Raw genomic sequence first — 71,805 nt, forward strand, 5'->3', positions numbered from 1 at the left:
GGGAGTTTTGGTGAGAACAGAGCAGTTTGTGAGAATTTCGACTGGGGTTCCAAGGTTTAACCAAGGAGAAGGAAGGAGCAGAGGTTCTAGGAGGTTAGACAAGTTTCAGTGGATGTCGAAAAACTGAGACCAACGGCAATAAGGGTTTGTTTGCAAACCTATTCAGGCAAGTTCTATCTTCCTCTTTCCCTTTGAGCCGTGTTCTGTGCACCTAGATATGCTCTAGGGTTTTAAGGAAATTAACAACTAAATCATTCATGTATATTATACATCAAATTAATCATATGTATGCTTTGAATTATTTCTGTGATGATTTCTGCAATATCTGTTACAGTGCATACAAGTTGGTTCAGTTTTATGTCTTTTAAGCATGAGGGTTTTTGTCGTAGTTTTTGTCTCTGTTTTTGATTGCAACTACTGTAAACTAAGTATGGAAAGACTATGAGAGTTATGTAAATCTCATAGGAAGGTTGCTATTTCTGTTTTAGATCTCTGTTGCATTTTGCTTCGTTGTAATCCATGCATGAGGTTTCAGTTTTTACATAGAAACATGTTTATTTCCGTAGCAAGTTTACTTCTTTTAATTGATTTAAATTGCTGTAATCAAGCTTGGGAGATGATATTAGGATAGTATTGAACCTCTAAGATCACTGTAAGTAACCAACAGAGGGCTTGGAATTAATCGGGGAAAGAATACACGGACATAATGAAGCAAAATTCAAGCAGAGAGTGAACTAGGGTTGGTAATACAAAAGAGGCAAAGGAGAAGGCTCCATGGATGGAGGGAGCCGGCTCCCTCCTTTTTTCTAGGTAAAGAGCTGGCTCCATGGGGCAAAGGAGACGGCTCAAGGCTCTAAAAGAGCCTGTTCTTTCTAAAAAATTGAGCAGGCTCTCTTGGAATTTGATTTCTGATTTTTTTTTTTTATTACGAATTACTTGCTACTGTTGGAGGGTTGTGAGTCTGGGACTAAGTTGGAAGTAAATGGAGGAGATTAACATGTCACTTGGGTGTTCTTAAGGGTTCTCAGTGCATGGTTTATACAGGTAGACAAGTCGAATGCATAATATGAATTTAAACCTTTTTGAATGTGAATAATGGATGGAAAAGATTTAAATTACTTATTTCTAAATTAGTAATTTAATGAGTGTAGCATAAATTTAAAATTGGTTTAAATGGACATTAGGGTCTTCTAGTGAACAGACTTGATCCTAGGCATGTTTCAGATTTTGGTTGCTAAACTACTCTGTTATAAATCTGTAGTTGCATGGTTTTGAACGGAATGGTACATGATTTAATTGCTGTAAAATTACACAATGTTAAGCAATTAACTGGATTTTTGGTTTGGAATTGGATTATGGTTTTGGAGGTGGTTGTTGGAATATTAAACTTTAAATGGATTAATGTTTGGTTTTAGTTGTTGAAATATTAATTATTTTTCTGCAATTCTTTGGGAAATAGTCTTGGACTATAAATTACTAAACTGGTATATATGTTGTAATTTACACGGATGTGGATGATTGTATGTACCGGTATGGGACGGTGACATACTAGGGATGGTTTAGCTCAAAACGCATAAACCTAACCTAATGGACTAAAGGAATGGATTGAAAGATATTGAATCCTATTTGTGACTAAGTCAGATCAACTGCAACTAAGTTGGGTGATTTCCTGGATTAGTGGATTGTGGTGGGTCATATCAACTGCAAATATGTTGAGTGACTAACTAGTTTGTATAAAGTGTGTCCGTTCAATAAGTAATTGAATGGCATACCTGGTTTTGGGACGGAATTTAGATATATGTGTATGGTACCACGAGATGAGCTTGAGATTCATACTCGTTGGTTAGGGTGCGTATATGCAATGGATGCGTAGCTGACTATAGTAGGTTGAGGTGTACCCTGTTAGGTCTAGGTACTCATGCCCACCCTTGGGTGCGTTTTCGCATGTTACCTTCTATTCAGGTTGAGACCCCTATTATAGTCTAGTGAATGTCCTTTAGTGTGGATATATATATGTATGGACTAATTAGATATTTTTGAGATATCTAGGGTGTATCTGCGTATCGGGTCACCGTTTGGATCGCAGTTAGATTAGAACTTGTTCGTGGGCCTGACCCACTCTTCTATTATTTTTTTCAGGTGTAGGTCGGTTTCAGCCTTAGAGCTTGATCGTGCTTGTTAGGGAGAGTCTCACGTTTATCTGCTTACGTAGGATTTCTCTCGATACTTCTAGCTTGATGTTTTCAGTTTCAGTTCAGTTGAGATTTTCTTTAGGGATCCACTGTTTGGATTCCCAAGTTGTAACCTTGAAGGTTTTGGAGGATTAAATAAATATTATTTATCGTTGAAGGATTTTATTTTTCTCTTGGATTTCTTTATTTAAATTCTTAAATTTCTATTTTGTGTTCGATTTAAAATACTTTAATTGTTTGATACTTCCCTCGGGTTTGGGCCAGACCTGATCAACCCGTGTCTCGGATCCGAGGGGTATCACAGCATACTCCTTTGTCATGAGGTATTCCGTCAACTTACCTCTGGCGATCATATTCTCAACCTGTCGCCTGAGGGATCTGCAATCATTGGTTGAATGCCCATAATCTCGATGATAAGCGCAATGCTTGCTTTTGTCCCTTTGCTCCAGGGGTTGCTTTATTGGCTGCGGAGTTATGAACTTCATCTTATTCTCTTGGAAAAGCCGAGCCAAGGTAATTCGGAGAGGTGTAAATCCTTCCTCTACCCTTTGCCTTTTTTCAGGTGCCTCGGTGATCGGCGTTAAGGAACGTTGGCTTTTTTGAATCTTTGGAATTGGAACTCTTTCTCGCGGCTTGTTTTCCACTGTCACGAGGGTGGCGTGCTGCGCTCGGTGGGCTATATTTTCCTCAAGCCGAATGTAGATCTGGGCCCTGGCATTGAGAGTCTGCATGTCGGGAGGAGAATACTTGACTAAGGAAGTGTGGAACTTCGTCCCCTGAATCATCACGAGTTTAAATGTCTCTATAGCAGTTGTGGGATGACAATCCGCTATTTCTGAGGCTTCCATGTTGAATCTTGACAAGAAATCCTGCAATATTTCCCCCCTTTTCTGCCTTACGGTGAAGAGGCTGGCAATGCTCTTCTTTTGCTTCTTATTTCCACAATACTGTGCCAGGAACATGGTGCATAGAGTTACGTAATCCGGGATGAACTTATGCGGTCTATTCCTGAACCACTCTAGTGCTGCTCCTGTCAAACTGGTAGGAAAAACTCTGCACATCCAAGGGTCATTACAATCATCCGAAGCTATCTTTTGAGCATAATGATCTGGGTGCCGAGAAGGATCCCCTGTTCCATCAAACTGGGTGAAAGAAGGCATAGTAAATTTCTTGGGCCTCTCAACCAGATACACATCATCAGTGAAAAGAGTTTTGACCAAGGAATTTTTGTGTTCTCTAGCCATCTCGGCAGGTGTCTGAATCTTCAAGAGTCTCTTCTCGTCAAAGGCATCCTGAACACCTGCACCATCTGGGATCCATTGGACCACACCGTAAGCTTATGGCTGGATTCGACTTGCTCATCCTGTGTGCGATGAGGGATGTTATCTGAAGCCGCAGCCTCGGATCTTGCCCTCCGTTGTTGCTGAACCTCATTCGGCTGAGCCTCATTGGGTCGTGCCCCATTAGGTGGAGCCCCATCAGGCGGAAGTCTAGTAATCGGAGGAATATTCTGACTAGGGGGGTGCTGTTGTGTCACCCACTGGTGGCGGTGGTTTGCAACTGAGCCAGCGTCGTTTGCAGAGTGTTATTCTGCTGTTGAAGTAAGGCGATCTGAGCTACGCTTGCTTCGTTTGCCTGACGAAGTACGTCAAATTGGTGTAGAAACTCTTCACGCATCTTCTGCATCAACTCCGTCTGTTGATTCGTTGAAGATCCTCCGTTCGACATTCTGGATGGTAGCTGCAGGATTCACCTGTGAAACAAAAAACAAGAGTAAGAATATATTTGCACACGTTTCCCACAGCCGGCGCCAAAGTGTAGGTGCAAAATTTCGCCCAACCAATAATGATTAGGAAAAATAACATAACTCACTCAATAAACAATAAAAATAAACAAGAACAGTATATAGAGAAGCGTAGAATTGCTTGATCCTTTTATTGGAGGTCTGGGCCTCGATTTATGTGATACCTTTCGATTCTAGAGCCATGGGTGATCAAGTCCAAGCACAGATTCGAGGGATATCAAACAATTAATATTTAATCAAACACAGAATTCAAAATGAATATAAGAAATAATAATAAGCTGAAGGAATACTAAATTAAAAATCCTCAAATATAAATATTTAAACTCTGACAATCCAAACTTCATAAATTTACAACTTGGGACTCCATCTCCAGTGGACCCCTAATAAAAATCCAAACCGAACAAAAATAAATAACTGAAGATAAAAGCCCAAATCGAATATCTAGAAAGAAGTCCTACATCGTCGGTATAATGAAAGATCGTCTCTGCTCAGCTCGAACAAGCTCTAAGACCTCAAACATCCAATACCTGAAAAATAATAAGTGGGTCAGGCCCACTACCAAGTTCTATACTACTACTACCCAAGCAGAGACCCGATACACATGTATATCCTAACCAATCCAACAATAACTAAATAGTCCGTAGATACATATATATATAATCATACTACAGAACTCTCACTGGACTACAGGCCCGTCTCAACTTGACTAGTAGGCACTATGCAAAATGCACCTGAGGTGGGCATGACTACCTAGACCTAGCAGGGTACACATCTAACCATCATAGCCAGCTATGCATCCCAATGCATATATGCTCCCTAGCCAACGACTCTGAGACTCAGGCTCATATCGTGGCACCATAAAAATATATTTAAAATCCGTTCCAAACCATAAGTGTCACTCAACTATTTAGTGCTCTGACACAAAATACAGGTAGGAATTAACTTTTGTAGTTAATCCATCCCTTAATCCAAAGTAGGTAGGACTTAGCGTTTTTGAGCTAATCCTCCTAGTATGTCACCGTCCCATACCGGTGCATACAAACCATCCATCCAATGTTGATAATACAAATAATGAGATAAAATCAATATCAACCAATCCATAACATGTATAACACCATCCATCCAATTTTTAATACTACAGATGATATTATAAATATCAATATCCACACATCTATAACAAGTACAACAAGAATATATAAATTGCAAGCTTGTCATATATGAACAACACATGATTCTCTAACAGTTTAAGAACGCAGATAATAAGTGTAATCCATTATTTAATCCCCTATCAGCATACTAATATCAATATCAAAATTAACATGCTTGTTTAAACTACTCCATATCATCCGGTTAGTTGATTATACATAATGACTTGTAAACATCAACTAATTTCCTGTTAAGCATAACCAACATTATATAAATTGGGATGCTTAATCCTATACCACCGTCACATGATTTAAACATAAAATTCCTAGTTCAAATGCTAATTTTAAAACCAGCAACTTGAATTATCCGCATCACAGTAATATTGATCTATTTCCTAAGAGTTTCTGGTTGTTCCTTCTTTTAGCTTCTTATGGAAGATTATGAATTACCAGGCCTTCTGAAAATTTAACACAGGTTTAGACCCTTTTGAATACCTTTAGAAACACTCTATTTTCAGCCTAGAATGTCAAGAATTCAATCCCTGTAGCCCAGGTCTTGCAGAAACTTAAAACTGGAAGCAAAAATCAAAGGGGCCGGCTCCGCAAAAGGTGGAGCCGCCTCCACAACAAGGTAGAGCCGGCTCCCCCATGATGGAGTCGCCTCTAGACTCCCATAGAGCCAGCTCTACCTAAGGTAGAGCCTGCTCTACCCTTTTGTTGAGCCTGCTCTACTCTAATTAGAGCAGGCTTTCCTCTGTGCGTCTTCGTTTCCAATTCCGGCGATGTCCGGCAACTGTATTCCTTAACCCAAGTTTATTATTAATTAAAACTCAGTCCTAGAGTGTTCCAAAGTTAATTAACTTTTTGTTCATTAATCAAAACTAATCGGAACAAGAATTTTTCCAAACAGATTTAAAACAAGCCAAAAACCCGATCGGTAACACACACGATGTTGAACAATTTCTATGCAACCAAAAATTAATTTAACGGTTTACTTCCACCTGGGATTGTATTAACGATGCACAGAAACATCTTCCAGAACTATTTAAACTCATTAGACATTAATCAATTATCATTAGAATAAGAGTTATGCAAAACCGTTTAAAAATGAACAAGTTACAGCTATAAAAAACACATACTGTTTTAAAAACCAAATAATCGTGCAAACCAAGTTAAAACAAATTAAATTAAATTTATTTCATCCTGGAATTTAATTAGGGATGCAAAGAACACAGGCCAAAGAGGTAGAGTTAGTATTAGAACTTGCCTGTGAGATTCGGTTCCAAAAATCTCAACGTCTTCCTTCTAAACTTTTCCGGTAACCCCTTTTTGTTTTCCCCTCTCTGTTCTCTCCCAGATTCCTCTACACGTCTCTCTGTTTTCTGTATGCCGTGAATTGGGTTCTCAAACCCTAAACTGAAGCCCTACATGTATTTATAGGCTACTTTAAATCTAAGTCCACCTAAATCCTAAACTGAAATTCGGCCCATAAAACCCAACTAGTTTATAATATCAATGTCGGCTACTTATGTATATACCATACATGCAACCAACCCTACAGTCACGTTAAGTTTAGAAAACAATTATATTTAATAAAATAAATACATTTAAACAATTCATCAGTTAAACTTAAATCAATTAAAATAACCCTCTAATTAAGTTAATTAAAACAACCAAATAATTACTATAATTACACTAACTAAAATAGAACAATTTAAATAAGTAAATTCAATTAAACTCACAACAAAGAACCCCAACAAAGAAAACAAGTAAATAATAAACCACAATTAAAGCAATAAAATTAACACATATGCACGTCAACAAGTAAAAATGCATTAGAAACAATAAAATAAATACGAGGACTATCCTTTTAAAATTAGGGGTATTACAATTTATACACAAAAGATTGGTTGAATTATGGTAGGACTCGCATTGCTTGTCCTCCAATTCTTTCCTTACAGAAATTCTTTACAAATAGAGCTCATTCCTTTGTATAATTTTCCTTGTGTAGTAGTTTCTTTCTTTGCTGTATCCTTCTTCTAATAGGACTAATTTCCTTTCAATAGATTTGGGCTATAAGTAACCTGATCCATGTGACATTGCTAACGGGCTGGATCTCTTGTTTCGGGCTTGAGCAATGCTACAGAGATCAATTATCTGCGACCTTGGGTTAGTGTCTTATGATTTTGGGCTGTCAATGAGCTTGGACTGGGCTTTGAGCAGGATGGGCCTTTGACATTTGTGATGAGTATTTACATTGCGATGACGTGTACAGTTCTAATTGGAGGGAGATTTTTCCCTCCACAGTAGCCTAGAAGGAATTAGGGAGATCGCCCTAGCGTGGTTGAGCCAACTGGGCCCCAAATGACGCCGCGGGGTTACCAAGGGTCAGGGACAGTGGCCAATCCTTCTCTCGTGTCGCCAAGGGAGTACCGAGGGACGCGTTACGTTAACGGTTTGAAAAGTGAAGTTTTGAAGTGAATTGAAAATGGGGAGTAACATGCATAACATTACATTCATGGCATGGAAATTTGTTAGTCTTGAACTTGAGAAATTTATGTTGTATTTTTCCCTGGCTTAGAATGATCCCTATTCCTTGTCTTTATTCATTATCTGGATTCACGGGGTCACAAGAGGTGTGTCTTATGCACCACCTACTGAGCAATTTTGTTCACCCCTTTTATTTAACATTTTTTTTCAAGAAACGGAAAAGAAGTGGCGGATGACGTTCCACCACAGGTCTAAATTGGATTAGAAGATAGTTTTGCTATTTTTGTATTTAAGTCCCATATTTTTTGTAAAATCTTAGTTTGTTATATTTGGTATAAAGATTTGTGAACTCTTGTTATTATAATTATATTTATGGGCTGTAATTTTATTATATGTTGTCTAAACGTTGTAAGACGTAGACTTTAGATCTTAACCATGTATTATTGGGACTATAATCACGATATTTGGATTAAATGGTATGTGGATGTTCCACCAAGAGATGAACTGTGTTGAGGCAGGATGAATGGATGAAAGGGATGCTGGAATGTATTATTTGTATTGTGTTGGGACAGGTTAGATAAATTTTGAAGGTTCAAGAGAGACCTTTGTATTTTTATGCATTTAAGCAGGTTGTCGTAAGACTCCTTTTAGCGGAGGTCATGTCGAATTTTTTTTTTTTTTTTTATAAATGGTATCAGTTTAGGGTCGTTACAGAATCACTATTTAAATAATAGCATCACTATTTAAACAGTAATCAGAATTCGATTAGTAACAATGTGACAGATTACTTATAATCACATAATTATTATTTAAACAGTGAAGATTAGAATTACGAACTATTCACGTAATATATGATAATAAATTTTTTATGTTGAATAACATAAGCTAAAAGATTCTAATTGTGATCAAACTACACAGAGGAGCATAAACATGCAATGTAACTGTGATAAAAGAACAGATGTGGTTTCCCCACATAAATAATTTTTGAATAAAGGTAGGCTTGCACAAATAAATTTTCTTTTGGAAGAAATCCAGAACAGGAAGAAAATTGGTACTTTGCCCAATATTATAATTAAAAAGAAATATCCGTATTATACCAAATAAGATAGATATGCATATATAATATATGGGTTAAGTGCATTAAACCCCCCTCAATTATAACCCGATTGCAAGAAACCCCCTTTAAATAAGTAAAACCCCCTAAACTATCATTTTGTTGCATTTAGTCAAGAACCGTCAAGGAGACGTTAATAAAAAATGAAAATTACCATTTAGCCCTTCGTGTTGAATTATTATTATTTTTTAAAAAATTATTATTATTATTATTATTGGATAGGCTGATGTAACAATTGTAATCTCTATGTCCAATGAAAATGGGCCAACTCAGAATTATTTTATTGAAGTGGACAAAAACAATTCTCTACCAATAAGAGAATGACAACTCAATTAGTGGAGAATTATATATATATAATAATTGTAATTCTTCTCTATCGGCAGCCACCACCACCTCCTCTCTGTGTCCATCTCGTCAATGGTATTTTTTGGGGCCAACAAGAAATTGAAGGAGATGAGAGGAAATTGTGAAGTAATAACATCAAAATATGAAAATGGGTTCCAATTTAAATTGGTTGTATATTGGGATTGATTGGATTTGGTGCATGTCTCTCTCCATTTAAATATTTTATTTGTTATGGTTGGAGATCGGCAAACATAGACGGTTGACCTTTTTCCGACGGAATTAATCTGAATTCACGGTTCAAAGAACATTAGTAATCACTGCAAATTGTTTATTATATAGCACCTTGGAAATATGCTAAGAACAATCCTTTCCCAGATATAAAACTCGTAAAGTAGGGAAGATAAATTATTAGTTATAGTCCAAGCACCATTCAAAACAAGACCATTCTCGTAGTCTTTGCTATCAAAATCTCATACATCCATAATTGGCCTGAAGAAAGAAATCATTTTCACCATTGAGAGCATCATATGCTGAGAACGAACCTAAGAAATTGCAAATGAGGACTTGGTCTTGAGTTTGGATATATATATATTCATCATATCCCAAGAACCCCCAAATTTGAAGCCCTAATTTTCAGTCTCAGCAAATCCTCTCTCGTTCGCCATTGATTTTCAGCAAATCCTTCTCATTTGCTCTCAAATCTCCATATTCAGGTGACTCGATCTCAAATCTCCATATCCAGTTCAGTTCCATTGTTCATTGGTAAGCTCACTGGCATCTTCCAAATTCATCGCCACCATTGCCGTAATTCATTGAAGCTTCGTGACTCCTACAGTCGTTACCGCCACCGTTTTGATCCGCGACCATCGTTAAGAACAATCGTCGCCGTCCCGTGGGTTCATCCTCGCTTGCAGCCGCCGTTTCAGTTCAACTCACTGCCGTCTGCCCATATGGTTCAGTGCCGCTATCACGAATAGTCATTGTGTTCTCCGGTAAGCTCATCGTCGCCGCACACCTCTGTCACTACCGCTGCAGAACAAACCCACTTCTTACCGGTATTGAAGTTCTTGTTGTTGCTGGAGTTAGAGGCTAAAGAGAGGGAGGCGGATTGGGAAGAGAGCGGTTGTGGTGGCAGCCGTGGACGGTGAGGTGGTTGTGAGAGAAAAATATTATGTGGGGGAGAGAACGGTGGCGGTGGCGGTGGTGGCCATGGGCGGACGGTGGAGGTGACGGCCATGGACAGATGCTGTAGGTTATTTAAAAAGAAAGGAGGGAGGTAATATATATATATATATATATATATATATATATATGTGTGTGTGTGTGTGTGTGTGTGTGTGTGTGTGTGTGTGTGTGTGTGTGTGTGTGTCTGTATATGTTATTCCTCTCGGTCTTCGTTGACGATACATTGGTGTATTAGCGAACTTTACACATTCAAGGTTATTTTTGTCTTTATTGATTTTAACCTAGTCACGTGAGTCATGTGCCTTCTTTGGACGATAGTTTTTAAACGGACCACTAACGTTTTGCAACAATTGAAATAGTTAGGGAGTTAACTGTACTTTACTTAGTTAAGGGGGATTTATTGAAAAAGAGAAGAAAGTTGAAGGGGATTTAATCCACTTAACCCTATATATATAAACACACACAATCATCTCAGCATTTAAAATATACAAGTGTAATATATCACAATCATAGTGATGTGTGCCTCATTTAAGAACGTTGATCCTGTGCTTAAATATGATTTTATTTCCAATCAGTGGCTCCATTGCTTGAATGGGGACAATCTTCTATAAAAATAAAAAAAATATTGTTAAGTAGGTGGATGGAAGAATATGTGATGTGATTTCTGGGAAGTTTACTAGAGTCTTCCCTTGAGTCTTTAACAATATATATTTTTTTTCACATCAAATTTTTTATACATTTACAGACGTGATGATGAAACTTCCTAATTATTCTTGAACAACAAGTGTCATTTGGCATTTTGTAATATACTTGGATATCAAGTATTTTTTTTTGGCTATAAATAGCCTTGTACTCATTCAATTAAAAACATCCGAAATCATCAATTGAATTTGTAATATCAGTCAGAGAGTGAGAGCTTGTGGGTGTATTTGAGTTTTGGGTGTAAGTCACTTTACTTTATATCTCTTTATTTTTATAGTAAAATATTATTTTGTCTTCTTTCTATGGACGTAGGCATAATCAAACTACGTAAATCCTTATCTTATTTGTGTGTGTACGGTATTTTATTATCTTGTCATTAATTTTTTCTTTGTTACCGTAAACTCCTATTCGGCCCTTGTTTGGCTAGAACATTACCACGTTCAATACCCTAATATATCCCCACCAAGGACTTCCAAGTTTTTAAAGTACTTATAATTCCTTGCTACATTAGATTTTATCCTTGATGTATAACAAGCATATATGAAGATGGATTTCTTCAAATTCTTCAAATTCCGTAGATATAAACAGCCACAGGCAACAGAGGCGCTAGAAAATGTTGTCCCGGCATCTGAATCAGTCATGGACGAGATTCAACCACAGACGGAGGCACCAGAAAATGTTGTCTCAGCATCCGAATCAGTCATGGACGAGATTCAACCACAGACGGAGGCCACAACGATCTCAGACGATCAGAGCAAATTCAACAGCACCATCAATATTGCTCAACTTGAAAACGACTTTCGAGTCATCTTAATCAGCCTCACCAGTCCAACCGGCAACAATCCAAGTAAGTCTTCCACAAGCTCATATTCCGTAACCGATAGTGGTCCTAGCTATGAGGACTATCATTTTGTACAGTTGAATACGGTGAAAAAAGATGATCTTCGCAGCATCGCCCAGAGTATGAAATCTGCTGGAAATCTTGAGAAGGGGGTTGAGGTGTACCAGAGTGTCAGGAAGACTTTCCTGGACACAAGTCTCCGAAAACTCGGTGTCAAGAAATTAAGTATGAGTGACATTCGTAGTTTGGAGTGGGGAGCGTTTGAGGGGACAATCAGACAGTGGATGCAAGGTGCTAAGATTTGGGTTAGTGTTCTGTTTGTGAGCGAAAAGAGACTTTGTAAGCATGTGTTTGGAGGTCTTGGAAATGGCATTGACGGTAACTGTTTTGCGGGAACAGTTAAAGATCCTGCATTTCAATTATTTGAGACTGGTAAAGCATTAGGCATCTGCGCAGGCGATAGATCACGACATCCGGAGAAGCTGTTCAGAATTTTAGACCTCCACGAAATGTTGGCACAGCTTTGGGATGATCTTGACATTATCTTTAAGTCCAAATCATTAGAATCTGTTGGAATTGTGGCTGCTGAGATGCAGTCACAGCTTGCCAAAGCTGCAAGAGAGACTCTACTGCAATTTGAAAATGACATGCTTCATGAGCAGTCTCATTTTCAGGATCAGAGAGGTGGGATTGACAGAGTGACTACATATGTTACGAAATACATTACTCAGTTCGCTTACTACAATGAAGGTCTAACTAAACTGATCGTGTCAAAGCCAGATTATAGGAGTAATATTTGTGGTGATCATATGACGATTCCAGAAGTGAAACTTGCTCAACTTGATGCGTGTACTAGTACTCCATTGGTGGTCCATTTAATTTGGATCATTGAAATTTTACAATTCAAATTGGAGGCTAAATCCAAGTGCTACGCGGATGCCTCTTTGACTCAATTATTCATGATGAACAATGTTCACTACATTGTTGCAAAAAATCAAAGAGGACCAGGATTTGGGAGAGATGGTTGGGGAGGATTATTTGAAGACGTTGATCGAAAATGTGCAGCTACGAATGAATGCCTATATGGGATTGACTTGGGAGAGGGTCCTCTATTGTCTGAGAGATGAAGGATTATATGTGAGTCAGGGTGCTTCGTTGAAGGTATCCAAAACTACATTGAAAGAGAGATTCAAGACCTTCAATGCTACGTTAGAAGAGGTTCATCAGAATCAAGCCAAATGGGTGGTACCAAGTTGGCACATCCGAAGTGAGCTTTGCCATTCCATATCCGAGAAGCTGATTGGGGCTTACAGCTCATTTTTCGAGCGGTTCAAGAGCCATTTGGGGAACCTGAATCAACAAGAGAAATACATTAAGTATACGGTTGAGGACCTTAAGATCGTGATCTTATGTCCGCCTAGATAACACCTTTCCTGAATTTGAACACCTAAGATGTAACCCATAAGCCCTGGTTTTGAATAAAAATGTATCCAATATCATATTCTTGAAAGAAATTTGTTTTTAGATATTTTTACTTCTTTCTTAATTCCATTTTTTTTTGTTTATTCAATTTTTCATTATTCATATCAAACGGAGATGCAGGATAATTTCTCTCATTCTTACCGGGAAAAGATCAAATTGACTTTCGATTTCAATTTCTATAGTGGTGGAAAATAGACTCGCAACTTTTCTCCCTGCTTGTACCAAAAAGGTTACGCTAATGAAAAAGATCGTGCAATTTCATGGTACTTGATGTGAATTTATGTGATACTCCGTATATGGTTGGTACTTTATAGTAATTGGAGGCAAACATGTGGGGTCTACAAAGAAAATGTGTGGGCAGCAACGAATAAGGAGAGGAACAAGGAGGAGAGAATATTGGGTACCCCAAGGGTACCTCGTCAGCTTGTCCCACCTGGTATCCCAATCCAATAAAAACATGACAATTGGCTAACTTTCCACATCAGCTTCATACTCAACATGCCACCAACGGAACGTGTCAGCTTCGTTAAAAAAAATAATTATGAAACCTAAATTATTGAACCGACCGTACGTGGTTGCCCCAAGAGCCGATGATGGAACTTTCAATTCAACCAGAAGATCTCTATCTGCTTCGGCATATAACTCACCAAGCTGGATCCAACCAGATCCGAGTGCGCCGGGCCGACCGGTGTGTGAATAACCGCTGTGATCTTGCCGGAGCTGAACCGGAGACGAAACCGAGCTGCAGACGAAAATCCTACACCACGGCGCTTAGTAAACCGACCATAATTTGGCGAAGGCGTCACTGGCGGGAGCGTCGCCGTACGCGCCACCTTGGCTGAATCCAAAGGCGTGTACAGGGATCTCGAGGTGCGAGTAGAGCGTGGAACAGAGACGGAGGGTTGACGCCTTTCCACTGCCAATTTACCGGCGGAGACTGGCCCGTCATGAACGTCTTCTAACACCTTCACAGCTTTTTTCAGCGCGTCGGTGAAACTCGATGAGCCTTGGCCTGCCACAAGTGTGTCGACGATTCGACGCACCGATAACCGGCCGTTCACCGTCATTCTTTTCAGTGGCAACAACCTCTTGGAGTTCGCTGAGAAAGCCACAATGGAGAGACGATCCGCGGACGAAAGAGACGACACGATCAATTGCATCGCGCGTTTCATCATTTGCAATTTCATTACCATCACGCTTCGCTCACATCTAATACTATCACCAAATCGACCGATGCGCGACTCGCCATCTTCTCTGGCGCCGGCGGCGCTCTGACCTTCAAAACTATGGCGTATGTCTTGTAACTCCGCTGTACAGATTCAAGCAATTCTCTCATTTGGGTCTCTCTCAATCGCTCCAAAATCTTTAATTCTTGTGGGTCTTTAGCTCAGACTCGTTGGTGAGCCAACTCGGCGAGATCATAAGGGACATTTTTGGGCTACCCGAGAACGAGCTCTGTGCTCGGTGATGGTTGCTGGTTGGTTGGGCCGGTGATGGTGAAGATGATTCCTTAATCCGGTCAAGGCTAATTTTTTTTTTTTTAAACGAGGTTGACGCCGTCTCCGTTAATGGCATGTTGAGTAAGAAGCTGAGGTGGAAAGTTAGCCAGTTGTCATGTTTTTATTGGATTAGGGTACTAGGTGGACAAGCTGACGGGGTACCCAATATTCTCTCAACAAGTAGATAGTGAAGACCGATGAGGCAAGGCGAGCGAATTAAATAGGTAGAACAAGAGTCTCTTTCTTTATGTGTGGAAGGTTACCAGCTAAACAAAACTGTTCAAGTTTGGTCAACGATTATCAAGTTGTTAGAAACATAGAAATGAATTGAATCATATTAGATTGTCTTACCATTCAATTTTTATATTCAAGATTTTTATAAAATGGTTTTCAAATTCTTAACATTCTGTAGAAGTAAAACACTTTTTGCCTTAGAATTAATCTTGAGGTGGGCTTTTACTACAACTGGAATAGCCAAAGAAGGAACTATCTTCAAAGGAGATCGCTCCAAAGCTGATCAGTACTTGCACGCCATTGATGAGATTCAACTATGAACAGAGTCAGCCGCCATCTTAGATGACCAATTCAAAGCCAACACCGTGATTCAGATCGCCATGGTTCGGCTTGAGAGCGAGTTTCAGAACATCTTGATCAGCCTCACCACTCCAATCACTATTTGCAAGCATGGAGCTAATTTTTAGTAATTACAATTTTTAGTGCTTAATATTTAATTTTATTAAATACCACCTTAGTTCTTTAAGGGAAATGATAAAAGCCGACTCTAGAATAATAAGAAAGTCTGTCCGCGTAAAAAATAAATAAATATCTATATCTATATATAGTCCGCTTAAAAGAGAATGGAATTTCATACAAATATGTTTTATTTATTTGTTAAACATTTCGTTTTTCAATTGCGGTGCAAGTGATTCCATGGTTCAGTGTTTCTTCTTTTTATTCTATGTTAATGCTTGTGCTTTTTCGATGTTACTTTGCATGCTTTTATGGTATATATTCACATGACATAGGGCCCTCCTGCCCACTAAGTCGAAAGATTAAAGCAATCATGTAACGACTCAAGCTAATGCCAAAATTTTAAAAAAAATCGGCATAACCTCCCCTAAAAATGGGCCTTCAACAACCTGTCCCAATACACAAAACACATAAAATCATCCAGCATCCCATTCATCCGTTCATTATACTTCAACATAGTTCCTCTCATGGTGGAACATCCACACACCAATTAATCTAAATTATCATCATTACAGTCCCAAAATACGAGATTAATATTTAAAGTCCCTGTCTTACAACGTTACATGATACAATTGCATAGAAACATATACCATAATTTCATTAGTTTCATTTACATCAAACAAAAGATAAGTTCGTTCTTAAGTTACAAGGCCATGAATACTAACTTAGTTACATCCCCACAACTATGAATATACATAAAACGGTGAAAATACAAAATAGCAAACAACCTTCTAACAACTTTCAAGCTTGAGGTGGATTGTCATCCACCGGTTCATTTCCAAGACTTGAAAAAAATAATATAAATAGTAGGGTGAGCAAATATGCTCAGTAGGTGACGCTTAAGACACTTTTCTTGTGTACCTGTGAATCCATACAAAGAATAGGCCAATAGGAAATGAGGATAATACAATGTCGGGAAATAATACAACATTCCAACTAAACTCAAGTACAACCCACACGATACCATGAAATGCAAATGCATGCTAATGTCACTCCCCATTTTCTGTTCTCAAACATCACTTTCAAACTGTTAATATAATTCGCCCTTTGGTGACCCCGCAGCGACACGAGAGGAGGATTGGCTAGTGTCCCTGACCCTTGGTACCCCCGCGGCGTCATTATGGGGCCCAGCTAGCTCAACTACGCCAGGGCGACTCCCTAGTCCCCTCTAGGCTATAGTAACACTCCGGCCCTTTGGTACTCCCGCGGCGACCGGGTTTTTTTTCAAAACCGTTTCATCAAATCATTTTTCCCAAATTCTCATTTTTCATTTCAAACTCATTCTTCCCGTTTCATGGCCAATGTAAGTGCATGAGTGCATCAATATCATGAATTTAATCATCATTTCACATTCAACTCTATTTAAGTAAGTAAGACATAATTTCGTAAGAATTTCTCAAGGGATTATAACATGCTCTTGTACAACAATGCATTTAGCACAACGAACATATATAAATCATCACATAAGCAAGAATTTTCACATAAAACATTTAAAACAAGTTCTCACATAACCACATACACATGCTATAATTTCTTTAAACTACAACTACCATAAGTAAACATATCTAGCATCAAATTAGAAGATGTAATTTACATAGGAGCAAGAAACTTGTGGATTAAGAGTCCTTACCTCAAATTTGCACAAAACTCTTAAAATGAGTCTTGAATTTCGAACTCCAAGAAGGGCACCAAATCTGGAATTGTTCGTATGGATGCGTACAGCTCGTCGTGGGCTTCGTTTTGTCTCAAACGGCACCTTAATCCGATAAGAAATGAGAGAGAAATTAAGCCTTGAAGCTTTGAAGAACAAAAAAAAAAGAAAATAAAAGAGAACTACTGGACGAGAGAGAGTGTGATACGTAGAGAGGAAGAGATAAGTCATTATATTGACTTATAATTCATGTGGGCTCTACAAGTGAATAAAATTTTATTTAACTTTAATATATATATATATATATATAGAGAGAGAGAGAGAGAGAGGGAGAGGGAGAGGGAGAGGGGCCTATGTCATGTGAATACCATAAAAGCATGCAAAGTAACATTCAACCAATAACATGCAAAGTAAAACAGCAATAATTGCCACTTTTCTTTGGTTTGAAGGAATTATTAAATAATCTGCGCACTGAACATACAATATTTATGATGTTTTCCCTTTCTTTTCTTTTCTGTTTTTTTTTTTTCGTGTGTTTCTTAGCTCTTGCATAATTTATATTTATAAAGTCAAAAACATTACCAATCAGTCTCATACAAATTATGCAAAAGCTAAGAAACACACGAAAAAAAAAAAAAAAACAGAAAAGAAAAGAAAGGGAAAACATCATAAATATTGTATGTTCAGTGCGCAGATTATTTAATAATTCCTTCAAACCAAAGAAAAGTGGCAATTATTGCTGTTTTACTTTGCATGTTATTGGTGGAATGTTACTTTGCATGCTTTTATGGTATTCACATGACATAGGCCCCTCTTGCCCACTAAGTCGAAAGATGATAAAAATCATTGCAATCAGTCTCATACAAATTAAGGAAAAGAGCAAAACAAAAAAAATATAAAATAAAAAAATCCCCACCCTCTACGGTTGTTGCAAAATGTCCCTGTACTATTTTTTGGGAACAACTCAGTCCCTCAAATATTATATATTCTCCTCTTATAACTCACCAGAACATATTTTTCGACAATATGAAGGACACAATCACTAAACAATCTCACATTTTGATTTATTATTAAAATAAATAAATATTAGATGTGTAAAATATCTATAATACCCTCCATGAATTAAGTTATCAATTTTACTCAAACCAGTTTTTGAGATTTACGGCCGTTGGTTTAGAGAGAGAGAAAAAGAGAGGAGGGTTTCGTTTCACTTTGATTGTGCGCATCATCTTTGATCTCTTCTATTGTGAGTCTCTATTCGATTACGGGTGTTTCATATTCATATTTTAAGGTCTTATCTTGAATCACGATTGTGGGTTCAGTTCAAGTGCATTGAAAACCTTTACTCTAAATCTGTAAGTATATATTGTATAAAAATCTTGTATTCCTTTTACTTTAATTTATATTAATGTTATTTTGTTCCTTTGCTGGTCAAGTGAGATTCCTTTTGATTGGATTTAAGAATAGAATTTTTCAAAGTCTTATATGCAACTTTTTCAACTTTTTGCAAAAGATTTCCGTAGTCTTCGTCTTGTTGTGAAAACATTTTTTTTTTTTTTTTTTGTTGATTTCATTTTTTTTTTGGCTTATTAATTTCTGAATCTTGCCTACTGTTTTTATTTATTTATTTATTTATTATAGTTGGAGCTCAAACTCAGACAAGAGTTTACACCTAAATTGTCTAATGTGATCTTAGGATTATGTTGTCTCTTTGTCCTGCTCACTTATTTTTACTTCTTGTCTTGATTTTTTTTTTTTTGTTGTCAGTATTCATAATCTTCTTCTTGTTGTGGCCGTTGTTTCTAAAATATAATCTTAAATTTTGTTCCTTTGCAAGTTATAAATTTCGTCATATTATAAATTTATATTGTTATAGCAAATAAATTATTATTAATGTAATGTGTTTTAAAATAAATAAATTATATAATGAATCACTTTAATAACGCTAAGTAAATTATTATAATAATAGAAAGAGTTAGATATATATGTTGTCTAAATGCTTTTGATTCGAGTCTAATTTTGAAATAAAGAATGGATTTCCGAAGGAAACGAGAGAAGTCCAAAAACTTCCAATTTTATTTTCAAAACAGAGAACTTACATGATTAATCTATCTTATGCCATTCATTTCATCCCTTGTCTGATGTTAATTGAAATACTACGTCTTTATGTTTTTAGTTTTCATTTTCATTGTGCTTAAGTTCTTACTTTTTAGTATTGTTTTTTTAACGCCCTCTTTGGTGAGAATGGTAAGGTGGTGGTTAAAGTTTTTGCTGCTAAACTTCTACATGCTTTCCTATGATTATTGTGGGCATCATCACTTATATCAGTTGTATAGTTGTGCCCAAAAATGACAGCTAATTACAATTAAAAATATCTATCGATAATCAGAAGAAAGTTTACTACTATGCTGTGTCAATTAATGGTCAAAACCAATTAGTCTCTTGGTGAGTGAAAGAGTTATGGCAGCAATGCTGTGTATTTGTGTTTTAGGAAAATGGCACATAGTTCAAATGATTTTTTTTATATATAAGAAGGCTTAGAGCAGCTCCAGGGGCCCTGTTTTTTATTTTATTTTTATTTTATTTTATTTTATTTATTTATTTTTAAACTATTTCGGCCCCTTTTGACTATTGGACAGTCCAATGGAATCTCCAATGTGGGCTCAAACTTTTGGGTCGCCAAGGCAACCTTCTTAGTGATCGCAGGCCTGCCTTGCGCAGGCCCACTTGCTTTTTCTTTATTTTTTAAAGCCTAAATTACTGTAGCTCTTAGCCTAGAATTGGTTTAAGGGCGTGTTTGGCTGGAAAAAAATTTTAGAAAGAAGTTTTGGAAGTTTTTTTTTTTTTCCTCAACACAAATGGACCAAATAGCCTTTAACATAAACGGTGTCTTAAAGTTTTTTTGGGGTAACAAAAGTTAAAAAAAAAAAATTAGAAAATTATTTTTTAAAAAAAATAAAAAAATCAAGATTCCTAGCGACATTATAGTCATTTTAGGCATTGTTTGGCTAACCCAAACAATGCCTTAACGTCTATATTAGTCCAAAAATTTAATTTTCCCTAATAAAATATAATTAATTTTAAACAATGATATATTTTTTTTTTTTAAAAAAAATATTTGCCTTTGTTTTCATCTTTATAAATAAATGATTCTTAACATCAAATGATAATGGATATAGCTGTTTGAAAATATATATATATACATATATATATTAAAAATTTTAAAAATATTAAAATGCTATTTTTTTTGGAAAACAAAAATGCACTATTGGAACATTTGGGATAGTTAAAATTTCAACAGTACAAAACGCTGATGTGGCTCTTAGAAATACTAATGTGTCCTAGTACAACGTTAGGTGTCCTTACTTAGGTCCGTACATCGCGGTACGAATAAAAGGTTTGTTGATATCAGGAGAAAAGCAGGAAACCGTGCCTTAGAATTAGAAAGAGTAGGCCGGAAAAGAAAACGGACAGAAAGGTGGAACGACCCACACCATAGAGCTGCCCACAGAAGACAAATCGCGGAAGAAAAGCTGGAGGCTAAGAGAAACGGGGAAGATCTCTAAAAAATGCAGAGGTGACAAATTTAGAGACTCATTTTAAACACTCCTTTGAGATAGTTGACCTAATTTCAGATGTGGACATAAACTTTTACTATTTACTATAACTTTTTACCTAAAATACCTATTTACTTTTGAACCAAATTACCTTACTAACCCCTAACCTTTTCACCCCAAACATACGCTCCCTCTTCGGCTCTCCCTCTCTGTTGCAAGAATGGACATACCGACAAGAGACGACGATGATGGGGAAGAGTGTAGGGGTTCTTTTCTACTAGATAATAAAGCAGCAATATAATAGAGATATCAAGAATACAAATACGAAAGAAAACAGAAGGGATGCTCAGTGTAGGAGGAGGTGAAGAAGACCAACTATCAAGATAAAGATGGTGGTAGGGCGAGTATATAATATCTTATGACAGCTTTCCTCCTCTAGGGTTGGTTCTTTTTTCATAGGACAGTGCCATTTATAGATCTAGATTCCATTGGTTATTATTCAATGGTTCTTTCCATACATGGTCCCTTGCATGCATTACCCCCAATCTGGATTACGTGAGTAATCCTGGAGATTTAGGAGTCTAAAGGGTCTAATCCTTTCCTCGAGCCTTATCCCATGTTGCCATGTCACTTCTCCCTTAATCAGGGGCATTAAATGTTGCTTGGCCATCGGTTGGTCAAGCCTGACATAGCATTAATTGTGATTTTAAGGTTTGTTGTCACGACATGTATAATCCCATCATCTTATTAATTGGGCTTTGCCGAGAGCGAAGGCACCTCTTGACTTCTCATCCACCAATCCAAGATCCTCCTATGTTTCCCAAACATGGATTCCTATAACACGAATATCCTACCTTCATCTCGTGCTAAGGAGCTCCAGCCTTTTAAAGCAGTATTGTCTGGCATAACACCAGGGTTCGAGGTATTCTAGAGTTGGTCTCTCGAGGCTTGATGGGCCTGGTGTGGTGCCAGGGCTTGGGATGCTCGAGGATCAGCGTCTCGAGGCTTATTGAGCCTAAAGCGATCCCAGGGCTTTGTATGCTCGAAGTTTGATCTTTCGAGGCTTGGTAGGCCTGGAGCGATGCCAGGGCTTTAGAGTGCTCGAAATTTGATGTTTCGAGGCTTGAGAGCTTGGAGCGATACTAGGGCTTAGAGTGCTCGAGATTTGATTTTTCGAGGCTTAATGGACCTGGAGCGATGCCAGGGCATAGGGTGCTCGAGATTTGGTCTTTCGAGGCTTGAGGGCCTGTAGCGATGCCAGGGCTTAGAGTGCTCGAGATTTGATCTTTCGAGACTTGTCAGCCTGGAGCAATGCTAGGGCTTAGAGTGCTCGAGATTTGATCTTTCGAGGCTTGAGGGCCTGGAGTGATGCCAGGGCTTAGAGTGCTCGAGATTCGATATTTCGAGACTTGATGGGCCTAGAGCGATGCCAGGACTTAGAGTGCTCGAAATTTAACCTTTCGAGGTTTTTGACTTTTCAAATTGCCACGGAGGATTTGGCTGGGGTTGTATTGACTTGTCAACATGCCAAATCAGCTTTTAATAAATGACACCCACAAAGAGCAGCGGCGAGCAAAGAACAGCGACTGGCAAGAATCTGACTGAACGATGGTGCTTGCGGCTCCATTGAACTTCGGCGAATGCGAGCTCACACGACACCCTCACAACCGCGAGCTTCTCTTCGGCAACGACGAGCTTCAAATTGTACGTAGCTTCCATTAATCCAACGGCACCGAGGAAAGCATAAGAGACCCATTTCTGTGAGCTTCGGCACTAAGCTTGCACCGGCTAACATCATTTCAGAAAATTGTATTACGATCCGGTGAGCATCATTTTAGTTAAATTTCTTATTCTATGAGTTTGGGATTAGTAGACGAGTGAAAGTAGAAGTCTAATCTTGATAATGGGTTGTTGTTGTTTATGTTGATTAAGTTAAATTTGTTTGGTTGCTTTTGGTTTTTGTATAATGGGGAATTGCTGGTGTACAAGGAAATCTTCACCATACAAGTCTCCTTTAACAAAAAGTCAAGTTGGTTTTGCTTTATAAATTTTTCTTTTGTGCGTGGATTGATTTTCTAATTTTGGGGTTTTGACTTGTGATTTTAGAAATGGGTTTTTGTTCTTTACAATTTTCCAATTGAAATTAGTTTCAAAATGATATGAATTTTGCTTTAAAGGTGGTTCATGGAGAGAGAAGGTGGTTCGCGATGGTGGTGCGTCGGTGGATGGTGGAGAGAAACAGGTGATGTGGAGACGGAGAGAAAAGGTCACAGTGGGGATGGAATGAGTAAAAAAATACTATCTCCGGTCCAAATTAAATGTCCTATTTGAAGAACCGTGGCTGACATTCAAATAAGAACACCGTCTGGATGCTCTGCGGAGGCGGCCAGTTATGTGAATATGGGTTTGTAAATTTATTTATACATAAAAATTCCTATCACAAATATGAATTATTTTACATTAATAAGAAATGACAAGAATTATGACGTTATTATATATATATATATATATGACTCAATTGAATGACATAGTTAAGAACTTGAGACTTTACAGAGGGTTTGGAGTCGAGCACGCGTTTGTGCTTCCAGTGTGTGAATACTCGCATTAAAGTCTCAAGTTCTTAACTATGTCATTCAATTGAGTCATATATATATATATATAATAACGTCATAATTCTTGTCATTTCTTATTAATGTAAAATAATTCATATTTGTGATAGGAATTTTTATGTATAAATAAATTTACAAACCCATATTCACATATATATATATATATATATATATATATGACTCAATTGAATGACATAGTTAAGAATTTGAGACTTTAATGCGAGTATTCACACACTAGAAGCACAAACGCGTGCTCGACTCCAAACCCTCTGTGATGCGAGTATTCACACACTGGAAGCACAAACGCGTGCTCGACTCCAAACCCTCTGTCATTCAATTGAGTCAAGTCTCAAGTTCTTAACTATGTCATTCAATTGAGTCACACATATATATATATATATATATATATATGTGACTCAATTGAATGACATAGTTAAGAACTTGAGACTTTAATGCGAGTATATATATATATATATATATATATATATATATATGTGACTCAATTGAATGACATAGTTAAGAACTTGAGACTTTAATGCGAGTATTCACACACTGGAAGCACAAACGCGTGCTCGACTCCAAACCCTCTGTAGAGAGGCCGTCCTAAAGCTGTCAAACACTATATTTTGCTAGTCAATTTTTTCATCATTAATTTTACACTACATAAATACACATTCGCACACCACCTCACATATTGTCCATAGAGACACAAACTAAAACGGATCAAAATTTCCTCCGACACAAGATATTTGCAATACCCCACAAGGGACATCATTTTAGAATTTTTTATGCAAATCAGTTGCTTCTTTAATGTTTAAGTTTAATGGCTGAAATAAAATTTTGGCAAAAACGGTGAAGACTCAAAATAGGCAGTGCCGTAATCTCGAACTAAAATGGTGAAAAATAAAGGTGTTGCAAACTCACTCAAAGTAAATATGGTCCAAATTAAAAGTAAAAATGGTGAAATTTGAAAGAAATATGTTAAAATAGTAAAAGTAAAATGTGGTGTTGATATGACCGCGTATCTAGTTAATGACTTAAAAATGTATTGTATATATCATATCTAAGTATCATAATCAAGAAATTTTTTTAACTTCGCATAATGATCTAAAAATTCTTTGATACATAAATTTTACAACAATAACAATAAATGTTGGTTTCTAATGAATTTTACTATTTTTTGTTAAATTTTTAAAGATGATTTAATACAAGTAATGCATGGATACTTAATTTTTTTGGCCTTTTTTCCCCCTACTTTCGTCACACCACTTGTTACCGGAAATTACGACAAAAGCATGTGGATGAAAGAATATGTGGTGTGATTTCTGGGAAGTATACTCAAGTCTTCTCTCGAGTCTGCTCTATGATATCCTTGCATCTTCCATTGCACACGTGTATATCTTTAGTTTTGCATTCCTGGAACATTACCACGTTCAATGCTCTAATATATCTTCACCAAAGACTTCCAAGTTTTTAAAATAGTTACAATTCCTTCCTACATTAGATTTTATCCTTGATATATATTAAGATGGATTTCTTCAAATTCTTCAAATTCCATAAATATAACAAGCCACAGGCAACAGAGGCGCCAGAAAATGTTGTCCCGGCCTCCGAATCAGTCATGGACGACATTCAACCACAGACGGAGTCCGCAACGATCACAGACGATCAGAGCAAATTCAACAGCACCATCAACATTGCCACTAATATTGCTCAACTTGAAAACGAATTTCGAGTCACCTTAATCAGCCTCACCAACCCAACCGGCAACAATCCAAGTAAGTCTTCCACAAGCTCATATTCCATAACCGATAGTGGTCCTAGCTATGAGGACTATCATTTTGTACGGTTGAATACGGTGAAAAAAGATGATCTTTGCAGCATCGCCCAGAGAATGAAATCTGCCAGAAATCTTGAGAAGGGGGTTGAGGTGTACCAGAGTGTAAGGAAGACTTTCCTGGACACAAGTCTCCGAAAACTCGGTATCAAGAAATTAAGTATGAGTGACATTCGTAGTTTGGAGTGGGGAGCGTTTGAGGGGACAATCAGACAGTGGATACAAGGTGCTAAGATTTGGGTTAGTGTTCTGTTTGTGAGCGAAAAGAGACTTTGTAAGCATGTGTTTGGAGGTCTTGGAAATGGCATTGACGATAACTGTTTCGCGGGAACTGTTAAAGATCCTGCATTTCAATTATTTGAGACTGGGAAAGCATTAAGCATCTGTGCAGGCGATAGATCACGACACCCGGAGAAGCTGTTCAGAATTTTAGACCTCCACCAAATGTTGGTGCAGCTTTTGGATGATCTCGACATTATCTTTAAGTCCAAATCATTAGAATCTGTTGGAATTGCGGCTGCTGAGATGCAGTCACAGCTTGCCAAAGCTGCAAGAGAGACTCTACTGCAATTTGAAAATGACATGCTTCATGAGCAGTCTCATTTTCAGGATCAGAGAGGTGGGATTGACAGAGTGACGACATTTGTTACGAAATACATTTCTCAGATCGCTTACTACAATGAAGGTCTAACTAAACTGATCGTGTCAAAGCCAGATTATAGGAGTAATATTTGTGGTGATCATATGACAATTCCAGAAGTGAAACTTGCTCAACTTGATGCGTGTACTAGTAGTACTCCATTGGTGGTCCATTTAATTTGGATCATTGAAATTTTACAATTCAAATTGGAGGCTAAATCCAAGTGCTACGCGGACGCCTCTTTGACTCAATTATTCATGATGAACAATGTTCACTACATTGTTGAAAAAATCAAAGAGGACCAGGATTTGGGAGAGATGATTGGGGAGGATTATTTGAAGACGTTGATCGAAAATGTGCAGCTACGAATGAATGCCTATATGGGATTGACATGGGAGAGGGTCCTCTATTGTCTGAGAGATGAAGGATTATATGCGAGTCCGGGTGCTTCTTTGAAGGTATCCAAAACTACATTGAAAGAGAGATTCAAGACCTTCAATGCTACGTTAGAAGAGGTTCATCAGAATCAAGCCAAATGGGTGGTACCAAATGGACACATCCGAAGTAAGCTTTGCCATTCCATATCCGAGAAGCTGATTGGGGCTTACAGCTCCTTTTTCAAGCGGTTCAAGAGCCATTTAGGGAACCAGAATCAGCAAGAGAAATACATTTAAGTATACAGTTGAGGACCTTAAGATGGTGATCACAGCTTTCAAGAGTGGGTAACAAGCAAGCTATGTCCGCCTAGATAGCACCTTGTCCGAACACCTACTATGTAACCCATAAGCTCTGCTTTCGAGTAAAAATGTATCTAATATCATATTCAAGGTAGTTGATGTACAACGTGAATTTATGTGATATATGATTTGTACTTTGTAGTGATTGATGGGAGACGTGTGGGGTCTACAAAGAAAATGCGTGTGGGCAGCAATGAATAAGGAGTGGAACAAGTAGACAGTGAAGACTTATGTGGGTAGGCAAGCGAATTAAATGGGCAGAACAAGAGTCTTTTTCTTTATCCGTGTGAAAGCAATACAGTAGAACAAAACTGTTCAACTGTTCAAGTTTGGTCAACGATTTTCAAGTTGTTAAAAACATAGAAATGAATTGAATCCTATTGGATTGTCTTACCATTCAATTTTTATATTCAAGATTTTGATAAAATGGTTTTCAAATTCTTAAAATTCCGTAGAAGTAAAACATGTTGTGCCTTGGAATTAATATTGAGTTGGGGTTCTACTATAACTGGAGCGGCCAAAGAAGGAAGTATCTTCAAAGGAGATCGCTCCAAATCTGATCAGTATTTGCACGCCGTTGATGAGATTCAACTATGGACAGAGTCGGCCACCATCTTAGACAACCAGATCAAAGCCAACACCGTTATTCAGATCGCCATGGCTCGGCTTGAGAGCGAGTTTCAGAACATCTTGATCAGCCTCACCACTCCAATCACTACTTGCAAGCACGGACCCAAGTAAGGCTCACCCCACGGAATGAATTGTTATGTTACATTCTTAAGAGTCTGTCAGAATGCTCCCATTAGATTTTTGCAGTTAAGTGGGGTTTAAATCTAACTTATTATTAAAAAGGTAAGATTAATTATCTTATATTCTTTTGAATTAGTAGGGTTGCACTAATCAAAGTTGGCTTATATTTGTAAAGAGAGTACATATATGTACATGGTAGCGTTGCACTTTACAGTCCTAAATATACGTGTGTTTCTATATATATATATAGTACATAGAAGAGTTTGGACTTGTAACTTAATTGTTTACTTCTCCTCTAAAGCATTGTTTATGGTTCCTATAATCTGCTAAATTTTTATAAAGAATGCTGCTACACTTGCCCAGATAATCGATCAAGAGATAAGTGACGGTTACAAACTCTTGTCTCTCAATCTGTTATAGCATGTAATCAAGTTTAGAGTTTTGCGGAGCTTCTTATGCATGAGTTTAATTTAATTTTGTTTATTACGTAGTTTGAATTTTATTTATTTATTTATCTCATTATTGTTCTAGGCGCCCCCTCTCAAATTATTTTTCAACTCTGTCACTGCCAATGACAACCAATTTAGAGGCTTATCCAAGGTCTTCAACTTATTCGAGTTCAAGAACTACCGATCCGAGGTCATCAACATTTTCGAGTTCAGTAACTTATAGTACTAATCTTTACCAAAAAACAAGAATAACTGATAGTACTACTGGCTTTGAAGATTATAACTATGTAGAGTTCAGTACGAAGTTCAAACAATCCATAGATGATCTGCGGAGCATTGCAGTGAGAATGAACTTCGCAGGACATCTTCCTAAGTGCATTGAGGTGTACCAGAATGCACGCAAGGTTTTGTTCGAATCAAGTTTTCAAAGACTCGGAATCCAGAAATTGAACATTGATAGCTTCGTAAAATGGATTGGAAAGCATTGGAAGAGAAAGGGAGACAGTGGATACGAGCTGCAAAGATTTGTGTCACCAATCTCTTTGCAAGCGAGAAGAAACTCTCTGAGCAAATCTTTGGAGGTCTTGGAACTCATTCAGATGATGAATGTTTTGTGGAGGTCGTTAAAGACCATGCAATTCAGCTATTCAAATCAGGGGAAGCCATAAGCATCTGCCTTGGTGCTCCATCAAGGCGCCCTCAGAAGTTCAAAATTTTAGACCTCCACGACCAGTTTTCGAAAATTTTGCCTGATCTTGACGTTGTTTTTCAACTGAAATCATTAGAATGTATTCGAACTCGGGCTGCCGGGAATGGGATGCTGCCTCTGGCCCTCTGCTTGCTGAGGCTAAAAGAGGTGTTCTACCGGAATTTTGAGAATAGTGTGCTTCTTGAGCAGTCGAGCTCTCAGGATCAAAGAGGTAGAATTAACACCTTGACAACATATGTCATGGCTTATGTTACTCGGATCTCTTCATACAAGGAAACACAAACTGAATTGATCATAACAAAGCAGTCAAAGAAAGAAGATATGAGGAATTCAGGTGATCTGACAATTCCAGATATGACATTGGATGAACTTGAGGGGCGAACTCCGTTGGTGGTACATCTGATTTGCATCATTGAAATTTTACAGTTCAAGTTGGAGGATAAATCAAAGTGCTACAAGGATACCTCATTGGCTCAATTTTTTCTAATGAACAATGTTCAGTACATCGCTCAAAAAGTCCAAGAGCACCCGAAATTGGGTGACATGATTGGCAACGATTACCTGGAGAAGTTAACTGAAAATGTCAGGCTACTTATGGCTGGCTATCTCAAATCAACATGGGGGAGGGTCACCTATTGTCTGAGAGAAGAGGGACTCAAAGCAACCCAGAGTCTTTTTTCTGGGGTGTCAAAGAGTCCGTTGAAAGAGAGGTTGAAAACCTTCAATGCTACATTTGAAGAGGTTCAACAAACTCAAGCAAGATGGGTGGTACCAAACATCCAACTTCGAAAGAAGCTTCGCCTTTCAATATTGGAGGAACTCATTCCGGCCTACATCTCCTGCGTCAAGTTGTTCAAGAACCATATAGGGAGTGAAGATCACCTAGAGAAATTCATTAGGTACTCAGTTGAGGACCTTAACACTGCAGTGTCTAATTTCTTTGTGGGCATTGTTGAGGTTCAAATCTGATCCCCAAGGAACCAACTTATCTCGAGTTTTTCAGCTGTTTACTGCTAAAATTGCTAGGATTTCAGATCATTCACGAGGAAGTTTCATCCTCAGTCTTAGTCATTAAAGGAATATGATAAAAGCGACTCTAGAATAAGCAATTCTTCAGTAGAAATACAATATAGAAAGAAAATGAGAAAATTATGTAAATGCTTGAATGAGATTTATGATATGCAAATGCTTGAATGATATAAAACATTCATCCATAACTCTAGTATTTATAGATAAAAAAGTACATGCTCATATTATAAGAAATGAAATTAAATCAAATTTCTAAAGTATATTCTATAGCATAATCAAATCTCGCTAATATGGTAAGTCATTCCATAAATCGTGGCTATCATATCTGCTAACATCGTTCTTATGAGAATGTTTGGTGCAAATTGGGTACATTTTTTCTCTAAAGAAGAGCTTATGGGTTTGGATTGACATGGTAAGTGTTTGGACAAGGTCTCAAGCGGGCTTACATGCTAGCTTGTTACCCATTCTTGAAATTTGAGATCACAATCTTAAGGTCCTTAACCTTATACTTAATGTATTTCTCTTGTTGATTCTCGTTCCCTAAATGGCTTGTGAACCTTTTGAAAAAGGAACTGTAGGTCGGAATCAGCTTCTCTGATATGGAATGGCGAAGTTTAATTCGGATCTTTTGGTTTGGTACCACCCATTTGGCTTGATTCTGACGAACCTCTTCTACTGTAGCATTGAAGGTCTTGAACCTTTCTTTCAACACCCTCTTTGACACCTTCGAAGACCGACCCCGACTTGCATATAGTCCTTCATCTCTCAGACAATAGATGACCCTGTCCCATGTTGATCCCATATAGGCATTCATTAGTAGCTGGACTTTTTCGATCAACATCTTCAAGTAAGCGTCCCCAACCATCTTTCCCAAATCGTGGTGTTCTTTGATTTTTTCAACAATGTAGTGAACATTGTTCATCAGGAATAATTGAGCCAAAGAGGCTTCCTTGTAGCGCTTGGATATAGCCTCTAGCTTGAATTGCAAAATTTCAATGATCCAAATTAAATGGACCATCAATGGAGTACTAGTACGCCCATCAAGTTCTGAGAGTTCCATATCTAAAATTGTCATATGACCACAAATATTCCTCCCATATTCTGGCTTTGATACGACCAATTTAGTTAGCCCGCGCTTGTAGTAAGCGATCTGAGTAATATAGCTCATAACATATGTTGTTAAGGTGTCAATCCCGCCTTCGTGATCCTGAAAATGAAACTGTGCATGAAGCATGGAGTTTTCAAATTCCGGAAGAATCTGTCCTGCAGCTTTGTCAAGCAGCAACAGCATCTCAGCAGCCTCAATTGCAACAGCTTCTAATGATTTGGACCTAAAAATAATGTCCAGATCTTTCGAAAGCTGCAGCAACATTTGGTGGAGGTCTAAAATTCTGAATAGCTTCTCAGGGCGTCGTGATCTGTTGCTTGTGCAGATGCTTAATGCTTTCCCAGTCTCAAATAATTGAAATGCAGGATCCTTAACTGTTTCTGCAAAACAGTTATCATCAACAATGGCATTCCCAAGACCTCCAAACACATGCTTACAAAGTCTCTTTTCACTCGCAAAGAGAACACTAACCCAAATCTTAGCAGCTTGTATCCACCGTCTGATCTTCTCCTGCAGTTCTTCCCACTCCAAACTACGAATATCATTCATAGTTAATTTCTGGATGCCGAGTTTCCAGAGACTTGTTTCCAGGAAAGTCTTCCTTACACTCTGGTACACTTCGATGCCCTTCCCAAGAATTCCGGCCGAGTTCATTCTCTCAGCTATGCTGCGAAGATCATCCTTTTTCTCCCTATTCAACTTTACAAAATTACAGTGCTCATAGCTAGGAGCACTGTCAGTTATGGAACATGAGCTTGTTGAAGACTTACCTGGATTGGTGCCGGTTGGACAGGTGAGGCTTATCAAGATGACTCGAAATTCGTTTTCAAGTTGAGCAATATTGGAGATCTGGATAGCGCTGTTGGATTTGCTCTGACCGTCAGCAGAGATGGTTGTGGACTCTGTCTCATCCGCGGCTTGCAAATGATGATCAATTTTGGAGACGTGGCCATTAAGAACCACCTCCATGGATGATTCCGGGACAACATTTTCTGGCAGTGTCGTCGCCTGTGGCTGGTTATTTCTACAGAATTTTAAGAATTTGAAAACCATTTTAATTATCATGATTCGGATGCTAGGAATGAACTCTTTGTAATTTAAAAACTTGGAAGTCCTTGAACATACATACATGCGTGGTTGTGTGTGAAATGGAGAACGTAAGGATGGAGATAAGACCAAGTAAACTTCCCAGTAACCACGCCCCGCATTCCTTCATCCACATATTTTTTTTGTCATAACTTTAATTTCCTGGTAATAAGTGTGAATGTAGGCGAAAAAGGAAGGCAAAAGTCAAAACAATATCTTGTCATTTGGAAAAGAAAACACCAAACCAAAAAAGTCAACCATTTAGACCAATGCAGATCTTGGTAATGTTTTTTTTCAGGTAAATTGAACTTGGTAATGTTCCAAGACTGAAATGGGAGGTGGGAGAGAGAAGACGGAGGAAACTTCCTAGAAATCACACCTCAAGCTCCTTTCCACCGGTTTGGTCATTACCGTAATTTGTCTTGAAAGAACGGACAAAAAAAGTACTTTCATGACAAGCTTGGAATTAAAAAAAAAAAAAAAAGGTGTACGTGTTTTTTGCACCCCTTGCCATTACTAACCAGAGATGGCTGATGGGAAAAGTTCAAGTTGACTTCTTTTTTTAATCTCAATAGTGGTGGAAAATAAACAATTTTACACGGAGACTTGCTACAGTCTAACAAGTTTGTTTGCTTTAGTTTTTTTCAGACTACTTTCCTTCAAGTTTCTACCAAAAAAAGTCTTGTTATGAAAAGGGTGTGTAATTTCTAGGTAGTCTTCTCTGTTTCTCTTCTGTCGTTTTCTTTGCAACTTCAATTAATTTATTATCTGCTGAGAACTTAATGTGTTTGTGTGTAAATATTACATGTATTTATCATCCGTAGAAGCATTACCAGCAGAACAGAATTCAACTGCAAGTTTGGTAATACTTGCCAAAGATTTTCAAGTTCTTAAAACTTGAATTGAATTATATTACATTGTCTTGCGATTCTATTTTTGTATTCTACAATTTTAATCAGATGGTTTTCCAATTCTTAAAATTCGGCAGAAACAAGCCATGTTGTTCCTTTGAGTTGATCTTGAGTTGCGGTTCTATTGTAGCTGCAGAGGTGAAAGAAGGAATTATATTCAACGGAGATCGCTCCAAAGTTGATCAGTTTTTGCAAGCCGTGGACGAGATTCAACTATGGACAGAGTCGGCCACCATCTTAGACGACCAGATCGAAGCCAACACTATGATCCAGATCGCCATGGCTCGGCTTGAGGACGAGTTCCAGATCATCTTGATCAGCCTCCCCAGTCCAATCAGTACCAATTCACATACTGATCCCAGGTCTTCAACTTGTTCGGGTTCAACAACTGACAGTACTACTGGCTTCGACGATTTCAACTATGTAGAGTTCAGTACCAAGTTCAAGCAATCCATAGATGATCTCCGGAGCATTGCAGTGAGAATGAACTCTGCTGGACATATTGCCAAGTGTGTTAAGGTGTACCAGAATGTACGCAAGTTTTTGCTCAACACGTGTTTGCAAAGACTAGGAATCCAGAAATCGAGCATTGATGAGCTTCGTAGGATGGACTGGGAAGCATTGGAAGAGAAAGTGAGACAGTGGATACGAGCTGCAAAGATCTGTGTCACCATTCTCTATACGAGTGAGAAGAGACTCTGTGAGCATATCTTTGGAGGTCTCGGAAACGATTCAGATGAAGAATGTTTTGTTGAAATGGTTAAAGACCATGCAATTCAACTATTCAAATTTGGGGAAGCCATAAGCATCTGCCTTAGTGCTCCATCAAGGCGCCCTGAGAAGTTGTTCAAAATTTTAGATCTCCACAAAGCGTTGTTAAAATTTTTGCCTGATCTTGATGTTCTTTTTCAATTGAAATCATTAGAATGTATTCGAACTCTGGCTGCATATATAGTGCCTCTGCTTGTTGAGGTGGCAAGAGGGGTTCTACCAGAACTTGAGTATAGTGTACTTCATGAGCAGTCAAGCTTTCAGGAACAAAGAGGTAGAATTAGCAACTTGACAACATATGTCATGGCTTATGTTACTCGGATCTCTTCATACAAGGAAACACTAACTGAATTGATCATATCAAAGCCATCAAAGCAAGAAGACATTAGGAATTCAAGTGATCGGACAATTCCGGATATGAAATTGTATGAACTTGAGGGGCGAACTCCATTGGTGGTCCATTTGATTTACATCATTGAAATTTTACAGTACAAATTGGACGGTAAATCCAAGTGCTACAAGGATGCCTCGTTAGCTCAATTATTCATGATGAACAATGTTCAGTACATTGTTCAAAAGGTCCAAGAGGACTCAAAATTGGGTGACATGATTGGCAACAATTACTTGGAGAAGTTGACCGAAAATGTCAGGCTACTGATGGCTGGCTATCTCAAATCAACATGGGTTAGTGTCACCTCTTGTCTGAGGGAAGAGGGATTGTATGTAAGCCGGAGTCTTTTTTCTGGGGTGTCAAAGAGTGCGTTGAAAGATAGGTTGAAAACCTTCAATGCTACATTTGAAGAGGTTCGTCAGACTCAAGCAAGATGGGTGGTACCAAACGTGCAACTTCGTAAGAAGCTTCGCCTTTCAATACTGGACGAGCTCATTCCGCCCTACAACTCCTTCATCAAGCTGTTCAAGAGCCATATTGGGAGTGAAAATCACCAACAGAAATACATTAGGTACTCAGTTGAGGACCTCAAGACCTCGGTGTCTAATTTCTTTGTGGGCATTGTGGAGGTTTAAATCTGATCCTCAACTTAAGAATATTAGGAACCAACTTCTCTTGAGTTTTTCAGCTGTTAAACTGCTAAAACTACTAGGATTTTAGATTATTCATGAGAAACTTTATCTTTAGGTATATCTATTTTATTTATTTATTTCAATCTTTCTTTGTTCAATTTGTCATCATTCATGTCAAATGTAGCACATAAAACTCCATCCTCATAAAATACTTATATATAAAGGTGAATATTACAAATCGGTCATTTCCTTCTTATGAGAAGGCTTGGTGCAAATTGGGTACGTTTTTGCCCTAAAGCAGAGCTTATGGGTTTGTATTAGCATTGCAGGTGTTCGGACATGGTCTCATGCAGGAATGATTGCGTGTTACCATTGAGATTGCAATCTTAAGGTCCCCAGTCGTTACTTGATGTATTTCTCTTGTTGATTCTCGTTCCCTAAATAGGGATTGAAGCGCTGAAGCTGTAGGCTGGAATCAGCTTCTCTGCCATGGAATGGCGCTTGGTTCGGATCTTTTGGTTGGTACCCCCATTTGGCTTGAGTCTGATGAACCTCTTCTAACGTAGCATCGAAGGTCTTGGACCTCTCTCTTAATGCACTCTTCGAGACTGTCAAAGAAAGACCCTGAAAAGTCACATATGGTCCTCCATTTCTCAGACGACAGAGAACCCTCTCCCATCTTGATCCCATATGGGCATTCATTAGCAGCTGCACATTTTCGATCAACATCTTTAGATAATCCTCCCTAATCATCACTCCCAATTCCCAAATCCAGGGCCTCTTTGATTTTTTCAACAACGTAGTAAACTTTGTTCATCATGAATAATTGGGCCAAAGAGGTTTCCATGTAGCGCTTGGATTTAGCCTCCATTTTGAATTGTAAAATTTCAGTGATCCAGATTAAATGGACCTCCAATGGAGTACCAGTACTAGTACGCCCAGCTAGTTGTGCGGGTTTCATATATAGAATTGTCATATGATAGCCACAAATAAAATTGCTCCTGTATTCTGGCTTTGATACGATCAATTTAGTCCACGCTAGTAGTAAGCAATCCGAGTAATATAAGCTTATAACATGTGTTGTTAAGATGTCAATTGACTCGATCCCACCTGCATGATACTGAAAATGAGACTGCGCATGAAGGTATCTGTTGACACCCATTTTGGTAATTAGGTTTGGATTCTAATTGGAGACGTCAAAGGGAACTCGAATAAGTTTAACTCAAAACTCTCATTTTCTTTCGAAGATTCAATCTTTATACATTAAAAAGATCTAGTGACATAATAGGTACCATGAACAGTGACATGATGGTATGGGCCAAGAGTATATGGCCTGATAAATGATGAAGGCTTGGGCTGCACAAACATTGGGTCGTGAAGGATATTTGAGTCATGGTTTATGGTTGGGCAAAAGTTGGTTTGGTTTAGTAATTCATGGCCTGATAAATGATGAAGGCTTGGGCTGCACAAACATTGGGTCGTGAAGGATATTTGAGTCATGGTTTATGGTTGGGCTAAAGTTGGTTTGATTTAGAAATTCAGCTGAAATAAAGTTTACTAGTGTTATACATGAACAAGGATTATAAGTAAAGGAACAGTAACGTGGCAGGTTTCACACAGAGTAAAGCTACAAGCAAAAGCGCTACAGATCAGATAGACTATTTTTGAAATACTTTTTGAACTCTACGTTAGTTAAGAATTAATGATTATCTAGGAACTTTAGTTTGATTTTAAATTCAGTGATGAGATAGAGTTTATTGTAATTAGAATGCTAATTGGTAGGAATCTGTTTACAATATTTTCTATAAATAAACAAAGAGGCATGTTGTATTAGAGGTTCAGCACCCTCAGAATCCTTATTATTATTTGTTTGCTTCTTCAAACATTTCTAAGAATAGCATCCTTACTATTTCTTCTTCATCTCTATCTCTCTATCTCAATCTCTCAGTATCTCTCTTTCTCTCTTGTGATGCCTCTGTATTTATTGTGTGTGTGTAGTGTAATATAAAAGTAAAAGAAAAATAATTTAATGGTGGGGCCCACAAGGCACTTTAGAAAAGGGTTAAGACCATAAAGTTGGTCTCATTTTCCTGATTCCCTTTCTCTCTCTTCGTGCATCTCTCTCTCAACTCGTAAGCTCATTTTTCTCTTATTTTTTGGTTTCAACTTTGAGGTTAGATTTCTCACTCATTTCTTGTTGGAATTAGGTTCCGTTTGAGGCAAAACGAAGCTCGTGTCAAGCTCTATACATCCATACCATCAATTTCCAGTTTTGAGTCTTCCTTGGAGCTCGAATTTGAGGACCCATTTTCTAAGGTTTTGGTGCAATCTTGAGGTAGGGGCCCTTAATTCATGAAATCTTGTACCTTAGTGAGTTAATTGCCTCTAATTGTTGTTTAATTTGATTAGTTGTTTAAAATCTAGAGAATTGTTGATATGTATGCATATATGTCAGTTGTGTGACTATATTTGTTGATGGTTCTATGTGAAGCATGTTTAGGACTTGATTATATATGTTCATTGTGCTAGAACTTGTTATGTATAAGCATGTTATGACCTTCTTGATTATTCTTGCGAATTATGCCAAGTTGCTTAAATTGGATAAAGTATGGAATGATGAACTTGTGTATGTCATTGAGGTATTCATGCATTAACATTGGGCAGGAAAAGGGAAAGAATTGATTTACTTCAAAAGGGGGAAATTTCGGGAAAGTGTTTGTAACGACCCTAGCTGATGCCAAGAATTTTACAAAAAATTCAGCATAACCTCCCCTAAAAATAGGCCTATCACAACCTGTTTAATTGCATTTTTAACCTGTCATGGCTCAAATTCCGAATTCACGGCAATAGTAGATGCTGATACACAATTAAATGACTTCAATAATACTTCAAACTAGTATTACTCTCCCCATTCATCAATAAGGTTTACATGTTATCAAATTCACATCCAAAATATCATCAAATACCTTAATTACATTACATGACAAAGTTTTTGCAAAATATACATATACACCTTCACAATTTTAGTGCTTTGCAAAAATAATGGGAGATATACAAAAGACACAAAAGTGAGCTTCTAGTATCGCTCAAGCTTGAGGTGGGTTGTCGTCCACCGGTTCTTTTCCAAGACCTGAAAAAAATGTATAAATAGTAGGGTGAGCTATATGCTCAGTAGGTGACACTTAAGACACAAATCTTGTGTTCTTGTGAATTCAAGCAAAGCATAGGCCAATGGGAGATAGGGATCATACAACGTAGGGGATCAAATACAACATACAAGTCAATTCCAAGTATAATCAATGCAATGCAATGAAATGAAATGCAATGCATGTCCATAACACTCCCCGTTTTCATTCTCAAAACCATCACTTTCAAACGTTAATACAGCCCACCCTTTGGTAACCCCGCCGCGACACGAGAGGAGGATTGGCTAGTGTCTGATCGGTTGATCAACTAACATCAACCTTCGCAATAGCACGAATCATTGTAAAATAGGGCTATTAGTCGGGTAAGTCGAACCACTGGGACTGCGCTAATCTATGGCAACCTAAGTGTCTAGAGTCATTTTAGAGTGATAAGGGGTGTTCATAGAGGGTTTGTTTTGTTTATCACTAAAACTTAGAACTTAGAATGCATAAAATAGTAATGTGCTAGGAAGTAAAGAGATATAATACAAGTAGAGAAGCCTAAGGAAATGAATCCGCTCCATCCCTAAACACATGCTAGATTAGAGCTAAATTGGGGAAACAACATAAATATGTGACCATGGAATGCTACAACCAAAATTGCTACATTCCTTCAAGAAATTCATGAAATCAATGGCAAGTATAACCTATCAAAGATGCACATGTTTGAACTACCTAAACTAGTGTGTAGCCTTGGACATGCTTACTAAGTTAGAGATTATCAAGCCTTTAATCACATGATAGGAGCACATGAAGTCAAGAGTCAAGACTAGTCCATCAAAGGAGGGTCCTAAGTTATGGAATATCAAGATTCTCATACAACATGCCAAGAAACCCATTTCACAATCTCATTTCCAATGTCACTATAGAAATGCAAGGCATACAATCATGAGAAAATATGATCTAAGATAAGATAATACATTCATCATAATCATTTATAAGAAATTAGGTTCATTACATCAAGTGTAACTCTAGATTGTGAAATAATCACATATATACATCATTTTCCCCAAAATAAACTAAGGCTAGAACATGCTTACTAGAGAGGGCTTCATCACCTCCCTAGAAGAGGGTTTAGTTACCCATGGTGGCCCTAGATTGAAGAAGAAGCTTGATCCTCATCTCCATTTTCGTGCACCCTCCTTGAAGCTTCAAGAACTCCTCCTTCTTGCTCTCTTCTCTCTCCTCTATCTTGTAAAAAAATGAAGCTTAATCTCAATGTGTGGCTCTCCCCTCTTTATCTAGATAAGAAATCCACCCAAAAAGCCCTCTCTCTCCTCCAAGAAACATCCCCAACCAACTCATAAAGGAGAGCTTCCAAAGTAGGTAAAATCTGAGCACAAGTGGGCCGAGTCGTGTAGAATTCTGCCCTAATTTCGAGTGCTCGAAATAGGGCCTCGAGCACTCGAAAATTAGGCAGAATGCCCTATGCTTGGTTTGCTCCGCCCGGACCTACTTTGGTAAAATGGCCATAACTTTGCGCTCCGAACTCTGAATGATGAACCGTTTGAAGATTTAGAAAGCTGATTCAGAGCTCTAAAAACTTTATGTTTTGGTGGAGATCCAAATCTCAAGGATGGTTGGTCGAAAATAAAGATCAAGGCAGAATTTCATTGCTGCCAGGCAGTTCTGCGCACCTCTGGTAAAAATGCCATAACTTTCTGCTCCGAGCTCCGAATGACAAACCGTTTGAAGATTTAGAAAGCTAATTCAGAGCTCTAAATCTTTCATGTTATGATGGAAGTCCAGTTCTCGAGCTTTCTGGGTCAAAATGGCGAGCAAAGTCCTCACTCCACTGCTGATCTTGTGAAGCAATCTGCCCTAATTTCGAGCACTCGAAATAAGGCCTCGAGCACTCGAAAATTGGCCAGAATGCCCTATGCTTGGTTTGCTCCGCCCGGACCTACTTTGGTAAAATGGCCATAACTTTGCACTCCGAACTCCAAATGATGAACCGTTTGAAGATTTGGAAAGCTAATTCAGAGCTCTAAAAACTTCATGTTTTGGTGGAGATCCAATTCTCAAGGATGGTTGGTCGAAATTGAAGAGTAAGGCAGAAATTCATTGCTGCCGGGCAGTTCTGAGCACCTATGATAAGAAGATCATAACTCTCTGCTCCAAACTCCAAATGACAAACTGCTTGAAGATTTGGAAAGCTGATTCAGAGCTCTAAATGTGTCATCTTATGAGGGAAGTCCAGTTCTCAAGTTTTCAAGGTCAAAATGGCGAGCAAAGTTCAGGTTCCACTGCTGCCAGAAATTCAGCATTGTGACCTTTGATGTTCAAAACTCCACAAAGCATCCTTCTTGCTTCTTTTTGGCCAATGAACCTGAAAATATGCAAAAACGTGCATATGAAGGTAATCTACATAATTAAACAAACAATGGACTTAAATAATGCAATTAAGGGCGCTTGAATATGCAATATTCGGCGCTTATCAGTGTCCTTGACCCTTGGTAACCCCGCGGCGTCATTATGGGGCCCAGCTAGCTCAACCACACTAGAGCGACTACCTAGTTGTGATAACCCCTAATTTTGGAACACGGATTGATCAAGTCCGCGCACAAAATCAAGGGATATCAAAACAATTTAACTATTTAACAAGCACAGAATACAAAGATGAATAATAAAGAATAAATAAACCGCTGAAGAAAAATAATAAATAAATATTACTTAATGATTCTCCAACAATTACAATTCGGAAATCCCATAACTCAAGGACCCCTTAAACATTATCCAATAATCCAATACTATTTAAAAGTACACAAGATGAATAGACGAATGACAGTCTCCCAGCTGCGGATCCTCAACCTCGAGACTGGAACCTCTAATAACCTGAAAAATAAATCGTGGGTTAAACCCTATGAGCAAGTTCACTCTACCAGGCCTCTGAAAACCAATAAGCAGATCATCTCTGATCAAAACCAAACCTAATAAAGTTTTAACTTTAATAAAGCAAGATATACATGTCTATATATAATTATATATACTATACTAATCACATCCATTAATAGGTTTATTAAATTTCCATACCTATTAAATAATTATTAAAATAATATTCATACCTAGACCAATCTACCATTTCATTTTATAAAAACTCCTTTGACCTTAATCCCATCCTAGTCAGTTGTTTAATCATTTAAACAACAAATTATAATAAAGGAAATACTCTATTTAATCCCAACCCGATAATGATTTTAATTGTTTAAATCACATATCCAAAATCCAAGTTTTGACAAATCATCCACGTCTTCCTCAATATTATTTTATTAATATAAAATAATACACTAACCAGTAAGTAATAAACTATTCTCATTTAAGAATATCTAACCTTAATCCAATCCATACATACGACAACCATAGATGATATTTTAATCATCTAACACATAACAACGTAATTATGCTTTGGCAAATCAACCATGCCATTGTAAATATTTTTATTTATATATTGGCAATTCAACCATGCCTCCATAAGTATATTTATTTATACATTGGCAATTCAACCATGCCTCCGTGTATGTATATTTATACATTGGCAATTCAACCATGCCTCCACAGGTATATTTATTCATACATTTAATTAGCAATTCATTCATACTTTCCATATATGTATTCTATTCATACAAATATTTAGGTAATATATTTAATCATTTGACAATTCATCCATGCCCATACTTTAACCATGAATTAACTTTAAAATTAACAATACGCTAAATCATACATAGCCATCACATGCATATTATACGCATATCATTAATTTAACAACCAGCCTATTAAGATATGCCAAATAAGAATGATAATATTAATCATCTTAAATGATTTATATATATATATACCTACACATATGTTATTTAATGTATATATGTGTTTAACACCTTCTTTAATAATCCTTGATTATTTAAAATCAATATACATACATACATATATATATATATATATATATATATATATATATATATATATATATATATATTCATCCTTCCATACAATTCATAGACAAATTAAACTATATATACACAGACAAATTAAACTATATATACACATATATAAATAATTATATATATATATATATATATATATATATATACACACTTCCTTCCATAACAAATTATTAATTTATTATTTTTACACAAATTAGTGCAACTAAATATGTCAGAAATAGTTTCCTTTAAATACTCCATATTGGTTTAAATAGTTTTCCGACACTTTCTCACTAAAACATAAATATCTCCTAGTAGGATGGGAATCTGATAATGAAATTGGTACCATTGGAAAGAAGACGAAAAATCCTTGAATTTGAGCTCAAGAATGACCCAATTTCGATTTAAAATGACTAAGTTATGACCGTTTTAATTTCTAGTGTCGAATTAGGCCAACATAGTTTCCCACGCGCGCCCACGTGCTTACTATGCACTTGCACGCGCTGGATTCAAGCCTCCTTGTGTGCTGGTATTGGCTAAGCTCTTTCAGCTACCGTGAGCTCACCACACTGAATCCATCACTTCCTTTATGCCGCATCCAATGGTCATAAATGAGTGCGCAAATGAACACGCTCACACTAGATTATTTTCTATTAACTATAATAGATCTAAGGTCCAGATCAGCGAGTGCACCATCTTCTCATGGTCTGCAATACACCAAATAATCCCATAGTTGCTCAGACCACTTCTATGGTCCAGATACACATGCGCACCAAAGTTTTATGCGCCGCGATGCACCATATCAATTCACATAGTTTAATTAATCAAATGGCCCTAATTGGCGTATACACCCTATTATCTTACACCGCGCCGCACTGGATCAATTCTTTATTGTGCCGCCGCTCCACATGCGCCAGTTACCTAGTATATATATATATATATATATATATATATATATATATATATATATCCTAACAAATAATAGGAAAATAAATCCTAATAAATTCCTAAAAATATCAGAAAAATTCCAGAAAATTACAGAACAATTCTAGAAAATAAAGAAACCATAATTAACTCTCTTGGGTCACAAATCCACCTATAGATTGATTTTAAAATATACATAACACCTATATATATCAATTAAAATCCAATAATCTAAAAATCAAATATAATAGTTTATACTTTTTAATTATTCCGATCTAACCATAATTTTTAAACAAATAAATTTAATTAAAGCCTTGATACTCAAGGTGAAATCCTTATGAGTTCTAAGAGGAAAGTTAGAGAAAACTCGCCTGAAGGTTTCGAAACGAAACCGACGCTTTAAGCTTTAATTATCTCTTCCAATTCCGACGTCCTCCTTTTCAGATCCGACCTCCTCCTTGTCAGCCCTTCTTCTTCCTCTCTCTCTGTCTGTTTTATTTTTCTAACGTGTAAAACCTTTAACCCTAAAGCCTTATGTGTATTTTTATACACCTTAAATTCCAAATCCTATTCCAACTAGTATTATGAATTAAAATAATAATCTTTAAATAATTTATATCTATAAACATATATATATATAAATATATATTCCTTCCATAATTAACTCATTAGTTAATTAAATCATATATACTTATAAATATCAATAAATATATATCTATATATATATCTTTCCATAACAATTATTAATTAATTATATTTATATATAATTATATATATATATATATATATATATATAATTGATACAAAAGTGATCATTTAAATAATTAAATAACCACGGACCTTCATTAATTAACCCAATAAGGTTTCATACAAGCCCAAGACCACATCTTTTGGTCCAACTTTCCTTAAGCCCAATCCAATTAATTTAAATAAATAAGATAATTAATTAAATACAGAAATTAAAATAACTAATTACATGAAGCACATAAACAAACAAGAATTTACAACTAAGTCATATAATACCAATAAAATCAACACACCAATAATTCAATCAATAATCAACCACACAAACAATCAATCATCATACATAATCACGAAATATAACTTAATTAAAATAAGATAATTAATCTAGCACTCAATAAAATAAAATAAATCATTGAAAAATAAAATAAAATAATTAATCCTAATTAATAAATCTTTTAAAATTATCGGGGTATTACACTAGTCCCCTCTAGGCTATATTAACCTCCAGCCCGTTGGTAGCCCCGCAGCAATCGGGTTTATCAAAACCATTTCACAAAAACTATCATCTCCCAAAAATTCCTCATTTTCATTTCAAGACAAATTCTCCCATTTCATGCATCCCAATGACATGTCCAAGAATGTACATATAATCTCAATATCATGACAATGTGAAATTTTGGCACAATACAATTAAGCATGGTCTCATACATCACTTTCAGCAAGTTTACACATGGTGGACATAAACTCAACACATAGGCAAGCTTTTCACATAATACATCACATGTGCATAAACATACATTTCTCTAAACAACATTAAAATAATCATTAACACAATTAATCCCCAAGTAAAGCATGTTAGCACATAAAAGAGGTGTAATTCACAAAAAACACCACAAAGCCATCATCTATACATACTTTTCACATAGATAAGTCATAACCCTAAGACATGAATTTTTTCTAAACATCACTTACACCTCATTGAAGCAATTAATTCTCAAATTTAGCATGTCTAGCACAACAAAAGAGCATAACTCACAATGGAACAAGAAGAGAGTGGATTAAGATGCCCCTACCTCAAGATTGCACCAAAACCCTAGAAAATGGGTCCTCAAATTCGAGCTCCAAGGAAGGTAGCAAAACTGGAATTGCTGGTACTAGAACGTAGAGCTCGTCACACTCGTCGTTTTGCCTCAAACGGCACCTAAATCCGGCAAGGATTGAGAGAGTAATCAAGGGTTAAAGCTTGAAGTGAAAAAAAAAGAAAAAAGGAAAAGAGAAGGAGCCGAGAGCAGCAGTCGGGAGAAAGAGAGAGAAAAAGAATAGAGACTAACTTGGTCTCTTAATTCATTTAAAAGGGACGTGGGCCCCACCTCTCTTTTTTTAATTTCTTTTTCTCTTTCTTTTTTTTTTTTTCTTTTAATACACACTGCACACACAGGCATATATATATAAAGGCACAAACATTACACTCTCCCCTACTTTAAAAGATTTCGTCCCCGAAATCAAGACATACCTGAGGAAGAAAACAACTATAGATACTTGGAACGAACCTCCTGTTCAAGCTCCCAAGTAGCTTCCTCGACTCCGTGGTGTCTCCAAAGGACTTTCACCATTGGTATCGTCTTGTTCCTCAACACCATCTGCTGAGTGTCAAGGATCTGAACTGGTCCTTCCTCGTAGGAAACATCCTCATCAATATCCACATCTACCCAACTCAAAATGTGAGATAGATCCGGTTCGTACTTCCGTAACATCGATACATGGAAAATATTGTGGACCCTATCCAACTGTGGTGGCAAAGCAAGCCTGTAGGCAACCTCTCCTACTCAGTCCAAAATCTCAAACGGTCCAATAAATCGTGGCGACAACTTGCCACTTTTTCCAAATCTCATCAATCCCTTCCGTGGAGAAACCCGTAGAAAAACGTGGTCTCCCACCTTAAAGGATAACGGTCGTCTCCGCTTATCCGCATAGCTCTTCTGTCGGCTCTGAGCTGTAAGTAACCTCTGTCTTATCAACTTAATCTTCTCAGTAGTCTAGAGTATAATGTCGGGTCCTAAGGCGGCTGTCTCACCTACCTCAGTCCAACAAACAGGAGACCTACAAGGTCTACCATACAACGCCTCAAATAGAGCCATCTGGATGCTCGCCTGATAACTGTTGTTGTAGGCAAACTCAATAAGTAGAAGGTGATCCTCCTAACTACCTCCCAAATCAAGCACACATGCCCGAAGCATGTCCTCCAAAATTTGGATAGTATGCTCCGACTAACCGTCTATCTGTGGATGGAATGCCGTACTAAGATGCAACGTTGAACCAAACGCTGCTTGAAGTCCTTCCCAGAACTTCGAAGTGAACTTAGCATCCCTATCTGAAACAATGGTTACTGGAACTCCATGCAACCTTACAATCTCCTTCACACAAAGAACACCAAGCTTCTCTGCATCATCTGTTGCCTTAATAGGCAAAAAGTGAGCCGCCTTGGTCAATCTGTCAATGATGACCCATACGGCCTCATTGCCCCTCCTTGACCTTGGAAAACCTGTCACAAAATCCATAGCAATATGCTCCCATTTCCATTGGGTAATGGTTGCAACAAACCTACTGGCCTCTGATGCTCGGCCTTCACCTGCTGACAGGTAAGGCATCTAGCCACAAATTGTGCAACATCATTCTTCATCCCACTTCACCAATACTGACGTCTCAAATTGTGATACATTTTAGTACCACCTGGATGAACTGCAAAACGAGAAGTGTGAAACTCCCGTAGGACATCCTCACGACATACTGTGGGAACCACCAACAAACCCCTGAACCGTAGACCCCCATCTACATGCAAGACCCAATCTTTCACTGTCTCACCACTAGAAATCAAAGCGTGGATGGCATCTAAGTCTGGATCCTGTCTCTGTGACTCAATCACTCGTATAACAAGAGTAGGCTGAGCCACAAGACTAAATAAGAATGCCGACACACTGTAACCATCATCATCAAAACACTGTAATCCCATCTCTGCCAGATCTTTAAGCATCTTCCACTTCCGAATAGCTAAACTGGCCAAAGTTCCACGAGATTTTCGGCTTAAGGCATCAGCTACAACATTTGCCTTGCCCGGATGATACTGCAAATCAAAGTTGTAATCTTCCAAGTACTCAACCCATCGTCTCTGTCTTTTGTTCATGTCCTTTTGGGAAAAAAGGTATTTGAGACTTTTATAATCCGAGTATACCTCGAATCTCTCACCATACAAATAATGTCTCCAACACTTCAAGGCAAACACAACTGCCGCTAACTCCAGATCATGAGTAGGGTAGTTAAGCTCGTGAGTCTTCAACTGTCGAGACCCATAAGCCACTACTCTACCATCCTGCATCAACACACATCCCAACCCGTCACGTGAAGCATCACAATAGATCACATAACCCAAGCCTCGCTCAGGTATCACCAACACTGGAGCTGTAGTCAATCTCGTCTTCAACTCCTAAAATGATGAATCACAGGCCTCATTCCAGACAAACTTGACCCCTTTCCGGGTCAAATGGGTCATAGGAGCTGCCAAACGGGAGAAATCCTTCACAAATCTCCGATAGTAACCCGCTAAACCAAGAAAACTGTGGATCTCAAACACATTCTTGGGTTGCTCCCAAGTCAAAACTGTTTCAACCTTTGATGGATCAACTGACACTCCACCTTCTGAAACAACGTGCCCCAAAAACTTCACCTCATGTAGCCAAAACTCACATTTCTCGTATTTGGCATACAATCGGTGTTCCCGCAAAATCTGTAAAACAATACTCAAATAGACCTCGTGATCTTCCCGAGTCCGTGAGTACACAAGAATGTCATCCACGAAAACTACCACAAACTGGTCCAAGTAATCGTGAAAGACGCGGTTCATCAAGTCCATGAATGCAGCTAGCGCATTAGTCAAGCCAAAAGGCATAACAAGGAACCCATAGTGTCCATACCGTGTACGGAATGCTGTCTTCGGAATATCCTCATCCCTAACCCGCAACTGATAATAGCCAGACCTCAAGTCAATCTTCGAGAAATAACTGGCTCCCCTCAACTGATCAAATAAATCATCTATCCTTGGCAAAGGATACTTGTTCTTGATGGTGGCATGATTCAACTTCCGATAATCAATGCACAACCTCAACGAACCATCTTTCTTCTTAGCAAACAAGACCGGTGCGCCCCACGGTGACACACTCGGTCGGATGAAACCTTTCATCCTCAAATCATCAAGCTGCCTCTTCAATTCTTCCAATTCAACTGGTGCCATACGATACGGTGCCATAGAAATCGGCGCAGTATCATGCATCAAATCAATAGTGAACTCCACTTCTCGGTGTAAAGGCAACTCTGTCAAATCCTCTGGAAAAACATCCAAGAAGTCACAAACGATCGCCGGATAAACTTCTCCCACGACATCATCTTCTTCAGCTAAAAGGCTAGCTAAGAAATAATCACCATGACTTCGTCCACGAACTCCATAAGACGATGAAATGTGGGAATCACTCCGATCTCCCATGAAAAAGAAACAGTCTCCCTCGGGAGTGCAAACTGTAATTCTCCCTTTGAAACAATCGATCGTGGCATGAAAGAAGGCCAACCAATCCATCCCAAGAATGACATCAAAGCTAGTCATCTCCAGGAGGATAAGGTCAAACACAAAGGTCCGCCTGGCTATCACAATGGAGCAATCTCGCACAACTCGGCTCAATGACACTGAAACCCCAACTGGCGTATCAACACATAACGCCCGATCCATGAAACTAACCTCCAACCCCGATGCAAGTGCAAATGATGATGAAATGAAAGAATGAGATGCACCAGAGTTAAACAAAACACGGACCCAACAACCAAACACTAGAAATATACCTCGAAGAACTGACGGTCCAGAAGATGCATCGATCTGTGCCAGTGCAAAAACACGTCCCTGTGGTACCTGTGCCTGAGGACTGCCAACCTGAACACCTGACTGCTGCACTGACATAGTAGGAGTATCCCTCCTAACTGATCGTGAACCCTGTGAAGACATAGTAGACTGTGGTGGTGGTGGTCTGAAACCTGACTGAACTGTAGCCGATTGTGACGGCCTCTGCTGTGACCCTCTGCCACTAATGGTGCCTGCTCTCTAACTCGGACAATCACGAATCAAGTGACCCTGCTGGCCACACCCATAACAAGCCTTCAGAGCTGACGAAACTAAAGACGATCTCATCGGACAACTGGACTTGTAATGTCCGGGCTGCTGACACTGATAACAAACAACTGCACTCCTATCAGATCCAGCTGGCATAGGAGTGGTAGGAGCAGATCTTGTAAACTGTTGCCCCTGAAACTGAGATGGACTGCCCCTATTCCTTTTCCAAGAAGGTCCCTCTGAGGATGGCCCTGCACCCCTCTTTTGCTTCAATTGTTCTCTTCTTGCATCCTTCTCTCTATTGTCAACCTCCAGTATCAAAGCCCTTTCCACTGCTTCAGAGTAAACCTTAATAAATTGTGCCATGATCAACGGCCTCATTCGATCATTAAGACCCGAGACAAACTTCCGAGTCTTGTTAGCTTCATCTCTCACCACTTCTAGAGTAAAACAGGAGAGTGAGGTGAACTTGTTCTCATACTCCGCCACTGACATGTTCCATTGAATAAGATTATGAAACTGGTCTTGTAACTCCCATCTTTTGGAAAGCGGAAAGTACTTTTCATAGAACAGTTCCTTGAACCTGTCCCAGCTCATCTCTTCAATCTTGTACTGGTTGGTGATCGACTTCCACCAAACCTTGGCATCCATAGCAAACTTGTAAGTTGCTAGGATGATCTTCAAGTGATCCTCTGTCACATCCATTGAGGTCAACTGAGTTTCGACTTGATCCATGTAGTTGTCGGCTACCATTGGATCCGTACTGCCCTCAAACATTACTGGCATCAACTGAGAAAACCCCTTAATGATCTTGAGACGCTTCTGAGTTGGAGTCTCCTCAACTCGAACTGTAGGTTGTGGTACCAACTGCGGCTGAGCAACAATAGTTGCTCTCACAGCATTTTGCAACAATTGATTCAACTCTAGTGCCACAGAACATTTACCCACTTCTACAGGTGCCGGTGTTTCAACATTCTCTCTTCTTGGGGGAACAGCTCTTGGGGGAATCAAGTCCCTAAGAAGCATGTTCTCATCAACTGGCTCTGCCGGATTGGAGCTAGAGCTCTCACCAACATCGCCCCTTGTTGGCCTAGGGCCAACTTCTCTAGGTTCCTCACGCCGTGACATCGTGTTATAAAACGAGAAAACGATTCAGAAATATGACACTAAGGTCCACTGTGGACGACTCAACAAGAATTAAGACCGTACAACACTTAGCATGCAAGACTATACAAGAAACATTTTAACATAAACAAGTAAGCAAGTAAGCACATAGGCAATTAAGCATGCTCATTTAAATAAGATACCACGTAGCAAGTAGTCAAGTAAGCAACACAAACAACATTCCATGCGACTCTATGTAGGCCTCTACCCGTCGTCCTAAAGGTTTTCGAACCTTTGCTCTGATACCAAATTTTGTAACGACCCTAGCTGATGCCAAGAATTTTACAAAAAATTCGGCATAACCTCCCCTAAAAATAGGCCTATCACAACCTGTTTAATTGCATTTTTAACCTGTCATGGCTCAAATTCCGAATTCACGGCAATAGTAGATGATGATACACAATCAAATGACTTCAATAATACTTCAAACTAGTATTACTCTCCCCATTCATCAATAAGGTTTACATGCTATCAAATTCACATCCAAAATATCATCAAATACCTTAATTACATTACATGACAAAGTTTTTGCAAAATATACATATACACCTTCACACTTTTAGTGCTCTGCAAAAATAATAGGAGATATACAAAAGACACAAAAGTGAGCTTGTAGTATCGCTCAAGCTTGAGGTGGGTTGTCGTCCACCGGTTCTTTTCCAAGACCTGAAAAAAATGTATAAATAGTAGGGTGAGCTATATGCTCAGTAGGTGACACTTAAGACACAAATCTTGTGTCCTTGTGAATTCAAGCAAAGCATAGGCCAATGGGAGATAGGGATCATACAACGTAGGGGATCAAATACAACATACAAGTCAATTCCAAGTATAAACAATGCAATGCAATGAAATGAAATGCAATGCATGTCAATGACACTCCCCATTTTCATTCTCAAAACCATTACTTTCAAACGTTAATACAGCCCGCCCTTTGGTAACCCCGCCGCGACACGAGAGGAGGATTGGCTAGTGTCCCTGACCCTTGGTAACCTCGCGGCGTCATTATGGGGCCCAGCTAGCTCAACCACACTAGGGCGATTCCCTAGTCCCCTCTAGGCTATATTAACCTCCGGCCCGTTGGTAACCCCGCAGCGACCGAGTTTATCAAAACCATTTCACAAAAACTATCATCTCCCAAAAATTCCTCATTTTCATTTCAAGACAAATTCTCCCATTTCATGCATCCCAATGACATGTCCAAGAATGTACATATAATCTCAATATCATGACAATGTGAAATTTTGGCACAATATAATTAAGCATGGTCTCATACATCACTTTCAGCAAGTTTACACATGGTGGACATAAACTCAACACATAGGCAAGCTTTTCACATAATACATCACATGTGCATAAACATACATTTCTCTAAACAACATTAAAATAATCATTAACACAATTAATCCCCAAGTAAAGCATGTTAGCACATAAAAGAGGTGTAATTCACAAAAAACACCACAAAGCCATCATCTATGCATGTTTTTCACATAGACAAGTCATAACCCTAAGACATGAATTTTTTCTAAACATCACTTACACCTCATTGAAGCACTTAATTCTCAAATTTAGCATGTCTAGCACAACAAAAGAGCATAACTCACAATGGAACAAGAAGAGAGTGGATTAAGATGCCCCTACCTCAAGATTGCACCAAAACCCTAGAAAATGGGTCCTCAAATTTAAGCTCCAAGGAAGGTAGCAAAACTGGAATTGCTGGTACTAGAATGTAGAGCTCGTCACACTCGTCGTTTTGCCTCAAACGGCACCTAAATCCGGCAAGGATTGAGAGAGTAATCAAGGGTTAAAGCTTGAAGTGAAAAAAAAGAAAAAAGGAAAAGAGAAGGAGCCGAGAGCAACAGTCGGGAGAAAAAGAGAGAAAAAGAACAGAGACTAACTTGGTCTCTTAATTCATTTAAAAGGGATGTGGGTCCCACCTCTCTTTTTCTAATTTCTTTTTCTCTTTTTTTTTTTTTTTTTTTTCTTTTAATACACACTGCACATACAGGCATATATATATATAAAGGCACAAACATTACAGTGTTTTTTTTGAAATGATTTTATGCGAAACCCGGTCGCTGCGGGGTTACCAACGGGCCGGAGGTTAATATAGCCTAGAGGGGACTAGGGAGTCGCCCTAGTGTGGTTGAGTTAGCTGGGCCCCATAATGACGCCGCGGGGTTACCAAGGGTCAAGGACACTAGCCAATCCTCCTCTCGTGTCGCGGCGGGGTTACCAAAGGGCGGGCTGTATTAACGTTTGAAAGTGATGGTTTTAAGAATGAAAATGGGGAGTGTCATTGACATACATTGCATTTCATTGCATTGCATTGCATTGTTTATAATTGGAATTGAATTGTATGTTGTATTTGATCCCCTACGTTATATGATCCCTATCTCCCATTGGCCTATACTTTGCTTGAATTCACAAGGACACAAGATTTGTGTCTTAAGTGTCACCTACTGAGCATATAGCTCACCCTACTATTTATACATTTTTTTCAGGTCTTGGAAAAGAACCGGTGGGCGACAATCCGCCCCAACTTTGAAAGTTGCTAGAGGAGCATTTTCCTTGTTATTTTGTAATAGACTACTCCTTTGTTCATCCCTCATTTTTTGTAAAATTCCAAAGGTGTAATAATGTAAATTTCTTTTGAAGAACCATGATCATGTAATACACTTATGATACTTGATCACATATGGGATGCAAACTTGATGATATGTAACTTGTTGATGAATGGAAGGATAATCCTAGCTTGAAGCATTGTCTAGATTAGTTGGTTGTATCATTATCTTTTGTTGCCGTGAATTTGAAAATTAGTTGCATGACAGGTTAAATATGCATTTAAACAGGTTGCGGTAGGTCCATTTTTAGGGGAGGTTATGCCGAATTTTTTTAAAAAAAAAAAATTCTTGGAATTAGTTTTGGGATCGTTACAAATTTGGTATCAGAGCAAAGGGTCGAAAACCTTTAAGACGACGGGTAGAGGCCTACATAGAGTCGCATGGGATGTTGTTTGTATTGTTTACTTGACTACTTGCTATGTGGTATCTTATTTAAATGAGCATGCTTAACTGCCTATGTGCTTACTTGCTTACTTGTTTATGTTAAAATGTTTCTTGCATAGTCTTGCATGCTAAGTGTTGTACGGTATTAATTCTTGTTGAGTCGTCCACAGTGGACCTTAGTGTCATGTTTCTGAATCGTTTTCTCGTTTTATAGCACGATGTCACGGCGTGAGGAACCTAGAGAAGTTGGCCCTAGGCCAACAAGGGGCGATGGTGAGAGCTCTAGCTCCAATCCGGCGGAGCCAGTTGATGAGAACATGCTTCTTAGGGACTTGATTCCCCCAAGAGCTGTTCCCCCAAGAAGAGAGAATGTTGAAACACCCGTACCCGTAGAAGTGGGTGAAGGTTCTGTGGCACTGGAGTTTAATCGTTTGTTGCAGAATGTCGTGAGGGCAACGATTGCTGCTCAGTCGCAGTCGGCACCACAACCTACAGTTCAAGTTGAGGAGACGCCAGCTCAAAAGCGTCTCAAGATCATAAAGGGGTTTTCTCAGCTGATGCCGATTATGTTTGAGAGCAGTGCAGACCCAATGGTAGCCGACAACTACATGGATCAAGTCGAAACTCAGTTGACCTCAATGGATGTGACAGAGGATCACTTGAAGATCATCCTAGCAACTTACAAGTTTGCTATGGATGCCAAGGTTTGGTGGAAGTCGATCACTAACCAGTACAAGATTGAAGAGATGAGTTGGGATAGGTTCAAGGAACTGTTTTATGAGAAGTACTTTCCGCTTTCCAAAAGATGGGAGTTACAAGACCAGTTTCATAATCTTATTCAAGGGAACATGTCAGTGGCAGAGTATGAGAACAAGTTCACCTCACTCTCCCGTTTTGCTCTAGAAGTGGTGAGAGATGAAGCTAACAAGACTCGGAAGTTTGTCTCGGGTCTTAATGATCGAATGAGGCCGTTGATCACGGCACAATTTATTAAGGTTTACTCTGAAGCAGTGGAAAGGGCTTTGATGCTGGAGGCTGACAATAGAGAGAAGGATGCAAGAAGAGAGCAATTGAAGCAAAAGAGGGGTACAGGGCCATCCTCAGAGGGATCTTCTTGGAAAAGGAACAGGGCAGTCCATCTCAGTTTCAGGGGCAACAGTCTACAAGATCTGCTCCTACCACTCCTATGCCAGCTGGACCTGACAAGAGTGCAGTTGTTTGTTATCAGTGTCAGCAGCCCGGACATTACAAGTCCAGTTGTCCGATGAGATCGTCTTCAGTTTCGTCAGCTCCGAAGGCTTGTTATGGGTGTGGCCAGCAGGGTCACTTGATTCGTGATTGTCCGAGTTAGAGAGCAGGCACCATTAGTGGCAGAGGGTCACAGCAGAGGCCGTCACAATCGGCTACAGTTCAGTCAGGTTTCAGACCACCACCACCACAGCCTACTATGTCTTCACAGGGTTCACGATCAGTTAGGAGGGATACTCCTACTATGTCAGTGCAGCAGTCAGGTGTTCAGGTTGGCAGTCCTCAGGCACAGGTACCACAGGGACGTGTTTTTGCACTGGCACAGACCGATGCATCTTCTGGACCGTCAGTTCTTCGAGGTATATTTCCAGTGTTTGGTTGTTGGGCCCGTGTTTTGTTTGACTCTGGTGCATCTCATTCTTTCATTTCATCATCATTTGCACTTGCATCGGGGTTAAAGGTTAGTTTCATGGATCGGGCGTTATGTGTTGATACGCCAGTTGGAGTTTTAGTGTCATTGAGCCGAGTTGTGCGGGATTGCTCCATTGTGATAGCCGGGCGGACCTTTGTGTTTGACCTTATCATATTGGAGATGACTAGCTTTGATGTCATTCTCGGGATGGATTGGTTGGCTTCATTTCATGCCACGATCGACTGTTACAGAGGAAGGGTTATAGTTTGCACTCCCGAGGGAGACTGTTTCTTTTTCGTGGGAAATCGGAGCGATTCCCACATTTCATCGTTTTATGGAGTTCGTGGACGAAGTCATGGTGATTAATTCTTGGCTAGCCTTATAGCCGAAGAAGATGATGTTGGGAAAGAGGATTATCCTGCGGTCGTTTGTGATTTTCTGGACGTGTTTCCGAAGGATTTGACAGAGTTGCCTCCACACCGAGAAGTGGAGTTCTCTATTGATGTGATGCCAGGTACCGCGCCGATTTCTATGGCACCATATCGTATGGCACCAGTTGAATTGGAAGAATTGAAGAGACAGCTTGATGATTTGAGGATGAAAGGTTTCATCCGACGGAGTGTGTCACCGTGGGGCGCACTGGTCTTATTTGCGAAGAAGAAAGATGGATCTTTGAGGTTGTGCATTGATTATCGGAAGTTAAATCATGCCACTATCAAGAACAAGTATCATTTGCCAAGGATAGATGATTTATTTGAACAGTTGAAGGGAGCCAATTGTTTCTCGAAGATTGACTTGAGGTTTGGCTATTATCAATTGCGGGTTAGGGATGAGGATATCCCAAAGACAGCATTCCGTACACGGTATGGACACTATGAGTTTCTTGTTATGCCTTTTGGCTTGACTAATGCGCCAGCGGCATTCATGAACTTGATGAACCGCCTCTTTCACGATTACTTGGACCAGTTTGTGGTAGTTTTCGTGGATGACATTCTTATGTACTCACGGACTCGGGAAGATCACGAGGTCTATTTGAGTATTGTTTTACAGATTTTGCGGGAGCACCGATTGTATGCCAAATACGAGAAATGTGAGTTTTGGCTACAGGGGGTGAAGTTTTTGGGGCATGTTGTTTCAGAAGGTGGAGTATCAGTTGATCCATCAAAGGTTGAAGCAGTTTTGACTTGGGAGCGACCCAAGAATGTGTTTGAGATCCACAGTTTCCTTGGTTTAGCGGGTTACTATCGGAGATTTGTAAAGGATTTCTTCCATTTGGCAGCTCCTATGACCCGTTTGACCCGGAACGGGGTTAAGTTTGTCTGGAATGAGGCCTGTGATTCATCTTTTCAGGAGTTGAAGACGAGATTGACTACAGCTCCAGTGTTGGTGATACCTGAGCGTGGCTTGGGTTATGTGATCTATTGTGATGCTTCACGTGACGGGTTGGGATGTGTGTTGATGCAGGATGGTAGAGTAATGGCTTATGGGTCTCGACAGTTGAAGACTCACGAGTACAACTACCCTACTCATGACCTGGAGTTAGCGGCAGTTGTGTTTGCCTTGAAGTGTTGGAGACATTACTTGTATGGTGAGAGTTTCGAGGTATTTTCAGATCACAAAAGTCTCAAGTACCTTTTTTTCCCAAAAGGACTTGAACAACAGACAGAGATGATAGGTTGAGTACTTGGAAGATTACAACTTTGATTTGTAGTATCATCCGGGCAAGGCAAATGTTGTAGCTGATGCCTTAAGCCGAAAATCTCATGGAACTTTGGCCAGTTTAGCTATTCGGAAGTGGAAGATGCTTGAAGACCTGGCAGAGATGGGATTGTATTGTTTTGATGACGATGTTGACAGCGAGCCGGCATTCTTGTTTAGTCTTATGGCTCAGCCTACTCTTGTTGTACGAGTGATTGAGTCACAAAGACAGGACCCAGACTTAGATGCCATCCACGCTTTGATCTCTAGTGGTGAGACAGTGAAAGATTGGGCCTTGCATGCAGATGGGGGTCTACGGTTCAGGGGTTTGTTGGTGGTTCCCACATGTTGTCGTGAGGACGTCCTACGGGAGTTTCACACTTCTCGCTTTGCAGTTCATCCAGGTGGTACTAAAATGTATCACAATTTGAGACGTCAGTATTGGTGGAACGGGATGAAGAATGATGTTGCACAGTTTGTGGCTAGATGCCTTACCTATCAGCAGGTGAAGGCCGAGCATCAGAGGCCAATAGGTTTGTTGCAACCATTACCTGTAGTGCAATGGAAATGGGAGCATATTGCTATGGATTTTGTGACAGGTTTTCCAAGGTCAAGAAGGGGCAATGAGGCTGTATGGGTCATCATTGACAGATTGACCAAGACGGCTCACTTTTTGCCTATTAAGGCAACAGATGATGCAGAGAAGCTTGGTGTTCTTTATGTGAAGGAGATTGTAAGGTTGCATGGAGTTCCTGTAACCATTGTGTCAGATAGGGATGCTACGTTCACTTCGAAGTTCTGGGAAGGACTTCAAGTAGCGTTGCATCTTAGTACGGTATTCCATCCACAGACGGACGGTCAGTCGGAGCGTACTATCCAGATTTTGGAGGATATGCTTCGGGCATGTGTGCTTGACTTGGGTGGTAGTTGGGAGGATCACCTTCCACTTATTGAGTTTGCCTACAACAACAGTTATCAAGCGAATATCCAGATGGCTCCATTTGAGGTGTTGTATGGTAAACCTTGTAGGTCTCCTATTTGTTGGACTGAGGTAGGTGAGACAACCGCCTTTGACCCGACATTGTACTCGAGACTACTGAGAAGATTAAGTTGATAAGACAGAGGTTACTTACAACTCAGAGCCGACAGAAGAGCTATGCGGATAAGCGGAGACGACCGTTATCCTTTGAGGTGGGAGACCACGTTTTTCTACGGGTTTCTCCACGGAAGGGATTGATGAGATTCGGAAAAAGTGGCAAGTTGTCGCCACGATTTATTGGACCGTTTGAGATTCTGGACCGAGTAGGAGAGGTTGCCTACAGGCTTGCTTTGCCACCACAGTTGGATAGGGTCCACAATGTTTTCCATGTATCAATGTTACGGAAGTACGAACCGGATCCATCTCACATTTTGAGTTGGGTAGATGTGGACATTGATGAGGATGTTTCCTACGAGGAAGGACCAGTTCAGATTCTTGACACACAACAGAAGGTGTTGAGGAACAAGACGATACCAATGGTGAAAGTCCTTTGGAGACACCACGGAGTCGAGGAAGCTACTTGGGAGCTCAAACAAGAGGTTCGGTCCAAGTACCCAGCATTGTTTTCTTCCTCAGGTATGTCTTGATTTCGGGGACGAAATCCTTATAAGTTGGGGAGAATGTGATGTCTGTGTATTTTATTGTGTGTGTGCAGTGTAATATAAAAGTAAAAGAAAAATAATTTAATGGTGGGGCCCACAAGGCACTTTAGAAAAGGGTCAAGACCATAAAGTTGGTCTCGTTTTCCTGATTCCCTTTTTCTCTCTTCGTGCATCTCTCTCTCAACCCGTAAGCTCATTTTTCTCTTATTTTTTGGTTTCAACTTTGAGGTTAGATTTCTCACTCATTTCTTGTTGGAATTAGGTTCCGTTTGAGGCAAAATGAAGCTCGTGTCAAGCTCTATACATCCATACCATCAATTTCCAATTTTGAGTCTTCCTTGGAGCTCGAATTTGAGGACCTATTTTTTAGGGTTTTGGTGCAATCTTGAGGTAGGGGTCCTTAATTCATGAAATCTTGTACCTTAGTGAGTTAATTGCCTCTAATTGTTGTTTAATTTGATTAGTTGTTTAAAATCTAGAGAATTGTTGATATGTATGCATATATGTTAGTTGTGTGACTATATTTGTTGATGGTTCTATGTGAAACATGTTTAGGACTTGATTATATATGTTCATTGCGCTAGAACTTGTTATGTATAAGCATGTTATGACCTTCTTGATTATTCTTGCGAATTATGTCATGTTGCTTAAATTGGATAAAGTATGGAATGATGAACTTGTGTATGTCATTGAGGTATTCATGCATTAACATTGGGCAGGAAAAGGGAAAGAATTGATTTACTTCAAAAAGGGGAAATTTCGAGAAAGTGTTTTTGATGAAATGATTTTATGCGAAACCCGGTCGCTGCGGGGTTACCAACGGGCCGGAGGTTAATATAGCCTAGAGGGGACTAGGGAGTCGCCCTAGTGTGGTTGAGCTAGATGGGCCCCATAATGACGCCGCGGGGTTACCAAGGGTCAGGGACACTAGCCAATCCTCCTCTCGTGTCGCGGCGGGGTTACCAAATGGTGGGCTGTATTAACGTTTGAAAGTGATGGTTTTGAGAATGAAAATGGGGAGTGTCATTGACATGCATTGCATTTCATTGCATTGCATTGCATTGTTTATAATTGGAATTGAATTGTATGTTGTATTTGATCCCCTACGTTGTATGATCCCTATCTCCCATTGGCCTATGCTTTGCTTGAATTCACAAGGACACAAGATTTGTGTCTTAAGTGTCTCTGCTGAGCTATATGCTTACCCCTATATCTATATATATTTTTTTCAAGTCTTGGAAAAGAACCGGTGGGCGGCAATCCACCCCAACTTTGAAAGTTGCTAGAGGAGCATTTTCCTTGTTATTTTGTAATAGACTACTCCTTGTTCATCCCTCATTTTTTGTAAAATTCCAAAGGTGTAATGATGTAAATTTCTTTTGAAGAACCATGATCATGTAATACACTTATGATACTTGATCACATATGGGATGCGAACTTGATGATATGTAACTTGTTGATGAATGGAAGGATAATCATAACTTGAAGCATTGTCTAGATTAGTAGGTTGTATCATTATCTTTTGTTGCCGTGAATTCGGAAATTAGTTGCATGACAGGTTAAATATGCATTTAAACAGGTTGCGGTAGGTCCATTTTTAGGGGAGGTTATGCCGAATTTTTTTTTAAAAAAAAAATTATTGGCATTAGTTTTGGGATCATTACATCTCTCTTCTTCTCTCTTCATTCTTTCCTTTTCTTTTCTTGCTATATCCATTATCTCCCCCTTTCTATTCTCTTGTTACGTTACTATATTTTGTTTACACAAAGTCCTTTTAACTAAAGCAATATTGAACTCATTTAGGAGTTTATTTGTTTTTTATCTCTTATAATCGCCTGAAGTCAACATTCCCTAAGAGACTATAAGTTGACAACTCACAATTAAACCGTATATTTGGTTCTGGCACGTCCGCAATTCATCAATTTAAGATTGGCTCTAGCCAGCCAATTTTAGGGTCAACAGTATCAAGGTGTCTTTTATGCTCTCCTTTGAAATTCCGGATGAACTTGAACGGCGAAGTGCGCTTTGGCAGTCCATTTGATCTGTTCAAAAAGTCCAATATTAGTTTGAATTGACTCAATTGAGAGACTTTCTAACTTCTTAGTCTTCTCTTCTGTCTCCTCTGACCTTGCACCTTCCAATCCACACAAACACACACACATACACACAAATTCAGTACTTTTCATTCTCGGAACATTACCAAGTTCAATATGCTCTCATCCTCATCGAGGACTTAAAAAGTTTCTAAACTATTGAAAGCCCTCTCTGTATTAAACTTTTCTCTTGAAAAAATGGTTTTTAAGTTCTTAAAATTCGGTAGAAATAACCGCCCACCTGCGGTAGAGTCGCCCAAAAATACTGTCCCCGCATCTGAATCAGCAGCCATGGAATTAATCTTCCGCTGCAGTTCAACTGCATCAGGAGAGACGAAAGAAAGAGTGATTCTAAATGGCTACATTTCATCAAAAATTGATCAGTATTTACAAGCCGTGGACAAAATTCAACAACAGACAGAGTCCGGAACGATCTCAATTGACGATCAGAGCAAACCCAACAGTGTGATCCGAATCGCTATGGTTCAACTTGAAAAGGAATTTCGAGTCATCTTAATCAGCCTCACCAGTCCAACCGATACCAATCCAAGTAGGTCTTCCACATTTTCGAGTTCCATAACCGATAGTTCTCTTAGCTACGGCGACTACGATTGTATAGAGTTGAATCCAAAGAAAAAAGATGACCTCCGCAATATTGCTGAGAGAATGAACTCTGCCAGATGTCTTGACAAGTGCATCCAGGTGTACAAGAGTGTAAGGAAGACTTTCTTGCATGAGAGTTATCGAAAATTGGGAATGCAGAATGCAAGTATCAAAGACATCCGGAGTTTGGATTGGGAAGCGTTGAAGGCGAACATCGAACGGTGGATACTTGTTGCTAAGATTTGTGTTAGGAGTCTGTTTCCAAGGGAGAAAACACTCCATGAGCAAATTTTTCGAGGTCTTGTCATGGATGATGCCTGTTTCGTGGAAGTGGTTAAAAATCTTCTAACTCAGTTACTTACCTCCGGTGAAGCCATCATCATATGCACAAGCAGCCCATCAAGACGCCCAGAGAAGTTATTCAAAATTTTGGAACTCCATGAATCGGTGTCAGAACTTTTGCATAATTTCGACATCATTTTTCAGTCCAAATCATTTGAATCAATCCAAATTCAAGCTGTTAAGATGCTAATGCAGCTTACCGAGGCTTCAAGAGATATTCTATCAGAATTTGTAACTACCATGCTTCGCGAGGAGTCGAAGATTCTGGATAACAGAGGTAGCATTCCCAGCTTGACAAGGTACGTCATGAGCTATATTACTTGGGCAACTTTCTATGAGGAAAAGCTAAATAAATTGATGGTATCAAAGCCATCAGAGCTCAAAGCTAGGAGAAATTCCAGTGTTGTGACAATTCCAGATATAGATCTTCCAGAACTTGATGATCGCACTCCACTGGTGATCCATTTGATTTGGATCATTGAAATTTTACAATTCAAATTGGAGTCGAAGTCCAAGCACTTTAAGGATGCCTCTTTGGCTCAAATTTTCATGATGAACAACGTACACTATATTGTTCAAAAGATTAAAGATTGCTTGAAATTGCAAGAAATGGTTGGGGACGATTACTTAGAGAAGCTAATGGCAGTGACTAGTTATCGGAGATCAACTTATGACAGAATCATCCGTTGCTTTAGAGGGGAAGGATTGTACGGGAGTGGGAGTACATCATTTTGGATGTCAAAGAGTGCGTTGAAGGATAGGTTGAAGACCTTCAATGCCATGTTTGAAGAGGTTCATCGAACTCAAGCAACATGGTTCATATCGGACAAGCATCTTCGAAAGCAGCTTCACTCTTCCATAATAGAGTATTTGATTCCAGCCTACAGGTCCTTTCTCGAGCTCTTCAGGAGACATATAAGAAGTGGAAGTCAACAAGAATACATCAAGTACTCGGTTGAGGATCTTGAGGCTTCCATTTGGAGTTTGTTTACGGAAGCCTAATACACCAGGAGAAGATCTCATGATTTACCAATTTTATGTGTTAACATATTCTATTTTCTTCTAGGAACGTTAAATAATTCAATGGAATAAATTTTGTTTTAAATTTTACTTTCAATTCTTAAAATCCAATGAAAGTAACAAGCCACCAGTGATAGAGAGACAAAATGTTCTCATGGACTAATGGAGGTACTCTTGCGCTGCGGCGGATCCACGTACTGTATCAGAGGAGACTGGAGTTAGGCCAAGCCTCACACTCTCGATGCTTCTGCATTTACAAGCATGAAGTTTATTTGTTGTATTCTCGATTTGGTTTCCTTTCTCCTTGACTAGCAATTCAAGGAAGGGTATTAACACAGGACAGTCCTTCCATGGACTTCACAATGCAACCAAATGTGTGTGCTCTGTGTCTGTGTGTTGCTGAGAGTCATGAACACATTTTCCATCAATGTTCATACTCAAAATTTATTTGGAATGGCCTGCAACACAAATGTGGGTTTTACACAAAGCCTAATTCATGGCAGGAGTTTTTAATTTGGGCTTCATCAAATTGGAAGCAGAAATTGAAGTTCAGCAGGATACTCACTTGGAAGCTCATGCTAGCATGTTATGCATACCATATATGGAGAGTGGAACAATAGAATTTTTCGAAATCAATGCTCAGGGCTTACCTCCATTGCAGACAACGAATGTTGTAATCAATTCCGCGAGATTGAGGCTCTTCTCAATCAGGAAGTGTGTTTGTCCACATGCAAAGGAAATTGCCAAGGAATGGAATCTTCCAAGCTCTTTCTACGAACCAGACCACACAAACCCCTTCTTCCACTTCCCATGGACTTTTCCTGAACTTCTTGATGTGTTCCCGCCCATGGATGGGTAGAGGACTGTTATATTGGCTCTGGTTTGGGCTTTGTTATTTTGTTTTAGACATTTAGGTCAATTGGGCCTGCATGTAGTATTTCTTCTCTGGGCATTAATGGGTTGATGCTGTTTCATTGTTTCTTTTTTTGTTTTTTGTGCTTCTGATATGGGCTACTGGCCTAGTGTAACGGGTGGGCGCTTGCCCATTTACCCAAAAGCTCGAACTGTTAGGTAAGGCTGCATACCCACCTATTTATACCCAATCTCTTTCCCATCCGATTCCGATGTGGGACAAAATGACCCTTGTTACATTCTCCCCCACCCAAACTCGCAACGCCCTCGTTGCGGTTGGGCCACCCTGCCTAGCTGGGATGACTCACCCGAACGCCTTCCGGGCCGGGCGCTTGGCGTGGCACCGGATCAAGGATTGGGTCTGGCTCTGATACCAACTGTAACGGTTGGGCGCTTGCCCATTTACCCAAAAGCTCGAACTGTTAGGTAAGGCTGCATACCCACCTATTTATACCCAATCTCTTTCCCATCCGATTCCGATGTGGGACAAAATGACCCTTGTAACACCTAGTGTCATAGTTGTTAAAGGCTCAAAGCGCACAAAAGCGCAAATGTCTCCTGGAGCCTGAGGCGCAAGGCGAGGCGCGCGCCCAACTGAAACAAGACGCACGTTGAAAAAAAAAAAAACAAAACAAAACCCACCCAAGAATGTGATATATTTTCAAATCAAATCAATCTCATTTTTTTTTTTTGTTAATCTTCAATTCAAAAGATTATTGGTGGCTGATTTCTGAATCAAAGGATCAATTATGGGTCTAAATTAAACAGACAAAACTCTCAAATACAAAAAATTCAATGATAATTTGCAGTAGGGTTCGTGCGATAGGTGTCTTATAATCGGGAGCCCAGGATCAGCCAATTTATTTTTGTTCGAAGTTTGTTAAGAATTCTCCATGTTTCATCAGCTTAATTCTCACCAAAATCCATTAACATTGATTGAAACAAAATGGAAAGAAAGAACCATCCAAGCATGACCCATTTAGTATGTTTCAAAACCAAAAGAATATCATCAGTACTTAGAAAATTATGGATGGCAAATAATAAAGAAAAGAAAACTACAAAATTGGATTTCTTTTTATTATTTTTTATTTTTTATACACGTAATAACAACACTTGTGTTGTAAGACAAGTAATTACTTGGTGAAAACTTGATCATAGACAATATGATGGTGGTCCATCTGACAAATATACAATATGAAGTGAACAACATATTAACATGTTAGACAAATAGAAACTTAGAATGGAAAAATAGTGATCAACAGTCGTCACAGTGAGTCCAGAGTCCAGAGTCCAGAGAAGAAAAGAAAAAAAATAAAATAAAAAAATAAAAAAAGAAGAAAAATAAAAATAAAAATAAATCTGCCAAAGACTCGGCCGAGAGAAGAAAAGAAGAAGAAAAGAAGAGAAGAAAAGAAGAAGAAGAAGAAGAAGAAGAAAAGAAAAAAAAATCTGAGACCGGTCACCGATCCGGCAGATCCGAGAAGAGAAGGAGTCTGAGAAGAAGAAGAAGAACTAACCTTAGATCCGGCAGATGATGCAGATGCGAGACCGAGAGTCGGAGTCCAAGTCGTCAGTCGTCTCGCTGCCTCTGTCAGTCTGTCTTCTTTCCTTTCCTTTTTTCTTCTCTTTTTTATTTTATTTTTTATGTTGCAACTTGTAGCTTTTCTTTTAACTAGTAACTAATAAAATAATATGATAATAATATAAACAATACATAAACAATAAACAAACAAAACCATGGAAACAAAACCATTTAAAAAACATTTTCAAGCAGGCGCGCCTGTAGCCTCGTGCTTGTGTACAAGAGGCGTACGCCTTCTTTCAACCATGCGCCTTAAGTCAATACAGGCGATGAGATGGCACCTGGAGGCGCCTTGCGCCTCAGGCGCCTTTGACAACTATGCCTACTATTACAAGTGGGACTTGTCCCACATCGAATTTGGATGGAAATTGAAATGTGTATAAATTAGTGGGTATGCAGTACTACTTAACAATTGAAGTTTTTGAAAAAATGAACAAACGCCCACCCGTTACAATTGATATCATAGTCAAACTCAATCTTTGATCTGGTGTCACGCCAAGCATCCAGCCCAGAGGCATCCGAGTCTTATCCCTAAGGTAAGCAGGGTGACCTGACCACAACGAGGGCATTATGCGAGTTCGGGTGAATCGGAATAGGAATTGAAATCCGTATAAATGGGTGAGTGGGTTTACAGTAAACCCATATCATTGTGTTATGCCCCAATTTCTTGGTCGGGGGAGAAATTACCAAACGTCTAGCATTCCCTCACGCTTGGCGCCAATGAGGTTTGTTTTTATTTGAGAGAAAAAAGAAGACTATGCCTTCACCATATGAAATATGAATATTAAGTAATAATAGCATGGCACTTCGAATTCGATATGAGAAAATTTTTCTATTATTTTTTCAAAACATTAGATTATGTATCGAGAGAGTAGTATGAGATAAAAGTATTTCTGATTTTATCTTATCTATCGGGAGTCCAGTTCAGCGTCACAAACTTTTTTGTTTTCACACCGGAAGGCTCTTAACAATACTTATGTTATGAAAGAGTGTGAAAATCAAAAAAAGATAATGAGTACTGTTTTACCCACTCTAGCTCCTTCGAACAATCCAATTTTTCCTCCACGTTGATAAGGGGCTAAAAGATCTACTACTTTAATTCCTGTTTCAAAAATAGATAATTTTGTATCTAACTGTATAAAGGCGGGCGCAGATCTATGAATAGCAGATGTTATGCGAGTATCTACAGGACCTAAATTATCAACGGGCTCTCCAAGCACATTGAAAATTCGTCCGAGAGTAACCCCATCCAGTTGATCTTTTGAACCCGCTTCAAGACATGATGACTAATCAACCAATCTTGGGGTAAGCAGCCTTTACTGTTTATGTTTACTTTCACTTAACTCTAATCTCTTACTCATTAAGATTTAGGGCTAGTTTAGTGTGGAGGAATGAAATAGAGTGAGAATGGAATGAAGCTGAGAATGGAATGGGTATGTCCATTCCATTCTAGTGTTTGGGTGCAAACATGGAATGCAAACCAATTTAAAAGTTGGAATGGACTTAATTTACATTTATTTCTCCAAATTACCCTTTATCATGAATAAAGAAATTTAACTTAAAAAAGAAAAGAAAATAAATTTAACAAAAAAAATGAATGGTAAAAAATGAAATTGGGGCAAGCAAGATTAGGGCAAGATTAGGGCAAAAGACGCCATGTTGAGAAGCAGCATGGAATGGGAATAAAGAAATTTTACTTAAAAAATAAATAAATAAATAAATTTAACAAAAAAATTAACGATGACTGGGTTGTGACGATGATGATGGCAGCGAGTAAGGAGATGATAATGGCGGCGGAGCAAGGGTTGTGATGATGATGGCGGCGGTTGGGTTGTGTTTATGTTCCACCGTTGAGAAAGGAAATGATGATGGCGGCGGAGCAAGGGTTGTGATAATGGCGGTTGAGTTGTGATGATGATGGTGGCGGTTAGGTTGTGATGATGATGATGGCGGCTGGGCAAGGGTTGTGATGATGGCGATAGCGGCCGGAGCAAGGGTTGTGATGATGGCGGCGGCTGGGTTGTGTTTATGTTCCACAGTTGAGAAAGGAGATGATGATGGGTTGGAAGATGATGTTGGGTGGGAAGACATCGATGTTTATAAAAGAGATGATAATATGTTTTTTATTTTAGGCATTATTTTTTTAATCCTAGTGGGAATGGAATGTCCATTCCATTGGTAGAAAGATAGAATGATTTTGGTAAAATGGCCATTCTCTGAGAATGGTGGAGAATGGTGATTCCACCTTTAATAGTCCACACCAAACGCAAGAATGGAAAGAAAAATATTCCATTCTCTTTTATTTAATTCCATTCAGCCACATCAAACATGTGTTTAGGAGTGACTTTAAGAGTTGACCTATTACATAATCTCCTGGAAAAATTTGACCCCCAATCAGGGAGCAAGAATAGCAGAGCAAGTACACCACACAAACATATATTCAGTACTTAAATTATTGAAAACCCTATCTGTGTATTAAACTTTTCTCTTGATAAGATGGTTTTTAAATTCTTAAAATTCTGTAGAAATAACCAGCCAACATCTGAATCAGCAGCAATGGAGTTGATCTTTCGCTGCAGCTCGACTGCATCAGGAAAGACGGAAGAAGGGATGATTCTAAACGACCACATCTCATCAAAAATTGATCAGTACTTTCAAGCAGCGGACGAAATTCAACAACAGACAGAGTCCGTAACAATCTCAGTTGACGATCAGAGCAAATCCAACAGAGCAATCTGAATCGCCATGGCTCAACTTGAAAATGAATTTCGAGTCATCTTAATCAGCCTCACCAGTTCAACTGGTACCAATCCGAGTAAGTCTTCCACATTTTCGAGTTCTATAACTGATGGTACTCTTAGCTATGGTGATTACCATTATGATTGTATAGAGTTGAATCAAAAGAAAAAGGATGACCTCCGCAATATTGCTAGGAGAATGAAATCAACCAAATGTCTAGATAAGTGCGTCGAGGTGTATAAGAGTGTAAGGAAGACTTTCCTCCGTAAGAGTTGTCGAAAATTGGGCATGCAGAATACAAGTATCAATGACATCCGTAGTTTGGATTGGGAAGAGTTGGAGGCGAAGATCAAACAGTGGATACTTGTTGCTAAGATTTGTGGTAGAGTTCTCTTTGCCAGTGAGAAGACACTCTGTCAGCAAATTTTTGGAGATCTTGGAAGTGCCATAGATGATGCCTGTTTCTTGGAAGTGGTTAAAGATACGGTAACTCAATTACTTACCTCTGGTAAAACCATAAGCACATGCACAAGCAGCCCATCACGGCGCCCAGAGAAGTTGTTCAAAATTTTAGGCTTCCACAAATCGGTGTCAGAACTATCAGATGATTTCAACAGAATTTTTCAATCCAAATCATCTAAATCGATCCGAATTCAGGCTGCTGAGTTGCTGATGCAGCTTACTCGGGCTCCAAGAGATATTCTACTGCAATTTGAAACTACCGTGCTTCATGAGCAGTCGAGTTTTCTGGATAACAGCGGTAGCATTAACGGCTTGACAAGGTATGTTATGAGGTATATTGCTCAGTTAATTTGCTATGAGGGAAAGCTAAATAAATTGACTATATCAAAGCCTGCAAAGCTGATAGTTCAGAGTGCTGTGACAATTCCTGATATGGGTTTTTCCAAACTTGATGAGCGCACTCCACTGGCGGTCCATTTGATTTGGATAATAGAAATTTTACAATTCAAATTGGAGGCCAAGTCCAAGTGCTTAGTGAATGCCTCTTTGGCTCAATTATTCATGATGAACAATGTTCACTACATTGTTCAAACAATTGAAGAGTGCTCGAAATTGCAAGAAATGGTTGGGAACAATTACTTGGAGACGCTAACCAAAAATGTGCAGAGGGCTGTGATTGGTTATCAGAGATCAACTTGGGACAGGATCTTCCATTGCTTTAGAGATGAAGGATTATATCCGAGTGGGAGTTCATCTTCTAGGGTATCGAAGAGAGTGTTGAAAGAGAGGTTAAAGACCTTCAATGCTATGTTTGAAGAGGTATATCAGACCCAAGCATCATGGTTAGTACCAGACATGAATCTTCGAGAGGAGCTTCGCATTTCCATATCAGAGTACTTAATTCCGGCCTACATTTCCTTTCTCGAGCTCTTCCAGAGTCATATAAGAAGTGGCAGTCACCAAGAGGAATATATTAAGTACTCGGTTGAGGATCTTGGGGCTGCGATCTCGAAATTCTTCAAGGGAATCATAGTACACTAGCACTTGAAAAGATCTCAATTAAGGGAGTGATAGTGAGAAGGTAGAACCTAAGACTCAATCCTTTGAACTTAAATAATGCATTCAGTTGTTATTTTGGTCTCTCTCTTTCTACAGCTCACAAAATCACTGAGGATCATCTATCAAGATTGTCCAAGTAATTGGGAAGATCAAGCGTAGCTGGTCCAGAATTGTCTAGTCCTTCAGTCTGAAGTGCATAGTTTCATTGTATTATCTCAAACATACAAGAAAAGGTGGAATGTAAGAAAAGTTTTAATGTCACTAGCACTTAAATAGTGCATTCAGCTGTGTTTTGTGCATGTGGAATGTAACAAAATTACTACACTCTGTAACTTTTAGGGTTGCATTTGAGCAAGAAGAGCTGAGCATCTATTGGAGATTCGCTCGATCAAATTAAATAGTTAGATTTTAAGCTCGATTCGAGCCAAAACATATTTTGAGTTGGGCTAAACGGACTCCTAAATTTGAGCTTGGCCTTATTGATCTCAATATTATTAGTCAACTTGTAAAGTAATGAAAATAAATGTGAATGCCTTTTTAGTCCAGGGGTTGTGTTGTTCCCGTTGTTTTGGAAGCCCAATTCTAAATTCTAATTTAATATTCTTGTCTTGAAGAAGGAAAATATATATATATATATGAGTAATGAAAATAGTCTAAATTATATACTGTTTTCGGCTAGCACTCACTCCGATTTTAGTTGACTTTGGGTGACAATCAATATTGAAAAAATTTTTGGGGTGAAGTGCCTGATCTTGAGATTTTGGATAATTACCATTAGATTTATAGAAGTTCTACTAGAATCAACCTTAAAGAACCTTCCTTAATTAAAAAAAAAAACCCTAAAGAAACTTTAAAACCCAAAAAGTTTTTTGTACTTTTACCAAATTACCCTCGCTCTTGTTGAGTTAATTACCCTCTCTCCCGCAGCACCAGCACCGGAACCCTCTATTCTCTCCACTATCACCTCTCTCTCCTCTCCACCATCACGACTAATCACCACCCTGATCAAAACGTTCCGCCATTTCTCCTCCACACTTGACCGTTGAAGGTCAAATAACAAAACAATGGAGTCAAAAAAAAAAAAAACAATGGAGTCAAAATAAAACTTTTCAAATTAATGAAATTTTAACAAAGTCTGATATGGAGATGAAAATCCACATTATATTATTTTTTTCCCAAATTGCCCTTCCATTGTTGCTGTGAAATTGTGGTACCGCCCCTCATATGTAGAGAGAGAAAAACAGAGACGTTTGGCCAAGCCAGACCCTATTCGGCTTTCCCTATTCATCTGGTCAACCGGGGAGATTCAGCCAAGCCTCAGAGCAGTCCTCATCCTTTGGATGTGTCTAATTGCACTCTGCCTGGTTCTCCTTGTCCCCGCTTGCGGGTATGTTTAGATTAGGGTAGCGCTTTCTTCCTCTCCGAAAGTCATTTTATAGATGCAAAATCTAAGAAATTGAGGATCTTACCCAGCAAGATCCAGTTCATGGCGAGGAAGTCCATAGTGACCCTGCCCTAGGAACATTCATCTTGGGAGGACAAGGTTCTATCCTCTAGGTCTACCCGGATTGGGTATGTGACCAGAAGAGGTGGCCAAGCCAGACCCTACACGAGGTTTGCGCAGCTGAAGTGGTAATGAGGAAGAGCAGAAAGCCACATTTCATTACTCACTCACTACGGATCCAGCACAACTACATGCTGGGATTGCTAGGAAAAGCTTCGAAATGGAGGAGAGAGAGCAATGGCGGTTTTTTTTCTCTCTGCGTGTAAGAGGGGCAGTAATTTCATGACACCAATGGAAGGGCAATTTAGAAAAATATATATATATATAATATACAGTAGATGAAACATGTCCACTATGAAATTCCATTGATTTAAAAAACTTGATTTTGACTCTATTATTTTGTTCTTTGACCCACAAAATTTTATTGTTTTTTAAATTATCCTAATTTTTTTTTCTATATTTTGAGACCAAACCAAACTCTCACAGCTAAGCCAAGCCTGGCATTAACCAACGTCTTCTCTACATAGATTTACTCTCTTAATAACAATAATTCATGAATTGCACTTTCCAGCAAGAAATCTCGGGCTAATTTCTTCAAAAAGTCCTAGAGGAGTTGGAATCAAGAGAGATAATTGGGGAAGATTACATGGAGAAGATTTCTGGAAATCTCTGGTTACTAATGGCTACGGTTGCAAAAAAACATAGTACTTTTATTTTTATTTTTATTCCAAACTAGTCAGAGAGTACTTGCTTTTTTTTGTTTTTACTTTTCCCTTCCCTTCTTTTCAAGTCAAATTACATTAATTAGTCTAATGACCAAACCGCGTGGAAAGAAAATTGGGGTGTATTTCTAGTAGAAAGTTTCCTCGGTCTTCTCTCCCGTCTCCTCTCTCCTTCCCCCTTCCATTTTTCTCTCACACACACATACTATTCATTCTTGGAACATCACCAAGTTCAATATTCTCCATTCCTCATCGAGGAAGTCAAGTTTTTAAATTATTGATTTTGCTTTCTATATTAAACTTTTCTCTTGATAAGATGGTTTTTAAATTCTTAATATTCCGTCGAAATAATCACCCACCAGCAGTAGAGCCGCCCAAAAATGTTGTCTCAGCATCTGAATCAGCCCTGTCGTCAGTCAAGGTCTACGGTTCCACTGTATCAGGAGAGGTGAAAAAAGGAAGGATTCTCAATGGCGACTGCTATTTGCAAGCCCTGGACAAAATGCAACAACAGCTAAAGTCTGCAACGATCTCAAAGGATCAGAGCAAGGCCAACAACACGACTAAGATCGCTATAGCTAAGCTTGAAGACCGATTTCGAGTCACGTTAGTCAGCCACACCAATTCACCTGGTATCAAACCAAGCAAGTCTTTCACATGGTCGAGTTCCAGAACCGATAGTTCTCTTAGCTATGGTGATTTTGATTGTATAGAGTTGAATCCAAAGAAGAAGGATGACCTCCACAATATTGCAGAGAGAATGAACTCTGCCGGATGTCTTGACAAGTGCGTCGACGTGTACAAGAGTGTAAGGAAGACTTCCCTGCAAGAGAGTTATAGAAAATTGGGCATGCGGAATGTAAGTATCAATGACATCCGCAGTTTGGATTGGGAAGCGTTGGAGGCGAACATCAGACACTGGATACTTGTTGCTAACATCTGTGTTAGAAAACTTTTTGCAAGTGAGAAGACACTCTGTGAGCATATCTTTGGAGGTCTTGGAACTGCCATAGATGACGACTGTTTCTTGGAAGTGGTTAAAGATCCTGTCATTCAATTACTTAACTCTGGTAAAGCTATAAGCATATGCACAAGCAGCCCATTATGGCGCCCAGAGAAGCTGTTCAAAATTTTAGACCTCCATGAAGCGGTGTCAAAACTTTTCGATGATTTCAACATCATTTTTCAATCCAAATCATTTGAATCAATCCGAATTCAGGCTGCTGAGATGCTGGTGCAGCTTATTTTGGCTCCAATAGAT

At 38.9% G+C, this 71,805-nt stretch overlaps 8 protein-coding genes and 2 long non-coding RNA genes across 10 annotated transcripts in view; 7 read left to right on the top strand and 3 right to left on the bottom strand.

Annotated features, from left to right (window-relative positions):
- Positions 1-11,523: 11,523 nt before the first annotated feature.
- Positions 11,524-12,945, top strand: LOC132281773 (exocyst complex component EXO70A1-like). The gene has a single exon (XM_059783441.1). The coding sequence runs from the start codon at positions 11,524-11,526 to the stop codon at positions 12,943-12,945; it is 1,422 nt and encodes a 473-aa protein (XP_059639424.1).
- A 3,012-nt stretch (positions 12,946-15,957) lies between these two features.
- Positions 15,958-18,311, bottom strand: LOC132286339 (uncharacterized). Its single transcript, XR_009472755.1, has 2 exons — positions 17,180-18,311; positions 15,958-16,410 (listed from the first exon to the last, which is right to left on the bottom strand). It is a non-coding gene; the product is annotated as an uncharacterized LOC132286339 (long non-coding RNA).
- A 6,151-nt stretch (positions 18,312-24,462) lies between these two features.
- On the top strand, positions 24,463-29,661 carry LOC132286333 (exocyst complex component EXO70A1-like). The gene is made up of 2 exons (XM_059788653.1): positions 24,463-27,317; positions 27,862-29,661. Exon 1 carries the CDS (start codon positions 24,895-24,897, stop codon positions 26,515-26,517), a length of 1,623 nt encoding a protein of 540 aa, XP_059644636.1. The 5' UTR covers positions 24,463-24,894; the 3' UTR covers positions 26,518-27,317; positions 27,862-29,661.
- LOC132281774 (exocyst complex component EXO70A1-like) lies at positions 27,007-29,457 on the top strand. The gene is made up of 3 exons (XM_059783442.1): positions 27,007-27,317; positions 27,862-28,183; positions 28,240-29,457. The coding sequence occupies exons 1-3, from the start codon at positions 27,007-27,009 to the stop codon at positions 29,455-29,457; spliced, it is 1,851 nt and encodes a 616-aa protein (XP_059639425.1).
- Positions 29,662-29,711: 50 nt separating the features above from the next.
- LOC132286070 (exocyst complex component EXO70A1-like) lies at positions 29,712-32,083 on the bottom strand. Its single transcript, XM_059788323.1, has one exon. It carries the CDS (start codon positions 31,754-31,756, stop codon positions 29,975-29,977), a length of 1,782 nt encoding a protein of 593 aa, XP_059644306.1. The 5' UTR covers positions 31,757-32,083; the 3' UTR covers positions 29,712-29,974.
- Positions 32,084-32,670: 587 nt separating this feature from the next.
- On the top strand, positions 32,671-34,419 carry LOC132281775 (exocyst complex component EXO70A1-like). The gene has a single exon (XM_059783443.1). It carries the CDS (start codon positions 32,671-32,673, stop codon positions 34,417-34,419), a length of 1,749 nt encoding a protein of 582 aa, XP_059639426.1.
- Positions 34,420-37,300: 2,881 nt separating this feature from the next.
- Positions 37,301-45,350, bottom strand: LOC132284015 (uncharacterized). Its single transcript, XR_009472185.1, has 2 exons — positions 44,263-45,350; positions 37,301-37,546 (listed from the first exon to the last, which is right to left on the bottom strand). It is a non-coding gene; the product is annotated as an uncharacterized LOC132284015 (long non-coding RNA).
- Positions 45,351-59,721: 14,371 nt separating this feature from the next.
- Positions 59,722-61,726, top strand: LOC132285020 (exocyst complex component EXO70B1-like). The gene has a single exon (XM_059787178.1). It carries the CDS (start codon positions 59,798-59,800, stop codon positions 61,544-61,546), a length of 1,749 nt encoding a protein of 582 aa, XP_059643161.1. The 5' UTR covers positions 59,722-59,797; the 3' UTR covers positions 61,547-61,726.
- A 5,077-nt stretch (positions 61,727-66,803) lies between these two features.
- LOC132281777 (exocyst complex component EXO70A1-like) lies at positions 66,804-68,300 on the top strand. Its single transcript, XM_059783444.1, has one exon. The coding sequence runs from the start codon at positions 66,804-66,806 to the stop codon at positions 68,298-68,300; it is 1,497 nt and encodes a 498-aa protein (XP_059639427.1).
- A 1,262-nt stretch (positions 68,301-69,562) lies between these two features.
- LOC132284014 (exocyst complex component EXO70A1-like) overlaps positions 69,563-71,805 on the top strand; it is a 3,712-nt gene continuing 1,469 nt past the window's right edge. The window contains exon 1 of the mRNA XM_059786074.1: positions 69,563-71,805. This exon is cut by the window's right edge and continues 842 nt beyond it. Within this exon, the coding sequence (XP_059642057.1) occupies positions 70,861-71,805 (945 nt within the window). The 5' untranslated portion in view covers positions 69,563-70,860.

This window comes from Cornus florida, unplaced genomic scaffold (assembly GCF_030987335.1).
Source record: "Cornus florida cultivar Cherokee Brave unplaced genomic scaffold, ASM3098733v1 CherokeeBrave_3.0.0_Hap2_Chr11, whole genome shotgun sequence".
Classification (NCBI taxonomy): Eukaryota; Viridiplantae; Streptophyta; class Magnoliopsida; order Cornales; family Cornaceae; genus Cornus; species Cornus florida.

What these genes read in the sequence shown, in the direction of transcription:
- LOC132281777 (XM_059783444.1), top strand. Translation starts at nt 66,804, where the DNA reads ATGGCTCAACTTGAAAATGAATTTCGAGTCATCTTAATCAGCCTCACC.
- LOC132285020 (XM_059787178.1), top strand. Translation starts at nt 59,798, where the DNA reads ATGGTTTTTAAGTTCTTAAAATTCGGTAGAAATAACCGCCCACCTGCG.
- LOC132281774 (XM_059783442.1), top strand. Translation starts at nt 27,007, where the DNA reads ATGGTTTTCAAATTCTTAAAATTCCGTAGAAGTAAAACATGTTGTGCC. An exon ending in ACTTGCAAGCACGGACCCAA is followed by an intron (nt 27,318 to 27,861) that starts GTAAGGCTCACC and finishes TTATTGTTCTAG; the next exon opens with GCGCCCCCTCTCAAATTATT. An exon ending in TGTACCAGAATGCACGCAAG is followed by an intron (nt 28,184 to 28,239) that starts GTTTTGTTCGAA and finishes GAACATTGATAG; the next exon opens with CTTCGTAAAATGGATTGGAA.
- LOC132286333 (XM_059788653.1), top strand. Translation starts at nt 24,895, where the DNA reads ATGGATTTCTTCAAATTCTTCAAATTCCATAAATATAACAAGCCACAG.
- LOC132286070 (XM_059788323.1), bottom strand. Translation starts at nt 31,756, where the DNA reads ATGTATGTATGTTCAAGGACTTCCAAGTTTTTAAATTACAAAGAGTTC.
- LOC132281775 (XM_059783443.1), top strand. Translation starts at nt 32,671, where the DNA reads ATGGTTTTCCAATTCTTAAAATTCGGCAGAAACAAGCCATGTTGTTCC.
- LOC132281773 (XM_059783441.1), top strand. Translation starts at nt 11,524, where the DNA reads ATGGATTTCTTCAAATTCTTCAAATTCCGTAGATATAAACAGCCACAG.